Source organism: Pocillopora damicornis, chromosome 7 (genome assembly GCF_964200805.1).
Source record: "Pocillopora damicornis chromosome 7, jaPocDami1.2, whole genome shotgun sequence".
Taxonomy (NCBI): Eukaryota; Metazoa; Cnidaria; class Anthozoa; order Scleractinia; family Pocilloporidae; genus Pocillopora; species Pocillopora damicornis.
In genome coordinates, this window is record NC_142676.1 from 16430131 (window position 1) to 16500062 (window position 69932).

The following is a 69932-nucleotide window of genomic DNA, read 5'->3' on the forward strand; positions in this document are numbered from 1 at the left end:
GAAATCTACATCTCCAGTTCATTCTTCTTACAACGGTGGAATAATGCATCACAGAGCAATGCACCTGAAAAAGTCCTTCATTCTGTGTCAGGTAATAATGATTATTATGATAATAATATTTTTAAACATGCTTATAACATAGCATGCTTGCCCTATCTTAGTCCAAATCTTATTTAAGTTGTATTTTCATCTCTTACTTCAACAAAGTCTCCAGTTATCAAGGAAAATGTCAAGAAAATTCTGGAAGTGAGCTTCTTTAAGACACTCAAACTGACTGACCAAAAACATTGCCTGACAACAACAATGAAACCAGGAAGGGTAGATCTAACTGGTGGCTAAATCTGTGGAATGATAATATTATGATTGCAAAAATGTACTATAATATTAAAGAGTCTCATGCTGTTGCATCGATACTTTTTCGTTTTTCCCTTTTTTTTTTGGTTCTTTATTTTTTTTTGCCTATTTTAGCTTTCTTATTTCTAAATTAAATCCGGAAAGTCATTCTTTTTAGCCTTGCCCCCTTCTCCTTGGTATTTTCATCAACCCTGACTGGGTAACACATTGCACATCTTGATGTCATGATATCACAATTACAGCAAAGACAGTGAGAACATTTTATGAAGTCTTCAAAATGTTCAGCATAATGACGTGTTTTTCTGATGCTAATAATGTCTTTTTGGGCCATTAAAAAGAAAATATTTCTGTTTCATTTTTTATATTTTAATACCTTGGGGGGATTTCTATAATTTGAGTTTGTAAAATATTGTTTGAGTAAACGTAATTTATGTTTTAATTATCATATTTTTAAAACAGATCAGACATAGTTGAGATTCGTAGTAAGTGGGGCAGGACGGTAACAGTAATTTTGACACCTGAGGTGAAAAACAGCATCGACCTCCTCAACAAGACAAGGAAAGCCGTGGGTATTCCAGATAAAAATCCATTTAATAGTTGCTAGGTCAAACAGACAGTCAAATTTGCTATGGAAGGCGGCCCACCTCTGTCAAACCTTACAGAGATAGCCAGTACCAAACTCAGAAAGTATATGGCAACCATTTCCCAAGTAGTCTCTCTCAAAGGAACAGAGGTAGACCGACTAAGCAAGACACCTTGGTCATGAAATCCAAGTGCATGGAGACTTCTACTGTCTTCACGAATCTGTAGTTGAAATTTCCAAAGTGAGCAAGCTTCTTCTTACAGTTGGTCAAGGTGAAACAAGAAAGTTCACAAGGAAAACACTGGCGGAAAATGACTGAAATGGTGAGTACAAGATTGTAGGTGGTTTCAATTTCATAACTAATTTCTCTTGTTCTTCTGTCTATATTGTTCTTGAAAGTCATAAACTACACATTTTTTTGTTCTTCACAAACACGTTTAAGGTGCTAACTATGTTAAAAAAGAGAGAGGAAAGATCGGTCACTTACCAAGTTGAACTACACTAGGAAGCGATCCTAGACCGTTTCATGCTTAGCTGCCAACCTCGTCCCAGGGTACATCGGTCACTTTTTCAAAGTGGCGGTCACGCGTTCGTAGATTCCCGTGCATAAGGGAATATGCATGCTAAAACAATTACTTATGGTGACTACCAGCCATACTTATGGGGACATCCTAAAACAACTAGTTATGGGAATTACTTGCCATGCTTAAAGAGCTTATGACACGAATTTTTTTGCGTAAATATTTAGTTTATCATATGTACAAACCAATTCCGATTGAAGAATAGTCTCAGACTTAAAACTCGGTTTTTTCGGGCCCTAAAGTGCTTTTGTCTTAAAAGTGTCCCGTGGACTGGTAACGAATTAGCAGCTGATGACGTAGAAAACTGTGAAAACTCTCAGTCGACACCAAAATACCTTTCACATCTTCAATTTTGTATAAGTCAGCGCTGAAATAATTTTGAAATAACGACCGATAGCGATGTCTACCTACCTTAAGTAAGCTCTACCGAGAGTTGTAATACATCGTACTCAAGTTATAAAGAAGAAATGAAAGTTGCGAGTACGGTTCAGCCCTAAGAAGGAGAACCGCGCTGCATCAAACGAAGATTTCTACGAAGACTGACAAAGGCGGTTTCCCGCTTGCATTGTTTAGGTCAAGATTAGAACAAAAATTCCCGTTACTGAATGTCTAGTTTGCTGTGCTTGTGTTTTGTGGATAGCTCTGTTCGTTTCTGTTGCAATAACATTGTTAGTGAGTGTTTCCATCCGACAGATGCCAGTAGGTAATTTATGACCGGCCCGGTAACAAGAGAGCCTACGCCACCTCCACATGATGCAATCCCATTGGCAAGCGCCAATCTTCTATTAAAGTATTCACCCAGGACAACGATAGACGACATAGGAGAAACTAGAACTCACTCCCCATACAAGTCCGTAGGTCACATACATTTTATGAGCTTGTTGTATGAAGGAGGTTAGGAACAACCCTGAGACGGATAGTAACGCACCAGCAAAGGACATAACACGGCATCCAAGACGATCACACAATGCACTTGATATAAGACCAAAAAAAAATTAGAACCCATGGCCATGGCGCTAATCCACGCTGTGAAAAGAAATCAATAATATGATAATATGATCTCCATGTATAAAGAAACATGTCATTCTTTTTGTCACGGGCGTGAAGCAGAGGCAAATTTTTTAAATGCGGCAACGACTGTTTTACATCCGTTTCATGACCAATATTATTAGGTTCCTCTCGGTCAGTGCTCTAGTGTTTCGTTGCTGTAGAGAAATTCCCTTAATAAACCAAAAGCTAACTTTGGAAGAAAGAATCAGTTGTATCACGAGGCACGATGATTTTCCACCGAGGAGTAATCGAGCAGTTCTACTGCAAGTTGCTCCTTCTCCCATAGATTGCAAAGGCAGAGGCCATGGTCGCGGTCGTCGAGCCGGTCAAACCGAAAGGAAAACGAGTGAGTTTATAGTCATCTGATTCAAGTTAATCTCATATAGGCATTTTAATAGAAAAAAACCTTATTTAGTTTAAGTGCAGCATTGCCATATGACCCATTCCGCACAAAGGAAATAACTGACATCAGTATTATTAATGAATATTTCGTACGCATCGACTTTCATACGGCACTTGAATTCGTTACCATCTAATTCAATAAAATTTGTGTTTCCTTATTTATATCGTTGTGGTGCTGTTATCCCAATGAAATTGCTAATATTGCTACTTTTGGTTTCTTGAGGGTAGGGCGGAATTGATACCTCGTGAGATGGATTTTCGGAAACCTAGGTTAGGAGAATACACGGCCCCTTTAAGCTTGTTTTTATGCCAGTATCCGTCAGAGGTTGCGCACTGTTCACGCAACAGGATATCGGTCAGCTCAGGAAAGGGCTTGAACTTCATTACAATTGATGTAAATCTTTTATCAAAATACGATGGAAACTGCAATTGGTATGATATTCATACGATAAGAAAAGCGCAAACGTAGTCATGTAGAAAGACAAAAAGTGTGAGTACATCTCAAGCGCGTGAAATAAACATCAAGAAGGAGCTCACCATTTTTCATTTGCGAAATGTCAGCCGGAAAGAATGTTGAACAATCGTGTATAGTGTGGAAACAGGGTCCTTAATCAGCATTCGTTTTAGCTGAATTCATCGGTTATCTTACCCTGATTTGTGGTATGTGTTCGCAACAGGCGTCTTCGAAGCCGGTACGGAGAATAAGGCCGACAACATTAAAGAGTAGAATCTCCTCGATGTCGACGATCGAAAGCGTCCATTTTGGCCATACAGCTACATCATTTGGAAAGTAGTGTATATAAATGCCCAGTTTATGTGTATTATTCTTGTAGCGAACATCATTTGGCGCTCCAGCCACGCACTATGTTCGTCCTCTCTATTATATTTCTCCTTTCTCCACCATAATTGCTTACGCGTCTTCACAGTTTTCCACGTCACAGCTATATAACATGATTTTGTGCATTAGATGGTAGGGACTGGCATGCTGTTAAATATTCTGTTAAGAATCAGATTGACATTGGAGAAAGAGGGTTCTTGCCGCTAAAAATGGCTAAGTGAACTGATCTTTCCCCACCCTTAATGACAACCCTTAATACCTTGCTTAAATTCAACCTCAATAGCAGCAAGGACAACAAAAAACAGTAATTCATGATAATTAAGGGGTATTTTGCTGTTTCCAAACATCTCCAATATTTTTAAAAAAAACTTACCGTCACAGTTTGCGTGGGTACCCTGTGATTCAACGACAAATAGAATATGTTAAATTCTACCATACATTTTGGATATAGGCCAATCCAAAAATCCCCCCCCCCCCCCCACACAGTGTAAGCTACCAATCCTCCATTAAATTGGCTTTGTCAAGTGTAAAATGATATACACTGTAGTATTGACATCAAAACTTTTAAAAGTCTTAGAATCAATATGTTATCCACTTGTAATTCCAACTCAAAATTTTATAATTGGACAAAATTTAAAAATAAGCTTCCTTAAAAATAGGATATTAGGGTTGTGTCCAGAATTTTTACATTATTTCAACTTTCTCAAATTCAGTCATTTATAATTATGGAGGTAGATTTCAGTATTACACAAACTAAGAGTGCTCTATTTAGCTCTTGATTGGAGTATTCAGATATAACCAATTGAAAGGGTTTGGCATCACATATTTAACTTTGTCAAACAATGACGTTATTGAGAAAACTAAACTTTTAGAATTGTATTTTAAAAGCAAATGGTGCATTTAGTGCAACACTTGCTTTTAAAATACAAACAACTTAAGGACCGGCATGCTGTTTAATACTTTTTGAAAAATCAGATTGACAAGAAAAAGCAGGTTCTTGCCCCTAAGTATAACTAATAGAATCGTTCTGTTTTTGTTATCTCAAAGTATAACTAATCCTGTGCAGGGTAACCTACTGTTTTGCCAAACTCTTCCAATCTCAGGGCTGTCACAAAGATCTCAAGTTTCTGGGTAACTACAGAAAGAAGGCAGGAAATTAAGCAGCTAGGGATTTCCTTTTTGGTTCTATTTTTATTCTATCCTCTATGAAAGTGGCCAGTGGTCAACATCATATTCGCTAAGGAAACTCCCTGGTCCCCTGCCCGTAATGGCTACCCTGTTACCTTGCTAACATTTCACCCCAAGAGCTGCAAGGACAACAAAATACAACTGAGATAATTAGTATATTCGTTATGATGTTGGACATAATTGCTAACATTATGATAGTTAAGGGGTGTTTTGCTTTGCATTTCCCAATATTTAAAAATATTACTAATAGTCAAAGTTTGTGTGGGTCTCCTGATTCAAGGGCAAATAGTATGTTCCAGTTGCCTCAATTTTCTTCAAAAGTAATAGAGCTTCCCTATATTTTATCAATCATTTTAAAAAGTTTCTGTAGATTCTCATCACGTAATCACTGTTACCGAAGGTGAGCCCTACCAAGACTTCTTATAAATACTCCTGCGCTTACAGTTTTAGTGAATTGTATAATCCGCCAGGATCTAAGGCTCCTGCAAATGTTTGGGTTATACTGTTATAAAAAATATACCCTGAACATTTGGATATAAGCCTATATTAAAGTACCCAACCTCAATATAAGCTACCAAATTCTCAAATTTATACATCCTGATAGTAAGCTCTGTAGACCTTACATACCCGCCAATATTCTTAATATGACTAAACAGAATTTTTTTATCCATATCATTACTGTTTGTTTAAAGGGTGTAGTTTCAGCCAGTATTGCATTGTAGCTTGTAACCACTGATCCGGCCTTGTTAAGTTATAAATATATAAATGCTGTATTGTTATATGTATTTTGCAAAATATTAGAAGCAATTTGCCATCCGTTTGTAGGCCTAACTAGTTTTAAATTGGTCAATATCTTCTTTACAACAAAAGCTCCTATGAAATTATGAGCTCAGGGTTATATCCAGAATTTTTACCGTTTTTAAGTCTCTTACACTTGATCATTGATAATTCCAGAGGTGGATTTTAGTATACACTAACTAAGAGTGCTTCATTTCTGGAGTGTAAGCAAAACCAATGAGAGAGTTTTGCATAATGATTTTAACAAAAAAATTTATAACTACAGTCGTTGAATTGAACTGTTATTGATCAAGCATTGTGAAACCAACATCAGAGGGTTGTGCAACCAAACTACGTCTTAAGTTAAATTTTAGTAGCCATTAGCATACAATTTTATGGCCAATCTCACTAAAAAGATGTCTGCAACATGGGATGCAGAATATCTGCTCTACTCACTAGTGAGTGGCTTTGGTTGATAACTCTCCTGTGACAGTTAAATAGACATCGCTGCTTAAAATTATATTAAAGTGTTACAGTTCCATTAACTTCAAACTTCTCTTGCCTTCTTTTTTTGTGAAAAGCCACCTGAAGTTCCAAGATTATGAGGAGGGCTTACCAGTCTGGCTTATATATATGCTACGTGTAGGATGGAAGCCAATATTAATTAAGTTCCAAGTACTAGATCCTTTTTTTTCTTTTATAACAACCTTTTTTAATAGGAACGTTTAGGCTGAGATTAGCCCAAATTTTTAAAACATTCTTAGAACATACCCAGGCTGAGAGTCAGTTGAGAACTTTTTCATTTTGCTCATCTTTTTTATCTTTTTTTTATGAGAAGAATAAATAAAGGCAAAATAAATGTTAAGCTGTGGTCAAACAGGACAATAAACTCAAATACTTAAGAATGCGGTTTTCATTGTTGTACGATAAACTGAAGAACAACTCAGATTGTGGTCGAATTTAGTCCGTAATAATAAAAGTTTCAGAACATCTTGAGAAAGTTTTCAGACTCAAATTGCATAAAAAAGAACGTTCAACCTCAGCCCCCGAATTAGACGTTAAAAAAAAGGGTGTGTTACCAAAATGGAACCCATTGTAGTGCTCAACTTGTATTTGTCAAGTATTGCCTTTCCTCCAGTTGGCCAATATCATGGGTTTTTCATACACCAAACTGAAAAGCTATCTCTTAATCAAAGAAGCTGAATTCAGAAAGCTTTTACAATAAATATTTTTGTGCCCTTTTCCTAAAATTATTACTGTCGAGTTGGTGTTATTAAAAGCGTTGCCGTTGGACTTTTGTTGTAAACATTACAGGATTCGATCGAGTTATATCAACTGTCTCTTGCCTTCTTCACAGAAAGATACCCGCAGGTTTGAGTTTCGAATTTGAAAGATAAAGATTAGGTCTTTCCTGCAAAGATTATTTTATCCCAAATCGAAGGGTCACTTTTGAGATTTTTTCAGTTGGGCTTCCTTAAGTCGCAGTCATCCTTTATTGTAGGCATGCTATGCATGCAAAAGTTATTTCTTTGGATGGATAAGTTCAGGTGGGACACTAAGTGACTGACGTTTTCATTTTTGTAAAAAGGGAAAAAATATTAACTTCAAAAGATTCCGACAAAAATTTCTTTCAATGGAGAGCAAAAAAGACCCATCCGATTTATCTGAAATGAATTTAGACTCAGGTGTTTTTCTGGTCTATTGTCACTGGTGTCTGAATAGTTTTAAGCAACACTAAACTGCATTGGTGTCACACTTGCGGTAGTCTCCGTCGCAGCCGTTGTTTAGTCTCGCCACGCAGTGCAATCTCTCTCCCATTGCAAGACCAAACAACGACTGCAAAGGCGATTACGCTAACAGGCCTTCATTATTAATATTTAATCACGAGGGTTTTATTCCGCTGCAGGAAAGTACCAGGCCTTCAGCAAAATTTCTTTGCCTTCTCCAGCAAAAGGAGAGGTGGTCCTCATAAGAGGGGTGTGGAAACAGAGACCCCACAAGTTAGGTAAGTATGTCCTCACAAGTCTTATATTAAAAGTAGTACCCACAAGTAGGCAAAGTTGAGTAATGGACAGGTCCCCATAAGGAAGTCCCCACAAGAAAAATTGAAATTTCCTCAATTCTAATCAAGTGTATAAAGAGTAAGGCAAACAAGCTATCAAACATCGTAGTTTTTATTTTGATACTGCCAGCAGAAGGGGGGGTCCCCGCAAGCGGTGTGTGTAAACACAGTCCTCACAAGTTGCCAAAGGTGCGTATGTGTGTGTGTGTGTGTTTCTTTCTTTTTTGAAGTGAAGAAGTGTGGAATGATTTTGTTGAGTTATTTTATCAGGTAGATATTTAGATGTGGTTTCCTTTGTTCTCGCTTGCATGCAAGAAAGGTACCAAAAGTAATGCATGTGACGATCCTTCAAACGTCAAGAAACAAGCGAAGGTAGATTTACACCGCTTTGTAACAACAAAATTACAAGCTTTATATGCATGACTTTGGAAGGTATGAAATTTTTACTGAAGTAGCAAATTGTATTTTGTATTTATCGCAAGGTTATTGACTTGAAGACGTCACCCAAGGCCGATGACCCTGTAGAAGTCCTAAATGTAATAACTATCCTAAATGTAATAAAGTCCTAAATGTAATAACAGTTGGTCCTAAATGTAATAAAGCCCTAAATGTAATAACGTTCGGTCCTAAATGTAATAAGGCTCCAATGCAATCGTTTAACTGCGCTAACATTGAGATGTGAAAGTGACAGCTGTTGCACCAAAGAATCGTCTGACCAGTATTCATGGCATATTGCGGGCTCACTGATATTAATCAGCGTCTTTTTATTTGCTAAAGACGTAGATTGAGAAGCATTGGCTCCAAAACCTTATACTGATACTAATGTGCTTTTGGCAGCAAATTGACGGACGTAAAAGCAATGAGAAAGCTGACCAATAGCTCTCTTTATATCATTGGCTCAGACTCTTAAAAGGAAAAGGAAGTCCACCGACTTATGCGTTAGAAAAATTCCGGGCTCGGAAGTGCACTTTATTACGTTTAGGAAAGTTATTACATTTAGGACTTCAACAGACCCTCCACAGAGTAAGATTGCCAGGTCAGTTTGCCCGAAGAAGGGATTCACATTATTTTTGTTTATGCTTTGCTCCATTTTAGTTTTTGAAAAGAACCTATGGGGAACGAAGGACAATCTTTATAGCTTTAAAGTATCAGATTCATCTGCCCATGAGAGTGCCTCTAGTGATGAAAGTTTACTGGAAGATCCTTTCTCACTTCAGTACGTATTACACGTCAGATATTTCTCTGTTTTCATCTCGTGTGAGAAAGTATATAAAAGTACCTCTTGTGCGAGTGTACATGCCGTTGTAAAACAGAAAAGGGGCACTCAACAAAGCATTAGTTCAACATAAGTTGGTTAAGTTGGTTACAGTTTAAGTTCATCTACAGGATGGCTTTTAAGACAAACCCATATTTGTCATTTTAGATTTTAATTTAATAATCAGTTTATGATGCAAATGCATGGTAAACTGGCCTTATCATTCTCGAACTAGAGAAAAACCTTTCCGCCAGTCGCGATTCTACAACAAATATACGTCTATTTGCGTCAGTTAACGAGGTAGTTCAATTTTATGCTATAGGTAGGAAGGGGTTTAAAAAAAGCGATATGTTTTTTTTTTTTTTTGCAAGATCAAAGATAGTACAGGCATAAGGGGAGATGGAGAAGAAACAAACGCAGACGAAGAGTCCATCCAATTTTACAGCGGAAATAAAGCTCTACCTTTGTTTTCGAACAAGCCTCAAGTTATGAAGCTGAAAACGGTAGTGATCACCCTGCTGCAAAAAGATCTACCATCAACCTCCAAAGTTTGCTCTATCCAGCCTCTCGAGGTTTATCACCATGCTACCTTCCTTGTAGATCTTGAAGCTCTTCCATCAACACAAGACATCAAGTGCGACGACGTGGGAAACTGGAGAAATAACAGCAACAACAAATTCTATTTTAGCGTAGAATGGATTGATGACAATTCTGCTCAAGTGACAGCTGCGGAGTCAAGCGACCCAGATATGGCGACATTAAAGAGGGAATACTACATGCTGAAACACGACAACGACTTTTAAAAGAGGATCGATATACTTTTCCGTGAGAGAAATATATATATTTTTGGACGGGAGTCGTTAATCTGTTATATTAATCTGTGATAAAATAATAATATTAATCTGTACTATAACTTACACAACATGTCGTTTTAAAACGTTCTCTATTTAAAATCATATATTTCGTATTTCTCGATTAAACGCCGGGTTTTTAAGGTGGAGTTTTACCTAGGCACTTATTTGAGGTATAAAAAGCTGCGGATGTAATGGAAAGGTATATGACTGTAAAAATAATATATAAAAACATTTTTTGTATAAATAACCGTAGGGGCTGTCTCTGCCGTTCATGGAAAGTGATTTAGACATGATAACCTTGTTTTTAGTTCTCCTCTGTAACCTCTCCATCACTTGTATGGACCTAAGTTTAAGGGAGACTTTCATATTGTCAGGAGTCAAATGTCTACATAAAAAATGATACATTTCAGAAAACAGAGTACTGTAAACCAGTGTGCATTGAAAATGTGCTGCATTGAAAATGTGCTGCATTGAAAATGTCTGTACTCTCACTATTTAATTTTCGTTGCAGTCCATGGAAGACAACTGCACGGATACTGTCTTGTACAGTACTCCTTCAAGAGTGGCCAGGAACATCCCATTCCGAAAATGCCTCATGGGAATTCCAAGAAAAAAAAGACGCCATATGTTCGTACCTGGGAAAGCATAAGAGATCAGCTGAAAATTGTCGCAGGGAAAATGATAGCTAGAGAAGCCGTCCATCACGCAATAACAGATGGCCTTGGTGGTCTGCAATCCTGCGTGGGATTGGGTCAGGTCCCGCGAAATCGACAGCAAGTAAAAGATATTGCGAGGCATAAAGATGTTAGCAAAGGAAGTTACCCTAAAAACATGTCAGGCACAGGAAGAACCTCTGACCCGTGGTATATATTACTATAAGATCAAAGGAAGGGACTCAAATTAAAGACTGCATTTGTTCGTGAAGTCAGAGTTGGAGCTGAACCTTTTTGCGTCGTGGGAACAAACAGACAGCTGGATGATCTGAAGCGATTCTGCTGTAATCCGGTGGAGTGTCGGCCTTTAACCGTGTACCCAACGTTTGATTTTGGTCCATTAAAATGTCACATCGATCTCATACAAGCATCTCATAGTTCTTCGCAAGGAAGGCGGTAAGCACCCAACAATGATTGGCCCAGTGCTTCTACGCGAAAAGAAGACACAATCCACGTATTCGCTCTTGGTGGAACCCTGAAGTCTCTTGAACCAGAATTGAAGAATTTAATGGCTTTCGGGACAGATGACGAAAAGGCTTTAGTGGGGGTTTTGACGAAGCCTTCGAAGAGCTGCTCATCTGCTTTGCGAAATCCACCTCTGCAAAAACATAGACACAAAGCTTGTGTCTATGGACATTACAGGAGAGAGTAAGCAGGGTATAATGGATGATATTTTTGGAAGAAAGATAGGCAGCGTTTTTGAGAGTGGACTGTCAGATGCAGAAAGTGCAGAAGAAATTATTGGCCTGTTTGAAAGTCTGGACGAAGAGTGGTCATCGTCCCTCTCAAATGGAAAAGTCTTCCACTCTTGGTTTGGCTCGAATTAAACGGAAGAATTCATACGCAGTGTTATTAGTCCCGTCCGTCAGAGAGCTGGCCACGGTTGTCCACCAGACAAATTCACAACCAATCGATCTGAACGCACAAACGGTGTCCTTCAGAGCTGCGTAAAGCATGAATGTGGAACTGCCAAAATTGACGAATACACCTTAGTAAAGACCCTCGAGAAATTAGTGAAGAGCCAGGAGCAAGAACTGGAGTTGGCTGTATTGGACAAAGGAGAGTACCAACTTCGTCCAGAGTTCCTCCACCTAGTTGTCACAGGCGACAAATGGGCCAAGATGACAAATGACCAGGAAAAAGAAGCCCTCTCGCGCGTTCACCACATTGGTCTTCAAGAAGATTCTCCTATCAGCGTAGCCTCTGTGAACGAAAAGCTAGTGGAAGGCGAGTCTGCTGTTTTCCAGAAGATTCTTTCTGCTGGGGTAAACTGGATTACTCTAGACGTTCTAAAGCTCATCGTGCACAAAGGAGAAGCATTGTTAAAGGAAGGAAAAGTAACAGAGTTACCGGCAGCCTCAGCATATGACACCTTCATTATTCCCTCAGAATCAAAGCCCACGAAGCCGCATATCATCGTCGTGTATCCTAACGGGAAAGTACAGTGTCAGGACTGCCAAGGGTACTCCGCGTCCTATTTTTGTGCTCATGCTGTCGCTGCGTCATTAAAAAGAGGAACCCTTGAGGCATATTTGAAGTGGCTGGTGGCTAACAAGCGTAAGACTGGTGGGCTTAACTACAGCAAAGCCATCACCTTTGGAATGCCAGCTGGAAGAGGCAGGAAAGGAGGACGACAGCCAAGAGGCAGACGTGGCAAACAAACAACTAGTATGGTGGTCCCACGAAACCCCTTGCCATCCACGCCAAGTATTGGGGCAAATGAATGTGAAAACTACCCGGATGTCCCACAATTACATGAGTTTTTTCCCGCATCGTGCCAGCCAGGTGTTGCCACTCATCAAGCACAGCTGAGTCCATTGTACCCAGCTGTGTATAATCCACCGGGCTTTCCTTTCCATGGAAGACGTTTTCATCATCCACACGCGTCAACATTTCAAGCTCACACACCACAAGCTCGTTTCCAAGCGGCACCCCCTCATCGGTCCTTGTCTATTCCACCAGGACCATTGGCAGCAGCAGGAGCGTGGCACTCTGGATTGTCGCCACATTCTTATTACCTCGTGGCCTTGCCGAAAAATGTGAAAAAATGCTATGGTTCCGGTGACAATTTTTCCGAAAAATTTCCGACCGTCGGGTGGTGCGCACAGCACAGACTTTGCCAACACTTATCACCATCCTAGTCCTGTACATATCATGAAAAAAAAACCCTGTTTTTGACGGCTGTGTACATATCGACCTCATCAACTACCACTCCCTTGACGAAGGCTAGGGGGAAATGCCGAAAGCCTTTGGACTGATTGTGAATATCGTTTAATTCGCAATAATTCTCCAAGCATTGATTTCTTTTATTTACCTTTTCGTTACAGTTCTTTATGTCCACAGAAAACACTGTAGGATTGTACGGTTCATCATTGCATTTACATTGAATGTAAATACAATGATGCATGGCTTGGCCATGGACGGATTATTAATATCGTTAATTCACAATAATTTTTTTATTACCTATCTGTTACTGTTCTTTTTATAATGCTACAAAATATGTATGTAACAGTTCTTCATAGCTACAAAAAACACTGTAAGTTAGTACGATTTAGCAATGTAAATGCAATGATGCATGGCTTGGACAGTTTATTAATATCGTTAATGCACAACAATTTTTTGATTACTCATTTGTTGCTGTTCTTTTTATAAGCTACAAAATGTGTATGTAACAGTTCTTTATAGCTACAAAAGCACAGTAGGGTTGTACGATTTAGCAATGCAAATGCAATGAAACATGGCTTGGACGGATTGTTAGTATCGTCAATTCACAATAATTTTTTTATTACCCAATTTGTTATTGTTCTTTTTATAAAGCTACAAAATATGTATGTAACAGTTCTTTATAGCTACAAAAAATACTGTAGGATTGTACGATTTAGCAATGAAAATGCAATGATGCATGCCTTGAACTATCGTTAATGCACAATAATGTCACAGGCGTTGATTTTTTTTATTTCCTTTTTGTACTGTACTTTTTACAAAGCTACAAAATAGTATGATTAAGTTCTGAAAATGCAATGATCCATCGCTTTTTCAAAGAACATGGACTGCTTGTTGTTATTGAAAGTAATGTTTCACTCATTTAATCCTTTTGTTTACCTTTTTTATAACGTTCTTTATAGCTTGAAAAGTAATGCTCGATTTAGCAGTGAAACTCAATGATTCATCGCTTTTTAAAGGAAATGGAGTGCTTGTTATTGTTGTTGATATCGTAAAATCCTACGCATTTTCCACACTGCGCATTTTCCACGCTCCATATTTTCCACACTCTACATTTTCCACACTCTACATTTTCCACACTCTACATTTTCCACACTCTACATTTTCCACACTCCACATTTTCCACACTCTACATTTTCCACACTCTACATTTTCCACACTCCACATTTTCCACACTCTACATTTTCCACACTCTACATTTTCCACACTCCACATTTTCCACACTCTACATTTTCCACGCTCCATATTTTCCACACTCCACATTTTCCACACTCTACATTTTCCACACTCTACATTTTCCACACTCTACATTTTCCACACTCCACATTTTCCACACTCCACATTTTCCACACTCTACATTTTCCACGCTCCATATTTTCCACACTCCACATTTTCCACACTCCACATTTTCCACACTCTACATTTTCCACACTCCACGTTTTCCACACTCCACGTTTTCCACACTCTGCATTTTTTACACTCCGCACTCCGCACTCGGCGTTTTCCACCTAACCCACAAGAAAAGAGATCACATAACGCTAATCACTTTTCTTACTAAATAAATGTCACACAATTCAGCGAAAAATATCTCGACAGCAAAACGAACAAGAAAAAAAAAACAAAACAAACAAACAATGTACAGTGAGAGGGCTGAGGTAGTTCAGGTATGGAGGAAGGGGTCACATTTCTTTTCCTCTTTCTTAGCAGTATAGACTGATCTGGCCTTTAACTCAACGCATCGGAAAGGATATCAGAGTAAGCTTTTTGTTGTTGACTTGAATGGCGGGTGATGTAATATTTGAAGCTTGCTTTTCGGGGATGACCGTAGATCACCAAGATGAGCTTTTGTTTTTTTAACTCGAAACTATATATTCTATACGAGTGTTAGCTGTGCTTAGTTAAAATCTAACTTATCATGAGAATCTTCAAGCCACGGATCGCTCCATTTCGTTTTCTTTTTGGTAATTTTTATCTCTACTCAGTTCTGCGTTTTCAACTCGACAAAACACGCCCTTTCGACCAATGGCAGCGCGCGTTATATCCGAGCTTTATAAGTATAGGTAATCACATGATTTCGCATATCAAACTCATGGGGTACAAATAGTCTTAACATGAATGTAGTGACCACGCCCACTTCAACACCCCACTCAAATCGACTGTAATTTTCGAATGTTTTACCATCGTGCGGATTCTCTACGGAAAAAGCACTCAATGTACCTCTGAAATATTAAACTATAACATTGTGGCTTTCTATTTTGCTATTTTTCTAACTTGAAGGTAAAGTTTTTCCCTCGTCATTTTTACATTTTCTCCGAGCGGTTGCGTGAAATTAACAAGGCGTTTTTGATCAAAATACGACCGAGCGCAGGGTCTCGGGCGATATCTCTTTTACGCAGGCGCAAATTAAAAATGTACCGCCAGAAGCAGAAAGAGTAACAAATTTCCTTTGTTTTGATATGTAAAGTGTCGAGCAAAAAGCAGATTTACCCTCGTCAAATGGCGTTTCAAAACAGCTGTATCTTCCTCCTTTCGATTTTTTCCTGTTTTGTAACGTGAAAGCAGTAGGAGAGGGATCGGGAAACTCAGAAAGCGCTTCGGGAATTAATCTGCCATCGTTTACTTACAAGATAAACAAGTAAGATTTGTTTTTTGTTGTGAAGTTCGTTGAAGTATGAAGTCTAAATAAATGCCTTTTTAAGCTTGTTTGCTGGATTTTTCGTAAACTACCCTGATTAATTTTTCGTTTCAGCTTACTAATCTATACTATTTCAAAGCAATGTAAAGACGGAGACGAAGAACCAGTCCTTTCAACAATCGTAAACAGAGTTTTTGAGCAATCAGGTATACGAGGTGTAATAATCAATAGCCGCATATCAGAAGTCTTCGGAAAGAAAGTATTCTGTCTTCAGAAAGCTGTCAAGAAAGCTACTAATCGTGGCGGAAGGCAATTAAATGCACTTCTTAGCAAGTTGGAAACGGGCCCTCGGTGTCGATTTAATATCATATCGATCTCAATATCATATAGTTTGTATCTTTCTTCCGTGGATTCGCCTTTCTAACGAGGGATGTATGTTGAGTATTCATTGCAAAATCGCTTTGTTTTTTTTTATTTTCCTCTTTGGCCTGTCCGTCATTTTGAAAATTCGTCACGGAGAGCATGCGCATTACGTGGGGTCAGTGGTTGCGTACACCTGGAATTGAGAAAAACAAATGTTCGTCGCACTGGGGAAAGAGTTTGATATGGTTCAATTTGGAATAAATAAGCACGAGTAAGTTAAAAAATTAACAAATGCCTATTTTTCCAAATTGCACAAGAAAAATCATGTGATTACGTATTAATAATATACATGAAAAAATATGAGATAGCTTATCATAATTATACAGAAGCAAAGCGCGCGCATCAAGTGCGAAAATAATTTATTCAAACCCTGTAAGTGACATTGTGCGTTCGGTCAAAACAACCGCGTACGATCAAAACAATAATATTTTCATATCTTTTAGGCGCAAAAAAGTTCAAAGTCTGGCTAAACAGTTCAAGGAATTGTTTAGTCTGGTTTGTTTCTTCTTGGCACTGAATTAACCCTCTTCTGCATTGAATAACCTGAAAACTGCATTTATCTTAACCAATCAGAACTACGTAATTTTTTCATGTATCTTATAATGAATAAAAATAAAACCTTATATTTAACTAAATTGGCTCTAAGTCGTAAGGAGTGGAGCTTAAGTGGATTTATGCTATAGCAAAACTGACTGAATGTGACCTTAACAAAATAGAAATAACAAAACTGATGACAGAGCATACTGTAAAGTTGAAATTTTATTGCTGTAAAATAAATTCCTTACAGTAATTACATTTAAGTCGCTGAGGTCGCAACGATAGTAGGTGTTCTAATAGTCACTCCTTTATAGCCTGATGTACTTCACATTACTATTTCGTTCGTTTGGTGCATGGTGTTTTTATCTGTTATAATGTAACTCAAGAATAAATCCCATTCAACATGTTTTGGTACTACCCTAAGGGGCTGAGGTCTATCTTTGGCTTTGATGAAAGCATTACTATTGATTAAAATATAAGAAAACAACAGCTTGCGTTGAAAATGACGAACGTTCTTTCAATTCTAGCCCAGACCTACACTATCACAATGAAACTCCTTAATTGCTTCCATTTTTTTTTTTCTGGAAGTGTTATTTCGGGTTTCTTGAACTAATTATGACGCAGCCGGGCACAACTGCGCGAATTTTGTTTCACGCAAGAAATTAACATCTCGCTTAGATGATGCATGCATGTTATTAACGCATGTATGACCGAATTGTAAGTAAGTACGTTGGAAAAAGGCTTGCTTTTTAGGTTTTCCAGTTGATAAAGACATTCATATCAGTTGATTAAAATTTGTACAAACGCTATATCGTTGTCGGCCGAGAGAGTAAAGCCACGATTAATCCCCACGGCTGAGCCAATTGGAGCGGACGTAAAAGTCGGTGGTGACATAGGAACCGAGTTTCTGATTAAATAAAACATGTACATATTTGAATGAGTATGGATCACTGTATTTCAGAATTACGATTCGAAATCAGGTAAATTACACGCAATGTCGTTAAACTAGGCGATTTCCAATTAACTGTAGTCGTAATCGTAAATTGCTTCGGTTTTGTTCCACTTCGCTCTGTGATTGGTCCAGAAAGCTCACGCCATCCTCTCAACCAATCACATTAAAAACTAAATCCGATCGCTTCTTGATCAAACGCGTTTTTACGCACCTTAAGCGGTTAAATTATTTTACTTTGCGATCTCATAGGCTAATTACTTTGATTTTAATTTTACTATAGTCAGTTGAAATGTTCTCCAACAGAAAGTTAGTTACTAAAACAAGAAATGACCTAAACTGACCTAAACTGGCCTAAAATGACCCAAAATGACCTTGAATGATTTCTAAAATGACCTAAAATAACCTTATATGACTTGAGTGATGAGAACAATGCGACGTTGACAAAATCTGGATCGGACCGGACCGAATCGGATCGGATCGGATTGGTTTTCGGTTTTCATTAAAATTTCACACTGGTTTTCCAAAAATTTTTTCCGATTTGTCTTCGATCTGAGCAGCAATTAAGCACCTCCACTGACCTCGAACAGCCGTGAAAGGCAATTGTTATTGAGAGGAATGCGTGACAAACCAAATTTCGCTAAAATAACTTCTCGTTGGTTGAATATCATACGGATCCGTAACAGGTCACGCGTCTCGAATAGTACCCGAGACTTTGACCTTGCAATATGGAGTGTTTAGGTCGATCAGTTGGCGAACTATGGCTTCCAACGTGTCTCACGCGCCAGTAACGTAAGTAGCTCAAGGACCTTGAGAAGCAGACCCTAACTTACTGATGAAATGATACATACCTCTCGCTTGCCTTCGTTCATGGTGGCACTACACGACACTCCTCGACACGGCCGTGAAAGTAACTACATAGGGTTTTTTGGGCGAAAAAAAGTCCCAGTGGGGCCTACGCTCTATTTTGTTCTCTAAAATTTATTTTACATGATCCAATCCATGATCCGTTATCCGATCAGTGATCGGTCCGTGATCCGATCTGTGGTCCGGTCCGAGATCCGATCCGTAATCCGTTCCGGTCCGATCCGGTCTGATCCAGATTTTGTTGACACCGCAAACTCAAGGTCATTTTAGGTCGTTTTAGGACATTTTAGAAATCACTCAACGTCATTTAGGTCGTTTTAGTTCATTTTAGAAATCATTCAAGGTCATTTAGGTCATTTTAGGTCATTTTGAGTCGTTTTAGGTCATTCCTTGTTTTAGTATTTACCCTAACAGAAAACGACACAACGTTCACAAAAACATTGCTCTGTTGCTGTCCTAGAGAGCGATTGATTAAGTCTTAAATTATCTGTCCATTATGGCTGCAGTGTGATTAATCATACATTATTTCGAACCTGCCAGAACTGTGCAAGTTTAAATATAGTTATCACTCGACGACGTAGTTTAAGTCGAGTCAAGAAATAAAACAGTATAACTTCTACTGGGCAGCTAAATTCCTTGGTTTTCTTTATCTGGCCGCTGGTTTGACACCCCCCCCCCCCCCCCCCCATCCGTTTGATACAAAGTGTCATGTAAAGGGAATAGACTTAGGTTTCCAGCAGTGTACATGGCATTAAAGCTTTGTTTCTTCTGTAAAAATATTTGCTACAAATAAAAATGTAAAATGTTTCCTCTTTATAACTGACACTCCCAGTAGTGGATATAGCAAAACATCTTTGGTTCTCCAGTTGTCAGGGTACCCTCACAAGAGCACTTGAAGGTTCTCTTTCCACCTGAGATGGTGCTTGATAATTTAGCAACTTTTGCATCATTTGTATCACAGTTTACGCCAATAAACGCCTTACCCTGAAGGAGAAAAGACCTTTAATGATTATGATAACAATGATAACATTAATGACAATAAAAATGGTGTCAAGAGTTCGAAATGCGAAAGCCCAAACCAATTTTTTCCTTTTCGTAATTAGGCAGTTGTACATGTTATATCATTTATGATGTAAGATGTACACGGCCAACAACCATAATCTGAGACATCCTTTGTGCAACATATTATCATAATTGCATCCTTCAAATCTAGGAACCTAACAAAAAAATACGCGTTGTTTTAAGTACCGGCTTCTAAATGTATAGCTGGCATAAAACAACGCATTACCAGGTTCCCAAGTGGGCAGTTCGTTCGCCCATCATCTTTTCAGTTTATTATTATTCTTTTAATTGGTCGAGATACAGAGTCAGCAAGGAGATCATTACCTGCAGAATTAGAAAACTGACCGTAGATATCCTGAAGGGTACGAAAATGTAAAGAACGCATTTTAATTGACATCTAGCAGTAAAATGAACCTGCCCAATAAGTTCGTGCTGAAGTTCGTAATAAGTTGTTCAATGTTTTCTTTCATATATGCTAAAAACATCAACTCGCCAAATACTGATGGAGATTTGAGACTCAAAAGCCTCGACATGAACTTTAGAGTTGAGTATACTTCGAATCTCAAAAGTGAGACGGACCAAAGGAGGAAAAAATAAAGGAAGATTGTTGCCTTTAAGTGAGGCTTTTGGATATTTGGACAACTCTTTGTACCGATGAATATTACTTTAAGTGTTAATATGTCCTAAAAATTTTCAAAAAGAAGCTGTTTTTATTTCAGAATTATACAACTTTCAGAATTTGCAGTTGAATGCTATTCGAATTTTCTGGCCGTGAAGTTGAGTAAACAGCTAGTTAGTTGATAAATATATTCACCGGGTTTCGTTGACGACAGAAAGTTGCGCGTCTCCGCTTCTAAACAGCAAATTAAGTAGTTCCTTGGAAAACGGCTTGACCTTTAGATTTTTCCATTTTGCCATTTTGCCACCCTTTCTGATAGTTATCATCTGATAACCCAGAAAATGTGCATATTATGCATATTGTGCATTTTTAATCGTAAATCGTTATTTCTGAGAAAAACTTTTGAAGTAAAAATACCAGTTGTTTCACTAAAAATGGGGTAAAAATACCAAAACAGGCGGATTTTTGCATGAAAATAACGTTGATACCACTCTTATGGAAGTTGAAAATGTCATCATCAAAACGTTTTTGCCGCAAAATTGTGCTGATAGGTTTTCTTCAAATCTACATATCTCTAGGGATAACTTCGTTTATTACGACATTTCAACCTATCAACCTTTTAACTTGAGAAAAAAAACCAGGGAACCACTCTACGTTAAATTTAGAGATCAAAAGTGTCAAAGCTTCCTAAAGTTCATTTATGATATCGAAGAACCGATAAGAGATAAAATTTGGGGAAAAAATTACTAATAAATCACTTAATTTTTTTTCTGTACCCAATAAAGAGCTGATCTGTAACTTACGTTTGGTTCCGTAACTTGAACTTCTTGCGTAGCGGCCGGGTCTGCTGTCATTCCAGAACTGGATGAAGTCTTGAAAACACAGGAACTGGCTCCGGGTCCAGGTGGTCCTTGGGTACCATTGTACCCGGATGTTCCACGAGGGCCCTGAACACCAGGTTCTCCAGATGGTCCGGCGGGGCCCTGAGTACCATTATATCCTGGAGGTCCGGGAAGTCCTGCAGGTCCGGCAGGTCCGGCAGGTCCGGCAGGTCCGGCAGGTCCAATGCCACCCTCAGTACCATTGTATCCTGGAGGTCCAGCAGGTCCGGCAGGTCCAATGTCACCGTGACTGCCGTTGACTCCAGGTGGTCCTATGATGCCCTTGCTGCCAGTAGTATTTTTCACCTACTCAATCAAAAAACAAGAACAATGTTATTCGTAGTAACCATAGCAATAAAGCCATAATGAAACTGATGACAACTGTAATGATAATGACATTTACCGCAGTAACAATGACAACGATGGTGACAGTGAAAGCGACAGTGAAAGTGAAAGTGATGGTGACAGTGAGTGACAGTGGTAGTGGTAGTGGCAGTGACAGTGGCAGTTACAAGAAAGTTACAGTGACAGTGACAATGACACTGAAAGAGACAGTGAAAGTAAAAGTGATAGTGACAGTGACAGTGACAGTGGCAGTGGCAGTGGCATTGACAGTGAAAGTGACATTAACAGTGACAGTAAAAGTGCAGTAGTAGTGAAAGTAACAGTGACATTAACAGTGACATTAAAAGTGACAGTGACGGTGACAGTAACTGACAGTGAAAGTGCAGTAGTAGTGACAGTGACAGTGACAGTGAAAGTGTCAGTGAAATTTACAGTGACAGTGACGGTGAGAGAGACAGTGAAGTAGTAGTGAAAGTGACAGTGACAGTCACATTGATAGTGACAGTGATGGTGAGATTGACAGTGATGGTGAAAGTGACAGTGATGGTGAAATTGACAGTGATGGTGAAAGTGACAGTGACAGTGAATGTGACAGCAGCAGTGGCAGTGTTAGTGGCAGTAGCAGTGAAAGTGACAGTGACAGTGACCGTGACAGTGTAAGTGACAGTGACAGTGGAAGTGGCTGTAGTAGTTAAAGTAACAGTGACAGTGAACGTGACGGGGACAGTGACAATGACAGTGACTGTGACGATAAAAGTGACGGTGAAAGTGGCAGTAGCAGTGCAAATGACAGTGACAGTGACAGTGACAGCGACAACGACAGTGACATTGACAATGAAAGTGAAAGTGAAAGTGGCAGTGGCAGTGGCAGTGGCAGTGGCAGTGGCAGTGGCAATGGCAATGACAGTGACAGTGAAGGTGAAAGTGACGGTGACAGGGACGTGAAGAGAGACAGTGACTGGAACGGTGACGGTGTGACAGGGACAGGGACAGCGACAGCAACAGTGACAGTGGCAGCGACAGTGACAAAGGCAGTGACAGTGACAGTGACAGTGACAGTGACAGTGACAATGAAAGTGACAGTGGCAGTGGCAGTGGCAGTGGCAGTGGCAGTGGCACATTAAGTTGGTTTTAAAAAAGGAACAGTGCCCCTAAAACAGACCTGGTCAAGCCAAAATACTTATGGGGAGAACCACGGATATTTTTTCAAAGTGCCGATGACATGAAATTTTTTTTTGCATTTTCGGGTTAATAGTTTTATTTAAAATTAGAAATAACTAACCTTAGCGCCTAGTAAGTTCTCCTGGGGTTTTTTTTTTTTTGTGCATTGAAAGCGCGATTTGTTGGCCAAAAAATGTCCCGACCAAGCGCGCGGCAAAAACGTTCATGTTACATAACTGTGACGTAGAAAACTGTGAAGACACGTCGGCAACTACGGTGGAGAAAGGAGAAATATAGAAGCAAGGACGAACGTATTGCGTGGCCGGAGTGCCAAATGATGTTAGCCTAAAGAACAATACTCATATACCGGGTATTTCTATAAAACTCCTTTCCAAAGGATGTAGTTGTATAGCAAACATGGACGCGTCTCGATCGTCGACATCGAGGAGATTTTACTCGTTAATGACATCAGCTTTTTGTTCCGTACCGGCTTCGAAGACGGCTGTTACGAACACATACCACTAGTCAAATCAGGGGGAGATATAAATCAATCAATTGTGCTAAAAAGAATGCTGACTGAGGGGCCTGTTCCCACACCGTACATGATTGTTCAACACTCTTTTCGGCTGACATTTCGCAAATGATTAACTTCTTACTGTTTTTCACGCGCTTGATAGGTACTCATACTGCTTGTCTTTTCACGTGACTACATTTGCACTTTTCTTATCGTATTGATAACAGAAATACGTCATTTGTAATAAAGTCCGAGCCCTTTCCAGAGCTGACCGATATCCTGTTGTGTGTTCAGTGCGAAACTTCTGGCGGTTACTTGCATAAACACAAGCTCACCTCTGCTCTCAAGAAACTAAAAGTAGATAACGGCACTGCAACGAGATAAACAAATAAACATATTTTATCGAATTAGATGATAGCGAATCCAAGTGCCACGTGAAAATCCATGCGTAGGAAATATTTATTTACAATACAGATTTCAGTTTGCCATTGATCGAAACGGGTCACTTGACAATGCAGCACTTAAACTAATTACATTTTTCTCTATTAAAATCTCTATCTGCGATTAACTTGAATTAAATGACTATAAACTCACTCGTTTTCCGTTTTACCGACTCGTTGACGATAGCCTCTGCCTTTGCAATCTCTGCGGAAAGTAGCAACTTGGAGTGAAACTACCGCGCTCAGTGCATAGGAATAAAATATTATGGTAACAGAAACGAATACAGCTACCTAATTTAAACAGATTTCGTCATGGAAAACAAAATACAAACGCAACGAAATCTTCTTTTGATTCACGCGGATCTCATTCGTAGGGCTCAACCGTACTTGCACCTTCCATTCTTCTTTACTGATTTAGTACGATGTATCACAACTCGCGGTAAAGCTTGCTTGAGGTAAGTAGACATTGCTATCGGATATTATTTCAAGAGTATTTCAAAACTAGCTGATACAAAATTACATGAGATACGAGAGATTTGTAAGTGTTAACTGAGCATTTTCACAGTTTTCTACGTCATCACCAGCTAATTCGTTACCAGTCCATGGGACACTTTTAATTCAAAATATGAGCACTTTAGGGCCCGAAAAAACGGTGCTTAGGTAATTTTTAAATTTTTCTTCTAACGGAGTTGGTTTGTATATATAATAAGGTAAATATTTACGCAAAAAATATTCCATCATGTGGGGACTTTAACTATATAAAGGTGGAAATAATCGTGAAACAAGTGATGAATGAAAATATGTGCTCATGATAGAGTGCATATGATTATACAAGTATTTTCTTTAGGGAATGACCACGTAAACAGTAGAAATGTTACATGGAAGTATCAAATGCTCGTCTAAGCCGGTACAAACAGTCCGTTTGAGGAACGTTTTGAACAATAAGCTAAGTTGAAGCTAGTCTCGACTGTGGCATTTCAAGCTTGACATTAAATACAAAAAAAACCCTCGCGATTTAACAGATATTGAATGCATGTAAACAGGTTGCTTTCAAAACAACCTCAGAATTTGCTAGGGTAGCATTACTTGAATATGAACGTTCAACGCTGACTGTTGAAAACTGTGAGGAGTAATAGGTTTGACAATCTTCCAAAATCCCCTTTTACTCACGATAAAAAACAGTCTCTGTATTTGCGTTCGGCTTAGAGGCATATGTGTACCGCCTACTTTGTGATGACCATTAAGTAACTTAACTTTAATAGGGCAGTGACTTGGCATTGCACGATATCTCAGATCAGGTCTCTGAGCGGTTGCTTCGAATTCTGAATGAAAAGGCACGCAGAAATACATTTAGGTATAAGTACCTTTTGATCCAGTTGCATGACTCTTTGTTGAAAATGCAGAAACCTCTCATGCACGCTTTTATTTAGACCAATCAGGATTTGGGCAGTACCCTGTACTTCGAGACGGATATCCTCTAGCTCTGTATTTTGGCCCTAAAAAAATAAAATGGGCCAATTTATTTTGCCAGAGAATTAGTGGGCCTATTAAATTTGGTGAATTAAGAAGAGCAGTCCACGTTCTGCTTTTGAACATAATGATGACAGGGATCGTAACAGTGAGAGATACAGATAGCGATAAACTCTTAATGTTGGTATTGAAACTTACCTCGTTTTTCATGTTTTCCATATCTTTTTTCATCTGCCATAAAGTAAGAAACTCATGTTCAACTGAGTGCACTTATAGCAATTTTTTTCCTAATTTAGATTGAACTGGAAATGGATGAATTTAAACTTACCTTTATCTCTAGCTCCTCCAACTCTGCTGAGACCTGACACAAGGAACAAAAGAAAAGAAAAGAAGAGAAACTTCTCAACATCACATCATTTTTTGAATGAATGGTTTATTGTTACTGATGATTTAAGATCATCACCATTATTGTAATTATTAACATGGAGATGATGATTAAGATTATAAAGGGAAGTGGGGGTGAATGAATGGCAAACTTACGTTTTTCTTCAGTTCCTTTACATCCTTTGAAACCTAAAACAATTTTAAAAAAATGTAAATCAATATTCCTGATTAAGTTTCCTTGTAGGAGAACACTTTCATGTCATTCCTTATGAACAATGATTTAATGACTTTGATCGCTATATGGTGTCCAATTTGCATGATAAGGTTCGCGCCTGTTATGCTTCCAAAGTTGGTTAAAAAAATTAGGAGAACACTGCTAATGTCTGATAATGACACCCAAGATGACCTATAGTAACGTTTATCAGGCTCCACCAGGCACACAACAGCCCGATTAAAAGAATATCTATTTCTGTACCATTACTAACAATCAGGGAGTTAAAAGTCCTTTTGGGGCCTTTAGTCTTATGTACATACATGTACCCATGTGTTTCACATCAGTGCACTTTTGCTTTTAACAAATCACTGCTAATGATTAAGAATTACTCCTACCGAGTGATCTCTTAATGCAGAGATGTTCCTTTCCAACTCTTGCACATTCTTTTGAAGTTCTGATGTTTCTAGAAAAGGGGAGACAATAAGAAAAACAGAAAATGTAAACAAAAATAGGTAATGATTTCAAATGAAAAGATGAACAGATGAATGAATAGATAAAAAAAAATGAATCAATAAACACGTTTATACATCCCTTAGTGAAATCTTTCTCTAAGCTTTCTATAAGGGAGAAGTAGGACATGCTGTTCTTGAACTAGTGCAAACAGTCACTATCAAGAGTAATAGTTGCTCAACTATCAAAAATATGGTGAGTAAGGCCTCCTTTCCTGCTTGTTATAAGTAAACGATTTTTCCAAGTTAGTGCATCATTCGTAAGGAAAGAGGTACATTGTGCGACTTTTTTAACAATTTTACATTTACGAGAAATTATGTCGAAATTGAGAAGTAGAAGAACACTAAGATCTGGACTTGGAAGAGCTTTACAATTAAAGAAACTAGAGTAATTGAAGTTGATCGGTTGTGGAATGAGCGCGGACACGTTTTGGCTAGTTAATCACCACATTTTCTTTCACTTTCGAAGTATGTTGCTATTTCAGTCAAAGTGACAATTGGCGGCAATATATAATAAGTTGAGGCTGGGTTTTAACATAAGAACTCATTCGAAGATATTTTAACTGATCTAACCCTCATGTTGGCCTTTTTTTTATGATCCAGGCCTGTTTGTAAATGGATACTGTGAAGGATATCGACAACTCGAAGCGAATAAATCACCCCGCGTAGACTAATTTATTTCGCTAATCCAAAGCGGCAATGTCCAAATTATACTTTCTGTTAGCACTAATTATATATTATGTTCAGATAGGAACGATGATGGTGAGGTTCTCCCTACGCGGGCGGAGATGACGATGATTTTGATCACGGGGTGATTTGAATGCGAAGATGGTTGATCCTCGCTCGGAACAGCATGTCTACATGCGCACACGGGATTGCCGGATGTGAGCCAGGCTGAGAGCTGGCATCCTCTCTGCTTTGGCGTTGCCGGCGTTTCTGCTTCCCCTCCTCCACGCTTTTTTTTTTTTTAAATTTTTAATATTTTTTTTTTCCACACAACACATTTTGTGTTGAGATAACATTTCTCAGCGTAATGAAGTCTTTGTCCACTTTAAAGACGGGCCGGGAGAGATTAAGCTAGAATGGATTTAACAGGCGCAAACCTTAAGTCATAACCCTTTGTTTTTCTTGTGTGATATTTCAAAGCTCTAGCCGTCGTTTTTGACATGGATATCGCTAACTTTCAAACATGTAAAATCTAGAACATTATTTAATGCAAAAGTGTCGATACTGAGGTCGTAAGGCCTTTCGCTAAATTTGCAAAACGTGATATTGTTCGTTGGAGTGGTGATTCTTTGAAAGTCAGAAATTAAAGCATTCACGATCCTTTTGACCTTATATTCACGCCATCCTTGAAATAAGATGACAGAACGACACTTGAATCATTCGTGGGTAACGCAAATATACTAGAAGAACATATCATTTTGGATATTGCTCAATAGCTTTTAAGTAGGCAGCTCCGGGGTTAATACCTTCATAAAAATACGTCTTTGCTAATCTTATAAAAAAGCCTTCTGGGAAACTCGATTGGATAGAGCTCTTGTTTCGACAGCTATTCCATACTTAAATTGCTACATTTTTTGTCAATGTTTCATTTTATGAAATATAATTGACTTAAAATTTGAAATGCCCCCTAATTGTTCTTCTTTACAAAACCTAGTTTGAGGTTGTTTGTGGAACTGTAATAACGCTTGCACAAGTATCCTGAGTCTATACAATTCATTGTTAATAAGAAAGAGAAAAACGACTTTGTAATTATCGTCGTCTTCAGTTGCTGTGGAAATGAGATATTCATGGAATGTATGGAAAGCTATTTTGTTTACGCTCCAAATGGCCGCGGAGATGATTGCTTATAAGTTACGGTGATGTGTTTACTGACGACAACTTTTCGTAAAACTTACGAAAGAAAAAGTGGATGATGGTGTTATCAGATGTTCAGACACAGTTGATACCATCGAAATTTGAAATACAAATAAAGTGCTCAGTCTGTATTTGATTGACCTAAAGAGTTTGAATACTCCTAAGCCATGTAATCACGCAATCCCGTGTCCAAATGATCGAAACCCTATCACTTTCTTTCTGTTCTTCCAATTGCCTCTTTCCGAGTGTACGAAAGGTTTTGCTTTGTTTTTTTTCTTTTCTCTCAGAACATTTCATTCTCTGACATCTTTAATCTATAGCTAAATCATATAACGTTTCTCGACAAATCCTTTAATGATCTGACGAGGACAAAAGGGTCAACAAATTTTCAAGCTCTGTTTTCCATCGTTTTTTTGTTTTTTTTGTTTTTTTAACATACGACATCACTTGGATTGAACTTATACTCGCTTAAAAAACCTCTGATAACGGTTTCTTCAATTCGATGTTCTTATGCTGTTGTTCAGAAAGTTCTCCATGTTTTCCTTTGAGTCTAAAAATAGCTGTCAGAATTTTTATAAACAAATGTCCTCCGCAAGTGACGGTATTCTTTGAATTCAACTTCACCCAAAGCCCATAAGCATCTGCATAGTGAACGTTTCAAACACCGGAAATACGTCAAAACAAGATTTAGTTGGACTATGTACAATGTTGGGCAAACCAAATGGGTTATTTTTCTTGCTTGAGCAAATTCATTAACGGTGTTGTCTTTAACGTGTGTCATGTCCAAACAAAAATAAGATTCAATACCTAATAAAGCAATTTCAAAATCGTTAGCTGCGGCATCAACTAATCTATTCCCACAAGTAAGAGAGGACATTTTTGAGCACGCAACGGCCGATGATCTATGTATCGTTTGCCTTTTAGCAAAGATATCTATAAATTTCAAGCATCGAAACCTACGCGGTCTGTGATATAAAGAGTAGGAAAACTGGCCGGAAATTCTGGAATATTTCCCCACCAATTCGATTTTAAATCATGACTGAAAATTATGATAATGATTACAAAAAAAGAATAACCATAATATGAATGAACATGGTAAGAAATATTACCTGTTTTCCCAGAGCAGGAACATTGCATTGGTCCAACCACTCCAAACATCATCAACAAGGTGAGCATCAGTGCGGCTGCCGACATGAGACACATAGTCAACAAAAGAACGCGATCGCAGGCGGAAGATCGCCGTGACGACAAATTTTCCTCCAGATTCCATAAGTCAAGTCTTTTAGAATGAGGTGAACAGCTTCTCCTTTCATTTTGTAACCTATTCGTACCATTTTTTATTACATCGGTTTCGGGAAGGCCGTCAAGGCCCTCTTGACATTCATTAGCACCACCATGATCAGTTGTCTCAGAAGAATCCTTCTCCTTTTCTTTCATGGAGCCAAGCGAGTCTGATAACTCGGTTCCCTCTTCGTCTGCTGAGGGTGGCACTGGCTCTGGGGTAACACGATTGATTAGAAACGCCATTTTTGTCTTCTTCCGATAGCGCGCCTTATGTCTTTCGTCGTTGTCTCTTTGCTTTCTAGCCTGTTCGGTCAGGACATCCGGAATGTGGCCGGATTGAAAGCAATGTGTGCAATAAGATACTTTCTTGGCTGGGAGGCGCGTGCTGTGATCGACAGGGTTTCTGTGGAAACTGACAGGTAACAATCAATCAGAAATGTAGACACTTGTTTATGCCTGCTACGATTTATCCAAGCCTCACGCAGGTCAATAATGGGGTCATTGACATCAGTGAAATGCTGTTTAGCCTGCAAAGCTCCCAACTCTGATCTTTCTCTTGAGGGTGCCGACGATAACTTGGTGACAAACTTTAGGAGTTAAATTGTAGCCATCAGTCTTACTGTATATTATGCCATGCTAGATTAAGTTAAAATTGATTTTCTTTTATGATGTTAATGATGTATAATACATGCCGTCTCCGAAATGAAAAATCTGAGATTATTAAATTTTTGCGCTGGACTACACTTTACAAACAATGGTTGAAATCAAGATTACCTCGCAGTCTCATATAAGAGGCTTAGTTCCCTTTACTGTTCGTGGATTAATATTCAACTGACTCCTCGCGCGTACAAGCAATAGGAGGATTTAGGAAGCTCTCACGTAAATGAGAAACGATTTTGGTATCAGTCCAAAAAAAGTAAACTAAAATAATAAAATCGAGTATATATATAATGAAGCGGTGAATAAATTACAAAGCGTTAAAAGTTAAACAAAGAGTTTAGCCCTAATGGAATCGCTCTGGGTGTTTAAATTGGGCCTTATTGTTCTTATGTACAACATTTCAGAAACAAGACAATCCCATTTCGTGCCACATTTTTTAAGCATTCTAAACTGGCTCTCATTGAGTAAGTCAATGTTCCCATGGGCATCTCTCAGGTGGCGTCCAATGGCAGAGTATCGATGATCAGCAATGGGTTGAAACAAATGGCGCGTCGTATCATTACGGAATCGCGCCCATTGAAAAGCGTCGCCAGAGAAAAGTGGGGTACCCATGATGCTTTGCGGGCGCAATGACCTGGCAATGAGGTTGCAAACGCTCACCGCCAACTTCGGTCGCTTTAGATCTGAATTGACAAATTCCCAAACGGGAGTTGTAAAATTTCGCTTTGCGTCCGTTTAGAGACAATGGAGATACAATTGGAACAATTAGCATTGTTTCAAAGTGACGAAATGCTCTTTTCGTCGGTAAAGAGCGAGGGCCGCGTTTGCATATCAAAAGAGCGTGAAGTGTTCATCCGTAAGCTTATAAGCGTGAGCGTGCACCTACGTGGAGCGGGAATCTACAACGTATACTTAAGCTTTTCGAAAAGTAATTAGACTACCGACGTGTTATCTGAAACTGACGGCAATAACGGGCCAAAAAGGAAGGTAAAATTCCGCACAGCCCCACACTACATTATACGTTCAGTTCTTGGATAGAGTGACAAAAACAATACTTTACCATTGGGAAAACAGATTTGTTTTACGATAGTATGGGGCAGTACGGAAATTTTTACTAAAAGGAATATTTCTGTGATGTTTTGCTTTCTTGGCGAAGTTGATGGTCGAACCTCGCAAATCTGCCGCATTTGAGTCTTAACACAAATTGAAAACCCGACATTTGAAAGGTAATTTAATTTTACATCTGACCGATTTTTAAACAATATAACCTAATCAAGATAACGCCACTAATTACGTCTATTCTTCTTCGATGAAAAGCGCTACGTTTCGGTTGTCTGCACAAGAAACAATACTTTCGAACACTGCGTACACGGGGGATTACATGATTACAGTCGGATTGACAGGCCTGCGTGAAGTTACGCATGCTCTCTTTCTCTTTTCTAGCTTATTTGCATTTTCCCGTGCGACATTTTTCAATGGGCGCGATTCTGTAATGATCCGACGTAATTTGAATCACACAAATCACATTTAAAACAGTAAACAACGCTATGCTGATTTACGATGCGTGGCTTGATTTCTTTAAGCTTTAGGTCCTGCTCAAGTTTCTTACTGGTGTAGACTGGTTGTAAATCAATGCCAATTTTTGAACTGAGATCGCGCATTTGTCTTTTGGCAATGTTCACTGAGACTTGATCTTTGAAAGGAATACTGACTCTTAAAGTTTCATCACGCACGCCCTCTTCCTGAAGCCATAGACCCAAGCTCAGAAAAAACCGAATAACTTTTTCTTGAGGGTGCCGACGATAACTTGGTGACAAACTTTAGGAGTTAAATTGTAACATAAAATTGGTATTTACACAAGCAAACTAGCCTAACCGTAGCCACCTGTAACCGAATTGCATAGTTATGACTAGTAATGATAGGCTTTTGCAATTATTTACATTCACTCTCGGTGGTCGCCAAATTCCTTGCAAATTAGGTGTCGCACAGAAACCAAAATATTGTGGCGTATTAAGTCTTAACTAAACCACGATTGGCCTGTGTATCTGGCGGGTTTGTTGGAATTAAGAGTGGCTTCCACAAAATTGCCTGTTATAATTGATGACATGAAGGTGAATGTACACACACGTTCTCTAACACAATAGTACCCTGCACTTACAACCGGACTACATCTCAGTCATTTTTACCATTTTTGAAAACGCAACCATACTCCATCTTGCGTGGTCTTTCATGAAAGAAGACCACTTGCAGCAATCTATTTGTACATCCTAGATTTTCTGCTGAGATCAAGATGATGCTCGAACAAACTGAGAAAGCGTTGGTTGGTTGCTTCGTAGCTTTTTTACACTAAAATTGGAGCAAAATTTGTGAAACAATTTATGTCGCTGGCGTATAGGTTTACAACTGTACTTATGAAGAGGTCTGATTCTTATGTTCTCTAGGAAAGAGTACTGCGCAGCATTGCCTTAAAACAGGTATGCTTAGAAAACACCCCATAAGAGTTGAGTTAAAAGACATTGATTTCTGAATACGGTAAAGCTAGACAAAATTTGCCCTATTCACCCTTTTAGAAGCAGAAAATTATCTGAACAATTTATGCTGCAAAACGCATTACCTGTTAATGAGACTCATAAAATCTCTATGTTTAGTTACCAGTTTGAACATACGCTAAAACTTTTCGGTATGAAAAAAAATGTTCTTGGCAATAACGGAAACATAGCGGCAATATCCTGTTTCGAAATCGAACGAATTTTAACCAACTTAGGCACAATTGATAAGTGCGTGTATAACCTGACAATGACACTGAATCTTACATTGTCACTTGACTTATTACGCCATGTAAACCTGCATTCAAGGCGCATTCTTTAGTCTTGATTACAAAACCACATCGAAACCCTTCATCATCATCGTTGACGCTTAATAAAATAATCGTAAATCGAAACTTTTATCATTCTCTTCACATTGATGGCCTCAGCAGCAGGAAATAACATTTGGTCAGTAATCGATTTTGAGAATATGTATCTGTGGTGCTAAGTATGGCCATGTACCTATTTTAAGTGCACCCTTTCAATCTAGAAGAGAAAGTGTGTTATCGGTATAAGTGCCATGTAGAAGGACCAATTTACTTTTACTTTTCACGTGTAAAGTTCGATCAGAAATGTTAGTTCGTTCTCCGACCCACGTGCGTAACGGATTTTTTGGATCAGTTTGGGTTTTTTTTTTTTTGGTTTTTTTTTTTTAGAAAAATCATGAGCCTACCCCCGTACCATACTGGTATTGGAAGTTTGTCTTAAGGGGCCGAAAATGTCACGATGCGGTAATATCAGTTTGATTGAAACAAGCTGATATACGATTTAGCTATAACATTATACTTTTAGTTTTCTTCGGAGACTTAAAAACAACTTAAAGCCTTAGGCTATTCTAGGTCGAGACACGAGGAACGGATGATGAAGAAATTCACCAATCTATAATAGAATCTACCTATAACATTTTTCAAAAACATCATATGATCAGTTAAAACCAACATCTTGAATCAATTTGTACGAGGTCGTGGGGGGGTGATGGCGCTATTTTAAGGTATTTAGAGGGTTAGAAAATGTGAGTTGGTAACGTAAGATAGTAATTTCTTTTTAATGATACCGAACTCTGGCCGGGTAATGTTTTAGTTAAAACATAATCCAGTGTGTTTTGTTTTAGTGGTTGGAAACTTGAAGTCTTAATAGGAGGGCTAAGCTTACCACAGTCTCGATGCGCAGACACTGGGTTTTACGTGGCCATAAGGTTGTTGAAATCTTCTTGTTAGGTTACGTTTGCTTTCGCAATGTTAGTTTTCCCTCCTCAGTAATTTCTTAATCAACGGCAATTCTCTTTTTCTGGTTTCAGATTTCCTTCATCTCCTATTGTTTTTCGCGTGTGACCTTAATGTTTGCTCTCCGAAGATTTAGCGATTACGCCTTATTTTTTGGTTACTTGGCATACTTCCAGATCCTTTGTTTCGACTTTTTCAGATTGAAACACTCAACAAGTGCCTAAATTGTTTTAAATGTTGGCATACATGTGATTAATTTGTTTTTCATGTTTGTATTACATGATGCTTAACAGTACTGAGCGATAAGGTTACTATTCCCACGACTAGTCATCGTCATGCACGTGACAAATTTCACAAAGCACAACACTTTCCATCCCACGCTCATGATGCCTAAACACCTAGAAATTTTTTTCCGTGGTTACTTTGTAAATAAGGAGGAAAGGTAAAGCTTCGTGCACTCACGTTTGAAACTCTACTCACTTCACCTAATATTAAAATGCCTCTAAAACTGCGGTCAAAATTTCTGGCTTTTGAAGACTATTGCAAATATTCATTGCTGGCACAAACTTTGTCATATAAGCTTGCGAGCTTGCGGGCAACGCTACCTTGGCCTTAATGGGAATGAAAATAAACAGAGGCACGATGGTTCGTACGTGCTTCCTAATCTACACAAAAATGGTAGTTAGGAATTTTCTCTTAGAAATTCTTGGGAAGATTGAAGATGATAGGATTATTCGCCAGAGCACGCTGTAGATTTGAATGAAATTTGTTGTCAAGATAAATCCGTTTAATTATCTTCCCGTAGAATGATTCTTCTGTTGTTTCTCAATTGCAGTAACATATTCAAGAGATAAGTACGACGATACACTGATTTTTATGACTTAAGAAACAACTATTTCAAATATTAATCTTTGCAAAAGATTTTGCTAAGATTTCGGTGATAACAGGGTCTACCTGCATGTTTTAGGAAGGAAGCAAGTAATGAAGAAACCATTCGTAAACATAGAATGTTTTCTTTGGAAACGTACTGAATAGAATTGACGTTTTCCTTCTTCTGTATGAAATTTGCTCTCGATACGCAGTTAGATGCATTATTTCACGTACATCTAGAGTATTGCAAATTGTTTTCACGTTGTAAAAAAACTCCCGAGTTACGTTTTTCTTGTTCTAATGGTGCCCGGAAGTCCAAAGTAAATAAAAGCTTGGTTGCTTTTTATTAACCGACTGTCATGAAAAATCAATTATCTCGCTGTTATGTTTAGACTAAGCGCGAAAAATAATCACAATGTCCTGAATATGTTTGTTTAAGTCACATTTGTATAAACTTATGAGCTGCATATCTTTGTGGAGAAGGATCAAGAATGAAGGCTTCTGAGCTAGTAGGTACGAAAGGCAAGCTATCAAAACAAGTAAATCCCATTCTTTCTAGATCGTTTTAAAACAATTTAAACAGGAATGCCATCTTCTGAATTGCTTGACTTGATCAATACTTTTTAGAGGAAAAAGAGGCTCATGATAAAATTGAGGTAATGAAATAAAGCATCGCCCAAATCCTTCGAGGTTTTTTTTCGACTTTGTTGAGGTTGTATGTTTATTTTGCTCTCAACTGGTCTGTAATCTTTACCACAACATGCTTAATCTATTTATTGCTTTTTGATTCGAACCTCTGTGAAGAGCTGCTTGATCAGTCTTATTGTTTATCAAGCCATGCTAGATTAAGTTAAAATTGATTTTCTTTTATGATGTTAATGATGTATAATACATGCCGTCTCCGAAATGAAAAATCTGAGATTATTAAATTTTTGCGCTGGACTGCACTTTACAAACAATGGTTGAAATCAAGATTACCTCGCAGTCTCATATAAGAGGCTCAGTTTCCTTTACTGTTCGTGGATTAATATTCAACTGACTCCTCGCACGTACAAGCAATAGGAGGATTTAGGAAGCTCTCACGTAAATGAGAAACGATTTTGGTATCAGTCCAAAAAAAGCCGGCTATATCTGTTTTCATAGCAATCATAGTCCATATCAACGTAATTAAGTATGAGATCTGTGTAATAATTGGGTTCGGCATATCAGACAACTTCGAGCAAGTTCCGCATAACATGAACAGAAGTGAGTTAACAAAATCACGCACGCCCTCTTCCTGAAGCCATAGACCCAAGCTCAGAAAAAACCGAATAACTTTTTATTTCTTAAGGAGTGTAGCACATTGGTCCTTATCTCTCCCAGGGCTAAATACGTGTTCAGGAACACAAAATAAATACACAATGGTTTGCTATTTATCAGCTCTCTGCCGACCGTTAACGGGTTCCTAACATACCCTATCAAAATGACGAGTTATCACTGAGCGGGAACGATTACTGGTAATTGATCACTTCTCATAGCAACAATCATAAACTAAGATTAAAATCTGGGAAAGGAAGGTTTCCTTTCTGTTCTATTTTTCTGATCTTGAACTTTAATCTATTTGTCTAATTTTATTATTCGCTTGCCATCTTAATTCGCGATCCATACCCATTATTGTCTCGTTCATGTTTTTTTTTTCTTGCCCTGAAAAGCCATTAATGAGGAAATTCTTTCCCACCAGCGCCAATTCCAATGAACTTTCAAAACAAAAAACCTAAAATATTAAGTAGTTGGACTCTTATCTGTGTGGATTTCAACTGGGAAATCACATTTAGTGAGAGAAAAAAAAAAGAATTTCGTTATTTTTTACTTCAGTTTCTCTCAGTTTGGTATTAACATAACACAGCTTACGTTTGACCATAACCTAATTACTACTTCTCAAAAACGATATCAGTTACCTTTTTTTTCCAGCTCTAAATGAAAGATTAACGGAAATCCAAAGGAAATGCAATACTTCCTCCAAGCCTTCAGGATTGTTTAGACAGTTTATCATTGAAAAGTAATTAAGTGGCCCTGTTGTTAAGTAGGATGAATATAATCTTGTCAGTGCGTATGATTTCCCTCTGGTTCTATTTTGTAGCAACTCAGACTACACTTTGTTCTCTGAGGCGAAAGAGTGCAAATCGCCTCACCTCAGTTGAACGAGTCAAAAAGTGCAGACAATGAATGAAAATCAATTACTTTCGGTTTTTGTATACCCATATTTGCTTTGTACTTATAAAACAACCATATCGGCAGTCCCACCCACCAAGCTGTTTCTCCTGATAATTGCACTTATGAGCACGCAATGATATTCGAATCAAGCATATGCAATTTTGAAAGAAGATCAAGCTAAAGCATTTAAGACTAAACGGAAGCTGTTGGTAAATATTCGATTAATTCTGACTTTATTCGTAAAAAAAATGTGAAACATATTTACCCTTATAAGGCGTCCGTTTGCTGAGGGATTTGCTCGAATAATCGTTCACCACTAACTTCCCGTCCATCTTATAATAAATAGCTGGCAGCAACTCCATTTTGAAGTGGTGTTAACTCAATCATCAGAGCTCAGCTCACTAAAGGCAGTAAGGTTTATGTAGATTAATAAAGTTGTGTGTTGCGCCATAATCGCTCTATGACCATGACGGTCCTTGATTAATCCAATCAGATTAATCTTTTTTTTTTTTCTTTTTTTTTTACTGACATTTTGACCGAGCTGTTGTTCTATAAAGAGAGTTGAATTTGTTTTTATATAAAATCATTTCCACAGCACATCATAGTTAATCACTGATAATCGATTACATAGTGATTTTTTTCCCCTGTTTGCGCAATGATCTTAACTGATTTTGTGCACGTGTCCGGGAGAAAAATGTAAGACTACTCTCGTATTTTAAGATTCTTTGAGCCAGATGTGACCCTCGCATTTGTTTTTGTATCTACGTCTTAAAAGAAGTAATCCCTTCACCTTTAAAAATTATGAAAACTGATCATTTTTGGAGTGCTTCAGAGAACTTCCTGTGACTTAAATGTACGTATAAGGCCAGATGACGCAATCAACAAACCATTTATTAGAAAGGAATATTCCTTTCTTTTGCAACCGAAATGACCGGAATACAGTAAGGTCACATAGTAAAACAAGGACACCCACAGAAACCACGATAGTGATAATTATAATTTGGGGTGGGCAGGACAGTTTAAATGTCGAGATTGTTATTCCTGCCTCCTTTTGGCTCACTAATTTTAATATAAAACAGTTTTTATTTATACTTACATTCTCTTTTTGTAACTATATCTCGTAATTCACAATTTAAAATTTTCAAACAACGGCGAGACGTAGCTTAACCACTATCAGCCATGACGTATGCTTCCACCTCCATTCCACCTCCATTCTCTAGACCACAAGCTTCAGACTTATTAACTTGCGTGCGCCAAAAGCCTTAACCGTTCTGGTGGTTCACTGAAATATCTTAGGGTATCGATTCACGAAAGGCATTTGACAGAAACAACATTGAAGCGTGATTGATTTGTAAGTAGAATAGTCACTACATTTTCTGCTAGTGTGGCCAAGCACACTATACACATCTTGGGAGTGCTATTCTTCTTTTCGATGTAAAGAAACTGTTTTGATATTGCTGCCAAAAAGAGGGGCTTAGAAATGTTTAATCAGTCAGTCTATGGGATTATAGGTTTTAGACATATCTGTCTAGTCAGCTGGACTTAAATTAACCGTAAATATATCTCTATAGATAAGAATTTTGAGGCATATTCGTTAGTTTGACGAGTACCCTTAAAAAAGGTCTTTATGGATGAATACGTAATACTTCGCAAACTATTCGTCAACTCTAATAGATAAGTATAAGTTAACATCATTAAACCCCAATTTTGGGACGAGTAGTTTTACCTCGTCAGATTATTTGATTATCTTGGAATCGGATCGGAAGCTGCCCTAGCTGGATCCTCTCCTCTTGGAGAAAGATTTCACCCTGCCTAAATGACTATAATAGCCAAGAAATGGCAAAGGGCACGAAGCCTCGTGCAGGATCATTTTGGAGCCAAAAATTGAATGAGAGTATCAAACTTCTGTTGTTATTATATAGCCATATTTGAATACAACTAACTAAAAGTTTCTGTGTTACAGAAACAATTATGTAAATCCCTTTTTGTTGCTCTTCTTTTCGAGATAACATTAGTGCTAAACACCTAAGAGGTCTAAGAAATGACATGCATATCTTGATTAGAGGAAGTCAAGGACGGTAAGGTGCTTTGAATACCAGAATTTATAATTACCTTTATAGCATATGAATTAGTAATTTTTCCTTAAAGAAAAAAGGTCAGCCAAATTATTTTGAGAAAGAAAAGACATTAATTCCTGCAATCTTGCCAACTGTTGATTTAGGTTTACGCCTTATCACCTCGAATTGAGGTTAACCGACAGCTGTATGCAATGTCTGGTCTCAAGAATTTCCAAGTTGACCTAGACAGTTGACCTGTTTTTGTGGATCTGGTCTATCTGGAAGCGAAATAATTGATGACATTTTATCGTTAATGGTCTCTAACTTCTGAAAGCGCTTTAATGTTAGAATTCGCGGGAAAAAATGCCTCTAAAGTTATTTTCTTTTTTTCTTTTTCTTGGTGCAGTCCACTTGCGTGAGCTTTAATTATCACGATTATACCCACTAATGACTTCCTGTCCAATTATCTTTATTAACACTTCCCATGTAAAATTAGTCTTTAGGAAGTTGTGATGCATCCTTTGTCCTGAGCAGGATTCAAGCAGTTAATTGACAAAATTACCCTTTCCCACGCTTGAAACGCGGTAAAACAAGTTGTCAAACGTAATTTATCTCTCCTAAAAAGTCTAAGACGGTCAAGATTGATTATAAGGGAAAGAAGGGATCATGAGGCTATGTTCCTTCGAAGGCTTATTTTTAGTCAAGGCATTAAAAAAATTCACCTTAATTAAGACTCGAAAATTCAATTTAAGAAAAAGCCACAAGTATCGTATTGCCTGTAAATTTAATAGATCTCAGGGGCGGATTGCTTTGCAAACGAAAGCTTACAATATCAGCTTTAGATCTGACTAATACATAATTCATTTCATTTCAAAAGTAGGGGAAAATCTTGGTGAATTTAAATGGAAGTTTTTAAAAGTAGATCTGAGGAAATTATTTGTGATAATGAATGCGACGACAATGGAAAGGATCAGTGCCAACGATACCTGCTCGATGCGACCACGAAACTGGAGTCGCAAGCCATGTCTGCGTGATTCAGCGTCGAATAATGCTGATTTTAGTCGCCTTTTCTTTTACTTTGCTGTCAATTGCCATCGCTTTGTTTATGTTAGCGGTGTTGGCGGCGCACTGGGGGGGGGGGGGGGGGGGTTTACTGAATTAGCGAAGCATTTGTCATTTGGGCCAAATGACAAATGCTTCTTGCTAATTAGATTCCCGAAGGATTAGAAGGTGCACTGCATCCAGGCTGTGAGTTTTTCGGAAGTACTAGAGCCAGTAAAACATCAATTTCACGTCAGAAATTAAAAGATTCTTTAGGTGGTAAAACTATAGCAGTAGGAGATATTTTGAGTATGTTCATGAGCTTTATTTATTCCATGAATAGGGTCATTATTTGAGTTTCTTTTCAAGGCAGTCTATGTTCAGTAACGCAATCATTTTTCTAACGTTTTCCTACTAACCCTTTAACTCAAAGCGAGTGACCAGGATAGAAGTTTTACTTACAATATGACTATAATATCAAACAGAAAAGTGGCAAGAATCCAGACAAATATAAAGGCAATTAGGGGATTCCTAGTTGATCCAATACGAAATTCTCGGAACCATCACCGTAAGAATTGTATGGCAAATAGTGAGGAGAATTATGAATGGAATCTTGAAATCAACCAGAAGAGGAACAAGAGGAAATTCTCCCCTTGTGAGAACCAGATCTGGATACTAGATTTATGGATAAATCGATGCGTTTTATTATGAGGGCATGCAGTGAATAGTGCAAATGCGTTTAAAAAAATAGTGTCAGAGAGTGTTAAAAAACTGACTAAAAAGTTAACTCTTAAAAATCAAGAGTTTTTTTTACTTATATTGCATTTATACTTCTTATGACCAGTAAGATCAAGATGCCCAACGGGAAACGTCACTTCACTCATCCAAGTACTGGTAATCGCCATGTTAATTTATTTCAAACATAAAAACACCATAAATAAGTCTACCTGAGATATTTGTTTGATATGACTGTTACATTGCTCATAAAAGAAAAAAAACATGGCAGCATATTGGCCCACCATTGTTTCCTTAGCGATGAGGAATACTGATTATAGCCGTGATAGGATTGTGTGACGCAGAATGATTCAATCTTGACACAATGTCTTTGTTGCTGTTGTTTTCATTATTATTACTATTATTGTTATTCATTCTTTTATTTTCAACATTTTTTTATCAAAGTTAAGAATACAAAATGTTATCAAATAAAAATACATTTCTTTCAACAAAACAATCACACTACCTATGAATGAATAAGGTCAAGATATTACCAGTCATTGCCTTGGCTAGAAGTTTTTTTTGGAGCTAATTGTAAGGAAGCATCAGAGGCCGTATTGCAATGCTCCTAGTTCACGAGAACAAACTTTGCCTTTCTTAGTTTTTCATCTTAATTCGACAAATATTGGTAACAGATGGAGTGGGAATGACAGAGGGGTGTATTCTTTTAACATAATAAGTTTATTACCTTAGCCATCAAGACGGCTGAACATATTGGGCCTCCTGGCTTCCCCGGGCCAGTAAGTCCTCCAGGACTTAAGGGATCAGGAGACTTAAGAGCACGTCATTTTAAATCAAAGAGTGAAGAAACACCCCTGGTACCAGAACGCTACTTGTACATATTGATGAACCGACAGTTGGTACATCTATACTTTTCATTTGGAAAAAAAGTGGATAGATAACTAAAGAGATAAAAAGATAAATAAATGAAATAGATGAAGGAAGGGATTTCTAAGTATGACATGTCTTTACCTCTTCGACAATTCCTACAATCTATGAAAACAACCCCAAGTAATTAGAGACTTATATCAAGTATTTTTTAATTTATTTTTTCCGTACCCCGTGACATCCTACAGCAGATTCTCTCCTCTGGTGGCACAGTTTCATGAAGCTAAAAAATTCAAATAAATACCTCTAGACATTCCCAATGAAATTATTGATAACATGAGCGAAGTTGGGCAGGAGAACCTCTACTTCAACATGGAATACAGCTGGAGCCTGCGACAATTTTAGGGTTAGAAATGAAGCTCCTTTGGCAATGCCAGAATCGGAGAGCACATGTGGTAAAGTTTCGCTGTCTTTCCGTTGCTGTGACTGTCATTGCTGCCGCTTCCTTCCTGACAACTGCTGCCACCTTGGTCTTAGAGATGATGCTGGAACGAAGCAATCCTTCGACAACTTAACACTCCATAGTGCCTTTGTGTGTCAAGTGAAAATTAAAAGTGGACATCCTAAAAATGGAAATTATTAATGTGAAGTAACTATTATGGCTAATTAGTCCCATATGAACATAAAAATAAGGATCTTCTGGTTTTTTCTCCGATATTCCTGAGTCGATTTGGAGATAGACATCTGCGCGTGATTTTTCTCTTTCTTCCGGGAAATCAAATTCAGGGAAAGGCGCGAGACATCTATCCCAGTGTAAATCACTTGAGTTCAGAAATGATCACTTTTCTCACTTGATTTCCCTTAAAAAAAAATTTTTTTTAATAAAAAGGGTCTAGGATGAACCTTTCTCCTTGTAGATCGAGGAATAACAAATTTTATTGAATCAAAGCGTTTATTCTAAGTGCCAAATCGAAATTATACCCTGATAAGGATTTGGGTTGTGTAAGTGTCGTCAGTGAATAAATCATATTTTACCATAAATGTAAAAATTCTCGTGCGCCTTTTGTTGATGAATAAGATTAAAGTTTCTCTTGTTTTGTTTGAAAGAGGTACGTGATCGATCTCGCGTTCAGAGTAATATTTAACGTGAGTAAGTATTAAGGAAAATATGTGATCAGACATGTTTTGAGCAGGAGTCACGAGACACATGAAAGCTATATTTTCTTTGTCATATTAATTACATCCTGCAGACTGAAAAAAATACAGTTATGTATCTTCTCTGTCGCAAGATTGCAAATCGTGATGATCAAAGCCATTCTTAAATACGTTATGAACAAGGTCATAAATAACAACACGGAAATTAGACTAGAAAACAAAGATGGAGATGGAAAAACAAACAAGAAAAAGGAAACTGGAACCCACGAGGATGTATCCTTAATAAAGATCAATTCCACTTTTTGCTCAAACATGGATCTGGAGAAAATTCTTAACCAGTATTACCTATTCCAGAAAAGTGTTTCTCCTTCAAAAACATCTCTAACATTAATGAAAATGACTTGAACTATTTACATCTTAAACACCAAAGCTATGCGCTCCGACTGATGAAAGGAGTACCCCAAAGGTCAGGAAATGTAGAAACATAAAACCAATTTCTTTTCATCAAGGTATTCTGGCGGCAAAGTCTCACGAGGATTAATACTAAAGTTTCTTTAGACACCACTCAGGTCGCCTTCTTAAACGACTTATATTTCACATGATTCGGCCTCGAGGACATACGTGATCGGACATGTTTTAAGCACGAATCACGAGGCTGTTTAGGACGGTGTGGTCTAAACATTACAGCGATCTTTTCTTGGTCACTGTACTGGCTATCGTAAGATTGGACACCTTCGTGATGGTAAAAGTTCGAGGATAATCTCTCTCCAAAGGATTCATACACAATGAGCGAGCTTACGAATAACAAAACCGAAATTCAACAGGAAAATGTTTATTACGAGATGGAATACAAAGCAGAAAACGAAGATGGAACCTATGAAAAAGTTATTGTTAAAAATGAAAGTCCCCAGGAACGACTAAGAGAGAGAGCACAACCGTATAAAGATTCAGGAGAAGTAAAATCTCGCTACTTCCTTTTTTTTGTGACTGCCATTGCTATTGCTTCCCTCTTGACAGCCGCTGCCGCCATGGTTTTAGCCTTTGCAATGACCAATTCACGAAGCGATGTTTCGACAACTAGAGAGTCTTGTTGCGGTAAGCAAAAAATCATACTAATCATTTCGAAGTGGATGGAGTGATAATGCGATGTCATTCAAGAAAAAAATTAATTTCCCGAAACACTCTTTAGTTCATAGGGTATTTAAATATAAAAGCTTCCGGTTGCCTAGGCGACTTTATAGTCAACGAAGTAATCAAACTCAAACGATTCTTTTGTATGCCAAGTCTCCTTGAGTTGAAATGTGGTTATTTTTATAAAATGTTGTCTGTCAGGGCCTCCATATATTTTGTGTAATTCAGAAAACAGAGCATATAAGGCATATGTCCCTAGAACTGAAGTGCGCTGACGATTTTAATCGATGTCGAATCAAGCCACGTGAGGGAAGGGCATAGGGTAAAATATGGACTGGACTATTTTTTTTGGAACATTTTATAGGGGCGGGGAAAGCACACCACTAGTTCTCAGGGAGGGGTGGGATGCAGTCTATATCAGCACTAAGGGAGGGGTGGGAGGCAGAGTGTTGTTACGCAGGGAGGGGTGAGAGACGAACTTTACTACGCAATGAGGGGTGAGAGATGGTTGTAATAGTAAACACTACTGGTTAATGGAGCTTTCACTCGTTCGTACAAATTATTTTAATCGGTTTTTTGAATGACTTTTTGAATGACAAAATTTTAGCACTGGGCCGCGGCGTTTCTTCATTTTTTTTGTCATGCGAAAGTGAAACTGCCAAGTAAACACTGGACTTTAATTTTTATTGAAAATATCGTGTTTACGATCCTCAGTCCAACTTTTGCACCATCAGTTGCTTCACGTTTCCCTTTGTGAATACAGTATGTAATTACTAAATTTATCCATCTTCCTTTTGTCATGGATCTTATCAAACGAGATCACGGAATTTCCGGTTCTTAGCCCTTAACTTAGTTGCATATAGAATTCACAAGCGTTATCGCAATTTTAAGGCTGATACCTTTACTGTATAAGATCATCAGTGAACGATCCATGTTCTTGAAGCGACCAAAAACACTGCTGTACTTGCAAAATGGGAAAGCGCAAATATCGATTTCATCCGTTTCGCAAACAAAGGAGTAAATCACCGACACCGGAAATTGCGACCAGGTATTCCTCGCGACTCCCTAGGTTTGTTTTCCAATTTGCCCGGGCCGCTGCCGATCACTTCTTGCGTAAAGCAGGTGTGACTACTGTTGCTCGCCGATATTTTCCGTCGGCAAAACGTAGAGGTCCAGTGTTCACGTGGCAGTTTCGCTTTAGCATGGCAAAAAATTGAAGAAACGCCGCGGCCCAGCGCTTACAATTTTGACATACAAAAAGTTAGTCGAAAAACCAATTCAAATAGTTTGTACGATCGAGTAAAAGCTCCATTACGCAGCAGTGATTACTATCACAACCACCCCCTAAATAGTGTTGAAGGCACAATTGTACTATTCACACAATACCAATTGATTGCCAAAATTTTTGAGCTTATGATATCAATTTAAAATTATGGTATTAATTGAAAAAACACTCCTCCCAAGTGACTTCAAAGTAACCACTCTTATTGACTCTGACTACTTTAGGAATTTTGGGCAGATCTAGGAGCCAACGTCATTGCTGCAAGACCTATGTGCTGTTGTAAGACTCGTTAGTCCTTTTTGGCCATGTAGCCAGCAGATAATAACTTGCTCATCAATGAACCCTTTGCAACGTTGAAGTGTATAAGTAAACTCAACTATTGTAAGAGCTACGTGCTTGCAAAATTTCACTTGAGGCCAATAAAACAGGATGAAAACATCATCGGCTTTAACGTTAATTAATTGATTAATTTATTTATTTATCCATTTTTCACTTCAGAAATGTCAGAAATTAACAAAAATCTACAAGAGTTGAAAAATAACTTCTCGGCTCCTAGAGAATCCTCGGTAGGAAAAAAAGTTTTTTTTTATCTTTATTAACCTTGAAAATAAATTTATGGCGTTTTCAAATCTATCGGGACAACCACTTCTTTCCCAAACTGTCATGTTACCATGCGTTTTTCCTTTTAAGTTTATTTCGTCTTACTCTTACTTTATTTCATTTCTATTCCTTCCTTTTCCTTCCCTCCTAATTTCATTTCTGTCAAGACACTTTGACTCAAAATTATGGAGAAAATTCGTACATTTGGGAATAAACTACGTAAGAAATTATAATGTGGATGTCTTAAGATGTAAAAGAACCAAGAGTTATCCAGCTGTTTTTAGTTTTATCGCTATCGTAAATTTTCATCATCAGCCACAACGTTATTGCCATTTCCTACTATCATTATTGTTATATTATCTCTTATTTGCATCGAGCATGCCAAGAAGTGTACATGTGGCCTTGTAACATAAGAGAAACAACTAAACAACTAAACACCTAAACACCCAAGAGATAACTTAATCGTGAACACTGTTCAATTTTTTCGGTGCAATAGGTCTCAAAGAAGTTAAGGGAATTGGACGCTGCATTAGCTAACGTAAGTTTTCCACTGAGTGCTTGACAACTGCTTAAATATCTTAAGACCTCTTTAAATTAAAAAAGGAACACTTTTTCTGCGTGGCTTTGAAATTGTGGGATAATTTAAGAGTTTTCATTGGTTAATCTCAGTTCTTATTTCTTTTGTAGATGAAAAAGGAGTTGGAAATTATGAAAAAAAAAGTAAGTCTCAGTCACTCTGAATTAACAGCAAAATTTCCTTTGCAAATAGTTCATAATGATATTCATTGACTGATTTATTTATTGACTAAGGATTATTGTTTCTGTTGGCCTTTTTTTATCATTATTTTTTTATCATTTTTGAGTAAGGTTTTAGTAAGGTTTTAAGTAAGTTTTTTTTGAGTAAGGAGGGGATTCGTCTAAAGGTGCATGAGAAGAAATTTTTGAATTTTCAAAAACAAATTGTTGAACTGGAAAAAAAATAATTAATCGTTAAAAATTTTAGGACGGTAAGAGACCTGTGACGCTATTTCTCGAGACTACCTAAATGGATCACCTGTTCTACTCATAGACACTGTAATTTTGTTGTTGTTGTTGTTGTTTTGTCGCTGTTGCAGCTGTTTGTTTTGTTTGTTACATTCAGGTATAGACAATCATTGTCTTGAAAAGTTGATGTGTTACTCGATATCTGTTGTTAGGGGGAAAATACATCAGAATTGTGGTTCACCCTGAATGGAACTTTGCATGAGAAGGTTTTCGATTTTCAAAAACAAATCGTTAAACTGGATCAGAAGTTAACAAAACTTTAGTACAAAAGTAAGCACGCTATATTGGGTAATCTCAGGCAGCTGCTGTTTAAGCTAGAAGAAAATAGCTAAAACTTTGAAAAAAAAAGTAGATGCTATATAAGAATGTTTGCGAGTATGCATGACTCACGTGTTCAATACGTAGTTTAAGATTTTAAAAATGTTACTCTTCGTCAGATTAAGCAATGATACCTGCAAGTGAGCTATAGTTTCAGCAATTTCAGAAAAGAAACCTGAATTTTTGCTTATAAAGTTCTATAATGCAACTGTTGCTTAATTATATTTTATGGTGCAATTATATGTATAACATTGTTGATAAACCTTTATACATCAACCGTACATTTGCTATTTAATAACGAGACTGACGAAGTAAAGTAGTTGCAACGTGTTATTTTTATTTTTGAGGTAAAGAACGTTAGTAAGGTGCCTGGTCCTATCGGACCTCCGGGCTACAACGGAAGTGAAGGACCTGCGAGTCGTAGTGGATCATCAGACTTCAGTCAATGTCAATTTGAAATAAAAAGTGCATCTATGATCCCTGGTAGCAATAGAATACTTGTACATATTGATGAACCATCAGTAAGTACATCTATACTTTACATTTTAAAAATACGAATAGATAAATGAACAGATAAAAAGGGATTTCTAAATGTAACATGTCTTTACCCCTTTGACATTTCCTACAATCTAAGACTACGACCTCAATCACTAGGGGACATAAACCTAACATTTCTGAATCAAGCCCAATCAGGAGGATGTTAAATGATCTTGCACAATTGCTATTGTGAGGTGAAGAAATACAAAAAAGTGAGGTAGAGCCTAGCCTTTCTTAAGGCCAGACGTTATAGTTATAATGCACACCCACCTTCGCATCCTGTCACTTTGGTGTACTTAGAAGAATTTCTTTAATTTGACTGGCTGAGATAAATGCAATTTTCCAATAATATAGACATCATTTCGAAAGTGTTTGTTTTGATTGTGCATTTGCTTGACCAAATACACAATCGTATTCGCAGGGTTTGAATGGATTTTCCTTGATTCACGAGCTCTGCCTCTGTAAAATTAAAAAGCTGACTCATCTTTTCTTTATGTATATTATCAATTGTAATCTCAATATTTTTCTCCTGCAAATTTGGAATGAACAAGCAATGGTTCGTGGAAAAAAATCACTCGAGCTTATCCAAACTAAAAGACCTTTGTAATGATGTGATTGTCAGTATAGATAACATAACAAACGTGTATTTCTTTATTTGTTGCCAGAACAAAAGAATAATGGCAGTAACATGCTCAACGGATTACGGCACTGAGTATAACCTTATGTCGAGGACACAAGGTGGCGTCCGGAGATACGTTTGCACCTGTAATGGAAAATCCACGCTTTTCAGTGGAGGAACTAGTTGCTACCTAAACTATTGGATTTGCCCCTTAACAACGTAATTACTGTACTATAAAGATATCGTCAATTTCAATACAAATACTGTTTTTTAGTTTTTCAGAGAGGCTGCATAACGCTGAGAGAATAGTCATTTGATTAGACTGAATATGTAGCAAATTGGGCAAATCATCGTGGTTAAGTATAAAGGACAAAATATTGAATTTCTTTCCACATTGGTTCAACTGTCTGAGGTGTGCTAAGGTGCATCATCGTTGGATAAAAAAAATGTTGGCTAGTGTTATGGTGAAATAAGAATTAGAAGTGAACAAAAGTGAAGTGAATCCAATAATTGAAATGAAATGCATGCTTATAAAAACGATTGTCTGCAGGTATTAAACTACTATTACATGTCTGTAAGCATGACGTCATAATTACGCAACTGAAGACTATCGTCTGCAGGCATGACATAACGGTTAATGTCGTTAATGCAGTGAATCAGAGAGCGGATGTGGTAACGTTTAGCTGTCTTTTCGTTGCCATCTAAAAGCTTTTATTGTAAATGCCAAATCGACATTCTACCCTAATAAAGATGTGGTGTGAGTAAGTGCCGTCTGTTGGACCCTCTGCATATTTCAATTTCACATTAAATGTGAATAAGACACATTTTACCATAAATGTAAGAATTCTCGTACGCCTTTGATTGAAGAACTAAAATTAAAGTTCCTCTTGTTTTGTTTGAAATCGATCTCGTGTTCAGTACTTAAAAGGACTTGAAATTTGCCTACCGGGTGACCTATCAAGTAGAATTTTCCCTTTAAAATGTCAATCTGTTGAGCCTCGTGGTTTTGTTTTAACCTAAAACCTTTTGGCGCCATTTGGTTGAGCAGAAATTGTTGTCGAGCGGTCTAATTTTACTCTAACAGCCTTTTAATTGCACACACAAAGAAAACAATGCGGATTTACCTGGTTCAGGAAGCAGATCACAGCAACGGATCGTCGAGTGTCACTTTTTATCAAGGCATCCCCCAAATAAAAGTCATTCCTTGCATGATATGTTGTGAAGACTCGCGGCTAAGTGTTGAGCGCAGCGGAAGAGTAATTTTGTAATTTTTTATAAGATTTAAATAGAAATCGTACAAATGAACCAACCATGAAGCGGCTTAATATAATATTTTTAATAAAAATCGTTATTATTTTTATCATCTCCTCTATTATTGAGGTCATGTTACCAATTTATAAAACTATGATGAACTTTGAGAAACAAACTGGCCATCGGTTTTACATTTTTATATATAAAAAAGATGACTGAACAATAGTTAACTCGGGACAACAGCGCGCCCACATGACGCTTATTGACTAATAATACTGGCATGACGGGCACAATGTCCACTTCTCCGTTAGAGCCCAAATAGAGCTGGTAATAACCAATCACGTCTGTGAATTTTGTAATAGATTTTAAAATTTTTTCTATACAATTTTAAATATTTCAAAATAAGATAACCGATGTCTATCGAAGTGAGAATTCTTTTGATCTCAATGCTTTGGCAAAGATTGAAATTACAGTCGTATGAAGTTTATGCAGATACCGGAGAAAAATTTGGGCGCAATCTTTTTCTAAAAGTTACATACATTACGAGCGAGCTTTTGGGAAACAAGACAGAAACCAGACAGTAATATTTAATGTGAGTAAGTTTTAAAGAAAAATTTGTGATCAGACATGTTTAGAGCAGGAGTCACGAGACACACGTCACATTTATTACATCCTATAGACTGAAAAAAAAAAGATACAGTTCTGCATCTCCTACGTCGCATAACTGTATTTTTTTTTATATAGACTGCAACTCCTGATGATTAAAACCGTTTGAGGGTAATCTCATTCTTAAAGCTAAATGCGTTATGAACAAATTCATAAATAACAAGACGGAAATTAGACTGAAAAAAAAAAGGATGGAGATGGAAAAACAAACAAGAAAAAGGAAACTGGAACCCGCGAGGATATATCGTTAATAAAGATCAATTCCACTTGTTATTCAAACAGTATTACCTATTCCAGAAAAGTGTTTCTCCTTCAAAAAACATCTCTAACATTAAAATGACTCAAACTGTTTAAACACCGAAGCTATGTGCTCCGACTAATGAGAAGAGTACCCCAAAGGTCAGAAAATGTAGAAACATAAAACCAATTTCTTTTCATCGAGGCATTCTGGCGGCAAAGTCTCACGAACATTAATGCTAAATTTTCTTTAGACACCGCTCAGGTTGCCTTCTTAAATGACTTATATTTCACATGATTCGGCCTCGAGAATATACGTGATCGGACATGTTTTAAGCACGAATCACGAGGCTTTTTAGGCCAGTGTTGTCTAAACATTACAGCGATCTTTTCTTGGTCACTGTACTGGCTATCGTAAGATTGCACACCTTCATGGTCGTAAAAGCACGAGGGTAATCTCTCTACAAAAGATTCATACACTATGAGCGAGCTTATGAGTACTAAAACCGAAATTGGACGGGAAAATGTTTATTACGAGATGGAATACAAAGGAGAAGACGAAGCTGAAACCTATGAAAAAGTAATTGTTAAAAATGAAAGTCCCCAGGAACGACTAAGAGAGAGAGCACATCCGTACAAAGATTCAAGAGAAGTAAAATCTCGCTACTTCCTTGTTGCTGTGACTGCCATTGCTGTTGCTTCCTTCTTGACAGCCGCTGCCACCATGGTTTTAGCCTTTGCAACAACCGATTCCCGAAGTGATGTTTCGACAACTAGAGACTCCATTGCGTCTTTTTGTGGTAAGAAAAAACTCATATTGATCACTTCGAGGTGGAAAGAGTTAATATACCATGATAATGCGATGTTATAAAATTCCCGAAGCACTCTTCAGTTCAAAGAGCATTCAAGCATAAAAGCTTTAGAACTAAAGTGCGCTTTTACTGTCTGAGTCACGCCATGTGAGCGAAGGCGTTAAGTTTTACATACCTTTAATCTATCTGTGACTGTAAACCAAGCTCATCTTGTTTACTCATTTTTTTATTTATCTATTTATTATTATAATTGAAACAAGAATGAATAGGGATATGCTACATAACACACAAACGGCTAAATGAAGTCTATTTGTTTAATATATGTGCAAATATTCATTGATTAATTAAATTTTTTTAATTTGTTATTTTATTTTCAATTTAGAAATGTCAGAAATTAGCAAAAATCTACAAGAGTTAAAAAAGAACATCTCTGCTCTGACAGAATTCTCGGTAGGAAAAAAATTGTTTTTTATCTTTATTAACCTTAAAAATGTATTTTATGGTGGTCTCAAATCTAACATCCACTTCTTTCACAAACTAGTACGTAACCATGCGTTTTTCTTTTTAATTTTATTTTCGCTTTCCCTTGCTTTATTTCATTTCCTCTCATTTTTTATTGCTGCCAAGACACATTGACTCAAAATAAGGAGTAAATCCGCATATTTACGAATGAAACTGCATGAGAAATTAAAATTTTGATGCCTTACAATGTAAAAGAACCAAGAGTTATCTAGCTATTTTTTTAGTTTTTATCACCATCGTAAATTGCCATCATCAGCTCCAACGTCATTGTCATTTCTATCATTATTGCTGTATTATCTCTGATTTGCATCGAGCATGCCAAGAAGTGTACATGTGGCCTTGAAGCATAAGAAAGTCAAATGAAAACACTAAACAACTAACCACCAAAGAGACAACTTATTCGTGAACACTGTTCCATTTTTTGGTGCAGCAGGTCTCAAAAAAGTTAAGGGAACTGGATGCTGCATTAGCTGACGTAAGTTTTCCACCGAGTGCCTGGCAACTGCCCATATCTCTTTTCATTGCGATTGGAATTTGAAATTGTGGGATAATTTATTAATCTTCACCAGCTAATGTCAGTTCTTATTTCCTTTGCAGGTAAAAAGAGAGTTGGAAATTACGAAAAAAAAGGTAAGTCTCAGTCATTCCGGATTTACAGAAAAATTCCATAGGCAAATAATTCATAATGATATTCAATGACTGATTTATTTATTAATTATGGACTATTCCTAATTGTTATTATTGGCATGTTTATTATTATTTCTTTATTATATTTGAGTATGGAGGGAATGCGTCGAAAGAAATTGTCGACTTTCTTTCTAAAAGAAGAAACCCTCGCATTTGTCCGTCTACAAAGTGTTACACACAAATATAAACAATTATTTGTTTTGTTTTATTCGATGTATTTTTTTAGGGCGAAAATACAGCAGAATTGTGGCTCATCCTTAATGGAACTGTACATGAGAAGTTTTTTGATTTTCAAAAACAAATTCTTAAACTGGATCAGAAGGTAATAAAATGAATTAAATAATCGTTAGAATTTTAGCTCGGTAACAGATCTTTGATTTCGCTATTTCTCGAGCATCCCTAAAGGCAACACCAGTTCTAATTATAGACAGTAATTTTTTTTTCAATTGTTGTTCTGTTGCGGTTGCATCTGTTTGTTTGTCTTTCAATTTCTTTGCAGACGTTTGCCCAAAAACCACACGTTTTTTTTTTTAATTCACGAAAAATTATAAGAATATTGAGTAGCTCCGTTGGTAAAAGCCACTCAGAGCCAACATGACTTCTAGCTAGAAAGCCAGTTGAATGTCAATAGTGGTTAGAGAACAAATAAAGTGCGATCTGAGATTATAAATTAAGGACTAAAATATTCAGAGAAGGTATGAACGCAGTGTACAAGCTTTATTCCTGAAAAGGCTATTTCATTTCAGGTTGATCAGGAGTTTAAAAGAATTCGGCAAGATGTAAAGCAGACAGAAGGAAGTTTGTTGGATAAAACGAACGCATCTCTGCAAGAATTCGAAAACAAGGTATAATCGGGTTAATCGTTGTTGTTACTCTTATTGTGGTTGTTGTTTTCTCTTGGAGAAAGCTGGAGAATTCCTATTAACCCTCTACCCTTGGGGCTGGTGAGTTCTATTCAGGTCCGAAATGAATAATTGATCAATCTACCCAAATCAAGTTTTTTTCTGACTGAATATCTTGGTTTTCGCCAGATTTGACCTCTGCATGAGTCGCCAAACCCTAAAGACTGAGGAAATTTTCATTTAATGCATCTTTCAGCCCAATTTTAATTCAGTTAAAAAATTGATGACTTGAATGAATTAATATTTTGAATTGATAGGTCAACGGTGAAATTAGAGTTGTTTCACTCAAGCTGAATTGCCCATGGTGACTATTTATCTTCTTCACTGGAATCACAAAGGAAAAACGTAAGCATATGCCATTGCAATATGTATTTAATGAATGCCTTCATTTGATCAAATCATAACCATAAAGAGAGATTTCCTCATTTTCCAAGTGAGTACCTCTGTTGAAAATTTTGGAATTACCCTGGTTAGTTGTAAGGCTCCTATCCTCCTCTCCCTCTCCACCTTTTAAAGTATACATTTGCATTTATTGTTCAACTTCGCTAATCTGGTATTACGTCAAAATCATCGTATAATTATTTAATAAGATATACCTTTCCTCATTTAGGTAACGAATCGTTTTGGAAAACTTGAACTTAGAGTTAAAATGGAGGAAGAAAAGTCTAGCAACATTAAAAAAAGTTCGGTAAGTCACTAAATGCGGACGCCTTGACTTTTCACAGAATTGCAAGTGTCGGTAACATAAGTGCAAGTGCGTGCAATACCTAACACAAAGTCATCTTTTCTTCTGAAGGATCACCACTCCGAGTTGATCCAGTACTTGACTAATATACTGAATGACATTCGGGAAGATATGAGGAATATGTCTCGAGAACAATCCACGGCTTTGGAACTAACTCAAAATTCCACAGTTGCGGAACTTCTAAGAGTTCGGATGTTGGTGAACTCAGCGCAGACGATTCTCTTGACACAGTTAAAGAAAGTGCATGAAAACATGACTGAGAAGGTGCCTTGTTTTCAATTGCTTGTTCTACGGTTTAACATCATAGGCCATCATATGACATAGCTTACCAGGAGTCCATTGGGCTCCTGAGCTTACTTATCACGTACTCCTTCTGAAGCAGCCTGCTTTTTCAACTTTTTTCTAAGCATAACATTCAGCGAGACTAAAAGAGGAAATAACAATTAAAAAAACAACTAAGTTGCCTTGGCATCGCCTTAGGCCAGCAAATTAGCCAATCAGCATAAAATTATCTGCTTAATTTACGTATGTGCCCAACGTTGGCCAAGAACCGGTTCATGGTCCTGGATCCGCCAAGTATGTCGTAGCTGTGTTACTTAGGGAGCCCATAATTTTTAGTTTTCACCCAATAGCAGCCACTTTTTTTATTCAGTTCTTTCGTTGCTTACTTATTTTTTCACTCATATGAAACCTTCTTTTTTAAAAAACTCAGGTAACAAAGGAAAGTGAGAAACTTGATACCAGAATAAAAGTTGAGGAAAACAAATCAAATAACACAAAGCAGGTCACGGTAAGTAGTTAATATCTTCATTTTTTTCATAGTGTTTTCCCAGTTTTGAAAAAGGTAAAAAGACCATTTGTTGTGTACAAGAGTCAAAAAAATGTGAACCTGAAAGGTTTTTTTCGTCATAAGCGTTATTTTTTTTATTTTCCCAAGGATCAACACCTCAAGAGGTAAAGAGATCAACATTACTCGTAAAAAAATGAAAGAAGAGTCAAAAAGGTATTTGACCGCGCTATGGTTGGCAGGAAACTCTGCAAAAACGGATCTTCAAAGTATACGCATGGTTTTGAATGCAACGCGTGGTAATATTGTTAGACAGCTAAAGGAAGTGCAAGACAACTTGACTGAACAGGTACATTATCTGTGATACTTGTATTTAAGACTGATTGAACCTCCCTTTGACCACTCCACGTGAGGGTTATTACACACAGTATTACTCTAAGATTATTGACTCAGAAAACATTTCAAACTTAGGTTGCTCTACACAGGAATAAACGAGGAAGAAAGACTTTATCACCCAACACACACATGTCCCGAAAAAGACCAGAAGTGCTGTTATAGTAGAGGGAGAAACACAACTATAACAAATACGAAGGTCTCCGTAATCGACAACTTTCCCAAGCGTGGAGTAAAAAAGAACTTTTCGTGAGAGTTCGAGCCACGAACCATGCCCTAACAAGATGCTCTACCAAATGAACTATAGAGAAGGGATTTTTGATCAGGTAATATGCTGATTTTACGCGTAACAGGCACCTTGTGTTCTCCTGAGATCAACATTGACGACAGCATTATGTAAGAGAAGTGCAAATTTGGAATGAACAAGCACCGTATGTTGGTTTAAGAAAATGAGCTTATCCAAACCAAAAGACACTGGTAACGATGTGATTGCCAGTATAGATAACATAACAAATGTGTATTTCTTTATTTTTTGACAGAATAAAAGGATAATGGCAGTAACATGCTCAACAAACTACGGCGCTGAGTATAATCTTGTATCGACGGTGCAAAGAGGCGTCCTGCGATACATTTGCATCTGTCAAGGAAAATCCACATTTTTCAATGGAGGAACTAGTTGCTACCTGCACTATTGGATTTGCCCTTTAACAACGTAGTCACTGTAACCTTAAAGATATCGTCTATTTCAATATAAATATGTTTTTCAGTTATTCGGAGCGGCTGCATAATGCTAAGAGAATAATCGCTTAATAAGATTGAATATGTAGCAAGAACTAATTGAGTAAATCCCCATGTTGTTTATGGTAAAGTAAAGAGGACAAAGTAATGAATTTATTTCCACATTTGTTCAACTGTGCACTAAGGTGTATCATCTGTGGACAGAAAAAGTGTTCTTTGTGGTGAAATAGGAACTAGAAGTGAACAAAAGTGAAGTGAATCCAATAAAATGCATGCTTTTAAATTGATTGTCTGTAGGTATTAAACGACTATTACATGTCTGCAAGTATGACGTCATAAATTACGCGACTGGAGACTATTGTCTGTAGTCATGACGTAACTATTAGTGCCATTAACTAGCAGCATTGAGGATACAGTTAATGAGAATTGGGACAGTGACACTAAAATAACAATTAAGAGATTTTTATTGAGTCATAATTGATTTGGGAGGAGTCCGAATCTACCATCACCCATAGGAATCGAGAGCGATTATAACTGTTTCTGTATTAATCTACTTGTAGTTCGAGTTACAACAAGACAGGCTCGTGTTTTCTTGTCTTTTGTGTGTACAACACACACTGTTAGGTTCCGTACCGTACTCACCATCTACCACGGAATAGATAGCGAGAAGCGTGGCCAAGCAGATTGCAGCATTTGTTAAAGGGCGTTAATAGATTTCGACATATACATCAATACACACAATATATGTACATATATACAGTTGTTGTTGCAACGGTTTTAGACATAAAATTGGCTGTCAATAAAAAAAAATTTCTGTGATTCAATTTGTATGTCATGTGTTTGTATACTTTCTTTGGTGGTTAATTCTCAAAAGGTAGTCTTAAGTCTGAGACACTTTGAATAGCACAAAAAAAATGGATAAAAAAGATTTGGTTCTGAAGTGTAGCTCTTTTTGGTAATGTACGTATGACACCTAAAGATTAGAAAATTTACCGATTTTACCATTGTTTCATGTGACCTCTTTTTTTGGCCTAGACGCTAAGTCAAAATGATTAGTTTCTGATTTTTGAAACCTTGAAAAAAGAAGATTCACGGCCGCTTCTTGGTAAATAAGGGTTCCGTCTTAAAGACGAGTTGTCGAGTCCTCTCTATTCTAACTATTACACAAAAACCCGGAGAACAAAAGAAACAACAAAATCACACTAACAACCCAAATTTTGCATATCATTTTTGTTTAAAAGGAGGAAATCACACCGAAATGATATGTAGAAGAAAAGTTTCTCCCTGTAACTAGCCCCTCTCCTTCCGCCCCGCATCCTCCACGTTTCAAAACGCTTTGCAGCCCCTGGATTAGGATTAAAGTTCTCTTATACAATTTCCACAATTATAGCAGTCTTGTTGTTGGCATTTTGTTGTTGTTGTTGTTGTTGTTGTTGTTGATGTTGTTTTAACTTCAATAAAAAAGAAACCAATGGGTTACGATTCACCTTTTAAGAGAGTGTCTCTGCAAGAGCGGTCCGGTCGATTTTGCTTGAGACACGGATTTCGCTCATTTCTTGTGTGTTGTAAGACATTCATGTACCTATACTAAAACCACAATCCGTTTGATCGGATCTCTTTATTTTTCAGAGTTTTACGGAAATTAAATTTCACTCGAGCGAAGGCTTGTCGTGACACTTTTCAAGACTTTAATTTATGACAACTTTGAAGGACAATTTACAAAAAACTACGGAACTTAGCAAAAACTAAATACCACAGCCATGCATATTAACTCTATCTTATCCATCGAGGAGACTTTCGTGAACATCACGTTTCAATCAAGGAAACAGGAAGACTTGAATGACACCTTATCTGTTCGCTTAAGTCACACATGCCAAAACCAATCAAATTCAATGTAAATTTTTGAAAAAGTGAGGCGTTCTTAACTGATCCAACTAACATAGCTAGGAAGTAGGTGCTATAGAAAAGGTAACTACAGAAAAAAACTTTGCGGCCCGACCTTTACGAAAACTTTATAACTCCGTGAACTTACCTAATTTTCGGCAATTTCCAAGTTTAGCCGCCATTTTGAGGATTTGTCAACATGAAGCGTAACTGATATAAATCAAGCAGGTAGATCTAAAACCATCAGATATACATACGAAAGCAATTCAAATGAACTTTACTTTCAATTCAAGCGGCAAAATTTAAAATTTTTCGTTAAACTTACCATTCCTACATCCCCATGCGACCAATTCTTCCAACAATTCAAACACTACAACTAGTGTTCGAATTCCCCTTGTCGATTCCATCGTAAGAAATAACCTGTGCCACTCAAGCTTCAACTAGAATGTGAAGTACGAATCAAATAACATAACTGCTTCATCTTGGAGGCAATATCACGCTGGTATTTTGATTTTCTGATAGACAAGAACGGTAATCAGGTAGCGATCGCCATGTTTACCTCATAAAACTGATCGCTGACCAGCCGCTGAGTGAAAACAATACGGCTCAGTGCTGAGGTGCGGGGTGTGGGGTGGGTGCGGGCAGATTATCAAAGGACTTTTGGAAACATTCGAAAATATGCATTAAAGTATCATAATAAGAATTAGGACTCTCAGTCTTAATGCAAAGGCATGCTTCGTGTTGCAGACAACTTTTGCTTTGCTTAGTATTCTTTTTTCTTTCAAGTACATTTCGTTCCAAATAGGACTGGCGTCAATTCATAGATTTATAAACAAATCTTTACCATGTAAATAAACGTTTTTAGGTAATCGAGATAACCATTGAACGTCTTGTATCGCTTTAGAAGTAACGTGTCTTGTCTTTGCCCAACTCTGAGAGCGTGGAGCGGCAAAGACGCGAGACACGAGTCTCGCGTCTCGCGGCTTCTCCATGCTCAGAGGATACGCGTGACCTCACTATCTTTAAGAAAAAAAAAGGGACTGCTCGGAGTCTGTATTCCGTTCAACCATCTCATAAGAGTGACGCGAGTCTTTTCAATTGAATGAAAAATTCACAAACCCATTCCTTACCTCACGAGCGTAACCACTGACCACTCAAGAATTCACTCAGTAAGCTTCTCCTTTGGCGCGGAAATTGAAATCGTATCGAGTAAACAAAGTTATAGTCCTTTAGATCTCCCGGAGCTCCCAAAGCGATACAAGTTCGGGCCGAAAAGGAAGAAGTCGTTCGTTAGCGAGACGTTCATTATGTCTCAGGACTGTTTTTTAAATAGCAAAGATGGAAAAAACTTTGGTTCATCGCATGGCTTAAGTGATTTGGTACGACTGTCTGAATGCAATGATGAAATAAAACATCATTTGATAAGCTGCCACCTGTCTAAAGAGGTCTTATGTGAAAATGAGCTAATCTTGGCAAGGACTGGCCTATTTCACCTCGCTCAGGAGGGTAAACAAAAAAATTTGGATTAGCTATAGGCATCGCCACGCTTAGGGGAAGTTTTGGAGAAGTGCAAAGGTAACATGTCAGTATCCTGATCATCATGTTAGGAAGCGTATCCAAGGCAGAGATGTAATTACCTTGCATATGTCTCAGGACATTCAAAAGCTGTTTGGAGGTAGTTCTCAGTAACATTTTCTGTTATCTATTTTTGTCTCGTGACATATCTGCTCGAAAAGAGAAGAAACTCCTTATTAGATTAAGGGTACTTAAGTACACATCACATTATATGTACAATGTTGCTTGGTTGATAATCAATAATGTTTTTCTAGAAGATCAAATCACCTGAAAACGCAATACACTTATTCATGCATACGGTTCACAATTATTTGCGGTCAGTTTTCCTCAGTTTGTATGATTCTCATTAACCAGTATGATTAAATCTGCAGACTAAACCACCCCTTATTTGATTTAGAATAATAAAGTAAATAGTGCATGTCGGTTTTCAATCCCTGATGGATGCTACTGGGCTTTACTTTAACTGAGAAATTTGCAATCGCTTACCTCAGTTTTGTGGCCCATACCGTAACAAGCACAAGAAAAAAGTTGATGATAGTGATTCTTGGCTGAGACAAGAAGAATTAGAGAAGAATCTACGGTCCTCAGAAACGCCACTTTTAAACACGAGACAACTAAGGTAAATTGAATTAAGTGGTATTTGTTTTTTTGAAAACTATCGTTCAGATTATAAGATACGCGAATTACTCTCCCCACCAATTTTTTCTTACATTCTGTTAATCAAAAATTTCAGTAATTATTAAGGCTTTCTTGTTGATCGTCTTAATAGTAACAGTTTCCAGGATCCAAGGGGAGCAAAAGAGAGAACAATTTTCTGTGTTGTTTGGTAAGGCAACGTGCTGGCTTTATACTTCTTCCGGCGTGATAACGATAATGATGACAACGATGGGTAAAAAGCACTGTTCGCTATTAATGACGATCATCATAGTTATAAACAAATCTCAGTTATAGTCCTGAAAATAATCTAAATCAGCTTCATATCGCCAGAAGTCAAAGTTGCTCACACTCATTCTTCAAGGTTCGTGCGATTTTACGACGAATTTTCAATTCAGGTGTGTTGCGCGCGCGACTTTTGATAGAAAAAACCTGCACGCGCTATAACTTAAAAGAACGTGTCAATTGAATGAATCAAATCTCTATCATTTTGCATACATTCTTGGGAACTGCAAAAACGACTTAGAACAAACATTCTAAATATAGTGTTCATTCCGTGCAATGGGGCATTGACAAAAGGTTCTGGTGGAGAAGACACCCTATTTCATACCACTGATGACGAGCAAAAAAGGTCATATGGTACCCCGGTTAAAAATATATATTGATAACTCTATTACTTAATACCAGTTCTAATGTAAAGGAGAAAGTTATGAGATAAAATAAAAATTGTCTGTACCACGAAGCATGCCTCCACTGTTTAGGCTAGGAGTCCTGAAGCTTTTTAAGCATGTATTCGAATATCTTATGGCAATAAGCCCGCCGCCCACCCCCACCCCACCGCGCGCTATACCATTTTCACTCAGCGGGTGGTCGGCGGTCACGTTTATGAGGTAAACATGGCGATCGCTTCCTGATTACCGTTCTTGTCTATCAGAAAATCAAAATAACAGCGTGATATTGCCTCCAAGATGAAGCAGTTATGTTATTTGATTCGTACTTTACATTCGAGTCGAAGCTTGGGTGGCACAGGTTATTTCTTACGGTGGAATCGACTAGGGGAATTCGAACACTAGTTGTAGTGTTTGAATTGTTGGAAGAATTGGTCGCACGGGGATGTAGGAATGGTAAGTTCAACGAACAGTTTCAAATTTTGCCGCTTGAATTGAAAGTAAAGTTCATTTGAATTGCTTTCGTATGTATTTCTGACGGTTTTAGATCTACCTGCTTGATTTATATCTGCTGCGCTCCATGTTGACAAGTCCCTCAAAATGGCGGCTAAACTTGGAAATTGCCGAAAATTAGGTAAGTTCACGGAGTTATAAAGTTTTCGTAAAGGTCGGGCCGCAAAGTTTTTTTCTGTAGTTACCTTTTCTATAGCACCTACTTCCTAGCTATGTTAGTTGGATCAGTTAAGAACGCCTCACTTTTTCAAAAATTTACATTGAATTTGATTGGTTTTGGCATGTGTGACTTAAGCGAACGGATAAGGTGTCATTCAAGTCTTCCTGTTTCCTTGATTGAAACGTGATGTTCACGAAAGTCTCCTCGATGGATAAGATAGAGTTAATATACATGGCTGTGGTATTTATTTTTTGCTAAGTTCAGCAGTTTTTTGTAAATTGTCCTTCAAAGTTGTCATAAATTAAAGTCTTGAAAAGTGTCACGACAAGCCTTCGCTCGAGTGAAATTTAATTTCCGTAAAACTCTGAAAAATAAAGAGATCCGATCAAACGGATTGTGGTTTTAGTATAGGTACATGAATGTCTTACAACACACAAGAAATGAGCGAAATCCGTGTCTCAAGCAGAATCGACCGGACCGCTCTTACAGAGACACTCTCTTAATGGCGAATCGTGACCCAGAGATGGCTTCAAGAAAAAGCCAGAGACCTCCTGTAATTTGCTCCACAACCTAGATAATGAATTATCGCAAAGGCTAATCCTAATCATACACGTGGTGACCGAGATAACAGTAACCTTGAAATTCAAGGATGATCTAAGTAAAGAACAAAGAAGAAAAAAGAAAGGAAATCAAAGCAAAACTAAGTCCTAGTTTACGCAATGACTTTAAATGACTTCCATTCTTCATTTTAAAATATCAGGAGTTTTTGGATAATACATCCCATAAGCAGTAGTAATACTTAGATGAAAGCGTGAAAATCTATCAAAATATAAAATACTGATGTTCGTGTGACGTAAACAAAGTTTACTCGTTGTTTAAAAATTAACCCTAAGAGTGACTGGCACCTAATTTCTCCTCACAAGATCACCCTTGAATAAAACATTAAGGTCATGAGAATAAGGGAAATGATCAGCAACTAAAGAAGCTCTTGATTGTTAAATAAATTCTCCTTTACAGAACCTCAAGAAATGTACAGAGGAAGTATGGAGAATGTGCATACTGATCTAAGGGTGTAAAGGGGTTAATAAAACCGCTTCCTAAACAATCCTCAATTTAGCTGAACCTTTAATATGAACATTTATTTTTGTGAACAATGTAAAGAGGGGCGAAAGCCAACCGTGGCGGAACATTCATTTAGTCAAATCAACCATCTTCTAGAGAAATCCTAAGGCCCACTGATTGCTTATAACCGTGCTTTGGGTTAGACCTGATATATAAAAAACCTGCGCGGTAGGTTTTCACAGAGGTGAGACGAAACGTTTGCTTTAAATTGTTTCTCCAGGAGGCGAAACGTTCTGTTAAAAGTATGGATGGAATAAAGAGATTTATCACCAACATTTCGCAGTCATCATTTATTTACATCGATTTCCCTAATTAATGTTTCTTTAGGAAACTAATAAAAGTGTCGAGAACATTTATATTTCGAGACTACAAACTGCAAATTTGGAATCACACTTTGAAATTTTTCTATTGATATTTGACCAACTATGCACACATTTATTTGTTATTTTATATTGTCTCTGCATTTCTTTGTCTGTTCACTGTCACTTCGGTCTCAATTTGATCTCCTTTGGACCAACTGCCTACTTATGAAGCAAGATTTAAACACATTGATACAATCCGGGATTCCAAGATATCGACCACTTAATTCCACACAAGATAGAGTGCCTCTCAGTCTCGCTGAGTCCTATTTTTTTCTGTCTGTTTTGCACCTTCCCTTCACAACTGTACAAAATGGGGCTGAGTAGATTTGATTATACAAATTAGATACAAGGAAAAATATGTACAAAGCTGAAGCTTCAGGAATGTAGGTAATTATGTTGTTAAAGGGCAAATCCAATAGTGCAGGTAGCAACTAGTTCCTTTACTGAAATATTTGGATTTTCCATCACAGATACAAATATATCTCAGGACGCCTCTTTGTATCGTTGTTAAAAGATTATACTCAATGCCGTGATTTGTTGAGCATGTAACTGCCATTATCCTTTTATTCTGTCAAAAAATAAAGAAATACACATTTGTTATGTTATCTATACTGGCAATCACATCGTTACCAGTGTCTTTTGGTTTGGATAAGCTCAAGTAATTTTCCATAAACCAACATGCATTGCTTGTTCATTCCAAATTTGCACAAAAAAAATCATGAGATCACAATTAATAATATAAATAAAGAAAAGATTAGTTAGCTTTTCAATTTTATAGAGGCAAAGCCCGTGAATGGCGCAAAATCCATTCAAACCCTGCGAAGACGATTGTGCATTTGGTCGAGCAAACAGCGTTCAATCAAAACAAACCTTTTCCAAATGTTGCCTGTATTATTCCAAAAATGCATTTAAATTACACTAAAGTACACTAGGCCGACTGGATGCGAAAGTAGGGGTGCATTAAAACTATAATTTCTGAGGTAAGAGAGGCCAGGCACTACATTACTCTTGTGAGTTTCCCCAGTAACTGATGTCTTAGTCTTAGATTCTAAGAAATGCCAAAGGGGTAAAGACAACTTACATTTAGAAATCCTTCTTTATCTGTTGATTTATATATTTGTGTTTTTTTTTTTTTTGTTTCTTAAATTTATTTATTATTTTTTATGTAAAGTATGAAAGTAAGTAAACTTACTGTTGGCTCATTAATAACTACAATTATCCTATCCGAGCCACCAGGAATCGGATCTTCACTTTCATTTTTATACTGACATTGACTAAAGTCTCCTGATCCTTTAGGACCAGCAGGACCCAGGGCTCCCTGGGGGCCAACAGGTCCCTGACTTCCGTTGTAGCCAGGAGGTCCGATAGGACCCGGCATCTTACTAACGTTCTTTACCTAAGAAGGAAAATAACACATTGCATCTAAATTCACCCTTTTTCCTTTTTTTTACTTCGTCAAAGTCTCGTCAATAAATAATAATTGTATAGTTTATGAATAAAGAGTCATTTATTGATTCCTAAGCAACAATTGCTGTATAGAACCGAAAATTTATGCTAACAAACGGAGAAACTTGAAATAAATTGACCTATAAAAGGCATCCCCTCGGTCGATCAAGCCACTGACACTCAGTTTCACTCATTTTTGTCATTTATTCTCTAACATAATTCCGTCGTCATTGTTGATCTCAGCAGAACAAAAGGCGCTTGTTACGCATAAAATCAGCATATGACCGGATCAAAACCACTTCAGGATTTTGTAAGGCCAAGGTTCGTGGCTCGAATGCCCACGAAGAGTTACTCCACGCTTGGGAAAAACTATTTATAACACCTTTCTGATCATAATAATGAATATTCTTAATTTGAATTTTGATCAATCCTATCTGGTTGACACACTGTGTTTTGGGGGAAGGGGTCTAGGCCAAGCTCCTGTAGACATAACAAAGATTTTTGCATAAGTTATGATCGTGTTTCCCCCTTTATTATAACATTACTTATGGCCTTTTTCGAGGCATGTGTGTGCTTGGTGATGAAGCCGTTTTTCCTCGCTAATTTATGTGAAGAGTAACCTTAGCTTGATGATGTTTTCTGAATCAATAATTTTAGAGTAATACTGTGAGTAATAACACTCACATCGAGTGGTCAGTGCGAGGTTCATTCAGTCTTAAAGTAACACAGAAAGTGTACCTGTTCAGTGAAGTTGTTTTGCACTTCTTTTAGCTGTCTTACAATATTACCACGCGTTACATTCAAAACCACGCGTATACTTCGAAGATCCATTTTGGTAGAGTTTCCTACCAACCATAGCGCGGTAAAATGCTTTTTGGATTCTTCTTTAATGTTGTCACGTGTAATGTTGAGCAATTCCTCGATTTGCTGAATCTTCTTTAGGTGTTGATCCTTTGGAAAATGAAAAATGATGTTTGTGGCGAAAAAAATCTTTCAGGTGCACATTTCTTACAAATTAACAATACTTTTTTTTACCTTTTTCAAAACTGGGAAACACTATGGAAAAAAAATGAAGATATTCATTACTTACCGCGACATGCCTTAAGCTATTTGATTTGCTTTCCACAATTTCTATTCTGGCCTTAAGTTTCTCAGTTTCCTTTGTTACCTGAGTTTTTGAAAATAAAGGTTTCCCATAAGGTTTCATATGAGTGAATAAATAAATAAATAAATAGATAAAGACATGAATAGCAAAAGGGGCTGTCATTGGGTAAAATTGTTTGTGTTCAATCGACTTATTTGCTCACATAGTTTGAGTAATGGATTTGAGAATTGAGCAATCACGGATTAATGTATGAATATGGAACGCTTAAGCTAAAACCAAAACCAAACTAAAAATTAGGGGCTCCCCAATTGACGTAACAATGACATACTTTGGAGATCTGAGAGCATAAAACCTGTTAATGGCAACAATGGGTAGTGGCAACATCGGGCACATAAGTAAATTAAGCAGATCATTTTATGTTGACTAGCTGATTCGCTAACCTAAGGCGATGCCGAGACAACTTTTTTTTTTTTCTAATTGTTATTTTCTCTATCAGTCTCGCTGAACGTTATGCTCGAAAAAAAAGTTGAAAAAGCAGGGTGTTTCATTAGGAGTGCGTGATAAGTAAGCTCAGGAGCCCAATGGACTCCTGTAAGCTATGTCATATGATGGCCTATGATGTTAAACCGTAGAACAAGCAATAGAAAACAAGGCACCTTTTCAGTCATGTTTTCGTGCACTTTCTTTAACTGTGTCATGATAATCGTCTGCGTTGAGTTCACCAACATCCGAACTCTTAGAAGTTCCGTAACTGTGGAATTTTGAGCTTGTTTTAAAGCCGTAGATTGTTCTCGAGACATACTCCTCATATCTTCCCGAGTGTCATTCAGCATATTGGTCAAATGCTTGATCAACTTGAAGTGATGATCCTTCAGAATAAAATATGATTTTGTGTTAGGTGTTGCACACACTTGCACTCATGTTACCAACACTTGCAATTCTGTGAAAAGTCAAAGCGTCCGCATTTAGTGACTTACCGAACTTTTTGTGATGTTGCTAGACTTTTCTTCCTCCATTTTAACTCTAAGTTCAAGCTTTCCAAAACTATTTGTTACCTAAATGAGGAAATGATATGCTATTAAATATTTATACAAGAATTTGGCGTAATAGCAGATTAGTGAGGTTCAACAGATATATATTTTCAAAGGTAGCGAGGGAGAGCTAGATAAGAGCCTTATAACCAATGTAATCCCAAAATTTTCAACAGAGGGAATCGTTAGGAAAATGGGGAAATGTCTCTTTATGATTATTATTGTACAAATGAAGGCATTCATTATATATATATATATTGCAAGGGCATAAACTCACGTTTTTCCTTTGTGATTCCAGTGAAGAAGATAAATAGTCACCACGGGCAATTGTTTCATTCAGCTTGAGTGAAACAACTCTAATTTCACTGTTGACCTATCAATTTAAAATATCAATTTACTGAAGTCATCAAAATATTTCTTAATTGAATTAAAATTGGGCTGCAAGACGCATTGAATTATAGATGCATTAGACATGAGGGTTTGGCGACTCATACAAGAAGTCAGATCAGGCGAAAACCAAAATGTTTAGTCAAAAAAAAAACTTGATTTGGGTAGACTTATCAATTATTCATTTCGGCCCTGAATAGAACACACCTGTTCCAAGGGTAGAGAGTAAAGAGGAATGCTTCCGGTTTTCTCCAAGAGAAAACAACAACCACAACAACGATTCATCGGATTATTACCTTATTTTCGAAATCTTGCAAAGATGAGTTCGTTTTATTCAACAAACTTCCTTCTGTCTGCTTTACATCTTGCCGCATACGTTTAAACTTCTCATTGACCTGAAAGGAAATGACTTTCTCAGCAATAAAGCTTGCACACTACTTTCATACCTTCTCTGAATATTTTAGTCCCTACAATTCAAAATCTCAGATAGCACTTTGTTAATTATTTCAATGGGTGAATGTTCTCTGACCACTACTGATATCCAACTGTCTTCATGTTCTAGCTAGAAGTCATGTTGGCTCCGAGTCGCTGCAATAATTTTTTTTTTTCATAAATTATGATTGCAGAGATTTATACATTGATAAAATGCATTTTTGTTTCACGTAATCGTTAAAAAGAACTTTGAATCATCAAGGTATTGGTTAACACTTTTTTTATGACCAACAGGCAGCATAAGGTACTGTTAACTGTTATGGGCGAAACTGTGTTTTAAAGAATGTGTTACTTTCTAGGTTCAGTAGTGGCAAAGTTGTATGTGTTACCTTCTTGGCAAAGTCATCTTTTTCTTGTTTTGTAGTATTAACCACAGTCCAGACTTGTTTAAACTCCATCATATTAGTTGTTGTAGAGGAATTTAAATTTTCTAACACAGCAGCTTGTCCAGCAATTTGAGCTCGAATAGACTCCAGGTCCTTTAAAATATTTTTAATACTGTAATCCTAACGTCAGGAAGGTAAAAACAGCTCTATATGAGATACTTAGGTCATTTATGTTTTAATGGAACACTTGCCAAATCACAATGTTAAAAGGAAATAAGGTTTTAAGTTTATTCTAGATTGGTTGATATTGAACAATATTTACAATACTACTTTGATATATATATATATACGCTGACGCAGTAAGCATGTACTCATTTACTTCATATATACATCACCATAAGCAAATAACATAGAAAAGAACAACTGAAAAAAACAAAACAAACAATGAACAACGACAACAAAAGCAAGAAAAGACAAATGACCGCAGCAGTACTTTGTTAAGGTTCGCATATTTCTCTCGTTAGCTCTTTTACCTTGCACCCTAAATTTCTCATATTTTAAATTTTCGATTACCTGAGAGGAGACTTCCTCGTGTAGTTTCGTAGCATTATGTCCCAATCGCATCGTCTCCAAGGTTATGTTTCGGAGAAGCTGTAGAATAATGTGAAACATAAGAACTCTGCAGTATGATGGAATACACATGCATTATATCGAACGCGTAACAATTTTTTCGTACCTCAGATACATCTTCCTTCATCTCTGCCTGTGGAAATGTAGAAGAAATACATCAGACTGGTCTCATTGTAATCTTTGGCAAAAGAGAAATATCTTCAGGTTTTAGAGCCCATTCACTACACCTACTACAGTCTAGCTATGTAGGTCACGTCTATTCGACTATTAAACTCTGAAAATGGCCCCTACATTGGATGAATTGGTGGTAAGGTAAGATTTCATTTGTTTCCTGAATTACGACTTGCTGTCTTGCTCAAGACGATAGGGCATTCAAACGGTTTAAACGACCAACTTGTGCACACGAACTCAAAGCTATAGCCACTGTAGTTAGATTTTCAATTGAGCTTCGAGTATAACGTGTGACTGTGTTGGCTAATCGTAACCAGCATATATACACACTCTGCTTGTCAGGAACTAATCTGAATTTCACTGCGTCCTTGTTATTTATTCATTCTTGTTGTGATCACTGCACTGCTATAATACCCTTACTACTTTGACGACACGCAATCGTAAAGCGCTCTACTTAAAGAATGGTATTACACTCGATTTCTTAACTCTTGCCCACGGTTAACTGCATGGTATAGTAATATTATGGCCAATATTAGCAAGCCAAATGCTTTAGTATGGAACCCAATTATTATTATCTTTAATGAAAATATCAATGTATAAGGGCATCACCATTTGTTCGTTTAGCGAAGATATATTTGTAGAGAACGTCTCCGATTGCTCATCATCTGCCTCCAAAGCGCTTGTTCTGCCAAGCCCTAAATGGTAAGAAAGTATGGCAAAAAAAATTAGGCAGCTACTTCTAAAAGATGGAAAATTTTTCTCTTTAATATTTCATAATCAGCTATCTTGAAGGAAAAAATAATTTAATCATTCTTAACTATTTTGACCAAAGCCAATAAGCACATATAAAACAATAGATAGATAAAAAAAAATAATAATAAAGTACAATAAGATTATGAAAAAAATTAAATTTAAGACTTCTTCACATTAGAACACGTTAACATAAGTGGTTTTATTCTTTGGGCCCTCCAAATTAATTTCCTTTGTGAAGTCACCTCTTTCTTGTCAATCGTCAATACTTTTTGCATGCAGACGGGTTTAAATAAATGTTTCGGACTACAATTGGGCTAATAAGAGCTAAACCGATTATTTACCACCGTAACTTGAAGGCCTTGAACAGTCTTTGAATAAGTTTGAACTCGTGTTCATTTACACTTTTTCACGGACATACCCATGTGGTGTTTTATGATACTTCATTCATATCTTTAACAGCTAGAACGATTAAAAGCCATCATCTAATGTTTTGCCTACTACTAAATAGTGGGTATTAATTTGCTCCACAGTATTTTTAAATGACCTCAGGAATATTAGTTTCCAGTGACAAATCGCTTTCGGCAATTATCTATCTTTTGTCCTTTACAGTTTTGCAGAATTCAATTTGATTCAAATCAACTTTGCACCAAGTCGTTGAGTCGTTGAGACCTTAAGGGGAGCAAACGGTTTTACAATTAGCCGTTATGCGGTGTATGACAAGGAAAGACTTGAACAAGTTCTGTTTGAAAAGTTCAGGAGGTAGCCTACAGTCGGTCATTTTTGGTAATATGCCCAGGACTACATCCTTTTTTCATTATAATTCTAATGTGATGATCACATTTTTTGATGAATGATGACACCAAAGCATTAGAATTAAAAAAAATAAAATAAAAAACTTCAGGATTAATTATGTCCTAGAACCTCCCATATAGCTTACAAATCTTTTGAGCTAGTCAGATCAC

The 69932-nt window shown here is 37.4% G+C and overlaps 4 protein-coding genes, 1 long non-coding RNA gene and 1 pseudogene across 8 annotated transcripts in view; 4 read left to right on the forward strand and 2 right to left on the reverse strand.

Moving 5' to 3' along the window:
* The first annotated feature begins 10775 nt into the window (after positions 1-10775).
* LOC149042848 (uncharacterized) lies at positions 10776-12798 on the forward strand (annotated as a pseudogene).
* A 3881-nt stretch (positions 12799-16679) lies between these two features.
* Positions 16680-38028, reverse strand: LOC149042849 (uncharacterized). The gene is made up of 10 exons (XM_089212029.1): positions 37662-38028; positions 36831-36966; positions 28860-29446; positions 25777-25844; positions 25324-25356; positions 25112-25144; positions 24982-25014; positions 24678-24809; positions 20776-21159; positions 16680-19275 (listed from the first exon to the last, which is right to left on the reverse strand). Exons 3-10 carry the CDS (start codon positions 29275-29277, stop codon positions 19105-19107), a joined length of 1272 nt encoding a protein of 423 aa, XP_089068155.1. The 5' UTR covers positions 29278-29446; positions 36831-36966; positions 37662-38028; the 3' UTR covers positions 16680-19104.
* On the forward strand, positions 31668-41644 carry LOC149042850 (uncharacterized). Its single transcript, XR_016188355.1, has 3 exons — positions 31668-31805; positions 32136-32168; positions 41514-41644. It is a non-coding gene; the product is annotated as an uncharacterized LOC149042850 (long non-coding RNA).
* Positions 41645-43064: 1420 nt separating this feature from the next.
* LOC149042851 (uncharacterized) lies at positions 43065-48853 on the forward strand. The gene is made up of 6 exons (XM_089212044.1): positions 43065-43515; positions 45332-45399; positions 45930-45971; positions 46121-46153; positions 47143-47316; positions 47998-48853. Exons 1-6 carry the CDS (start codon positions 43206-43208, stop codon positions 48172-48174), a joined length of 804 nt encoding a protein of 267 aa, XP_089068170.1. The 5' UTR covers positions 43065-43205; the 3' UTR covers positions 48175-48853.
* Positions 48854-50418: 1565 nt separating this feature from the next.
* LOC149042852 (uncharacterized) lies at positions 50419-54728 on the forward strand. Of its 3 annotated transcripts, XM_089212047.1 has the most exons (10): positions 50419-50905; positions 51300-51367; positions 51870-51914; positions 52037-52069; positions 52353-52448; positions 52873-52971; positions 53286-53373; positions 53639-53716; positions 54486-54563; positions 54711-54728. In XM_089212047.1, exons 1-7 carry the CDS (start codon positions 50587-50589, stop codon positions 53334-53336), a joined length of 711 nt encoding a protein of 236 aa, XP_089068173.1. In that variant the 5' UTR covers positions 50419-50586; the 3' UTR covers positions 53337-53373; positions 53639-53716; positions 54486-54563; positions 54711-54728. The 3 variants fall into 3 exon arrangements, with proteins under 3 accessions (XP_089068173.1, XP_089068172.1, XP_089068174.1); XM_089212046.1 differs by lacking the exons at positions 54486-54563; positions 54711-54728 and adding an exon at positions 53825-53885; XM_089212048.1 differs by lacking the exons at positions 54486-54563; positions 54711-54728 and adding an exon at positions 53825-53885 and having other exon boundaries at positions 50429-50905; positions 51873-51914.
* Positions 54729-62542: 7814 nt separating this feature from the next.
* LOC113668242 (uncharacterized) overlaps positions 62543-69932 on the reverse strand; it is a 10131-nt gene continuing 2741 nt past the window's right edge. Inside the window, exons 2-13 of one of the 2 annotated variants that reach the window (XM_089212001.1) lie at positions 68827-68912; positions 68153-68179; positions 67990-68067; positions 67420-67596; positions 66895-66993; positions 66489-66584; positions 66158-66235; positions 65837-66049; positions 65166-65243; positions 64814-65026; positions 63822-64025; positions 62543-63197 (exon numbers count right to left, since the gene is read on the reverse strand). In XM_089212001.1, coding sequence (XP_089068127.1) covers positions 63021-63197; positions 63822-64025; positions 64814-65026; positions 65166-65243; positions 65837-66049; positions 66158-66235; positions 66489-66584; positions 66895-66993; positions 67420-67596; positions 67990-68067; positions 68153-68179; positions 68827-68912 — 1526 coding nt within the window. In that variant the 3' untranslated portion in view covers positions 62543-63020. The remainder of the gene's footprint in view (positions 63198-63821; positions 64026-64813; positions 65027-65165; positions 65244-65836; positions 66050-66157; positions 66236-66488; positions 66585-66894; positions 66994-67419; positions 67597-67989; positions 68068-68152; positions 68180-68826; positions 68913-69932) is intronic. The other variant, XM_089212002.1, reaches the window with a different exon arrangement.

Coding starts and splice junctions, on each gene's coding strand:
- LOC149042849 (XM_089212029.1), bottom strand. CDS start 29,277: ATGGCGTTTCTAATCAATCGTGTTACCCCAGAGCCAGTGCCACCCTCA. Junction 25,145..25,323: donor TAAAGGAACTGAAGAAAAAC/GTAAGTTTGCCA, acceptor TCCTTGTGTCAG/GTCTCAGCAGAGTTGGAGGA. Junction 19,276..20,775: donor TTCAAGTTACGGAACCAAAC/GTAAGTTACAGA, acceptor TTTCTCCTTCAG/GGTAAGGCGTTTATTGGCGT.
- LOC149042851 (XM_089212044.1), top strand. CDS start 43,206: ATGAGCGAGCTTACGAATAACAAAACCGAAATTCAACAGGAAAATGTT. Junction 43,516..45,331: donor AACTAGAGAGTCTTGTTGCG/GTAAGCAAAAAA, acceptor TTTTCACTTCAG/AAATGTCAGAAATTAACAAA. Junction 47,317..47,997: donor TACATATTGATGAACCATCA/GTAAGTACATCT, acceptor ATTTGTTGCCAG/AACAAAAGAATAATGGCAGT.
- LOC149042852 (XM_089212047.1), top strand. CDS start 50,587: ATGAGCGAGCTTATGAGTACTAAAACCGAAATTGGACGGGAAAATGTT. Junction 50,906..51,299: donor CTCCATTGCGTCTTTTTGTG/GTAAGAAAAAAC, acceptor TTTTCAATTTAG/AAATGTCAGAAATTAGCAAA. Junction 52,972..53,285: donor TGCAAGAATTCGAAAACAAG/GTATAATCGGGT, acceptor TTGAATTGATAG/GTCAACGGTGAAATTAGAGT.